This window comes from Lathyrus oleraceus, chromosome 1 (assembly GCF_024323335.1).
Source record: "Lathyrus oleraceus cultivar Zhongwan6 chromosome 1, CAAS_Psat_ZW6_1.0, whole genome shotgun sequence".
In the NCBI taxonomy this organism is placed as follows: domain Eukaryota; kingdom Viridiplantae; phylum Streptophyta; class Magnoliopsida; order Fabales; family Fabaceae; genus Lathyrus; species Lathyrus oleraceus.
In genome coordinates, this window is record NC_066579.1 from 243040270 (window position 1) to 243112358 (window position 72089).

A 72089-nucleotide genomic window follows, 5' to 3' on the forward strand; every position below is an offset into this window, starting at 1 on the left:
TTTGAAGTGTGACTTCACAATTGCCGTTAATCTTAATTAAAGGTTGTAATCACTGAGGTGATTGAGGGGGAATGAGTAGGAACTCTGATCTTAGTGTAAGATTGAAATTACATTGGGTAGGTATTAAGTGATAGGGTTAAACAATTGGTTTAAGGTCTGAATTAATACTACTAATAGTGGATTTCCTCCCTGGCTTGGTAGCCCCCAGACGTAGGTCATGTTGGACCGAACTGGGTAAACAATTCCTTGTGTTATTTACTGCACTTACTTTTTAAGTTCTGCATAATTCTTGTCTGCACAGAATTGGATGTCATAACAACCCGTGTGACATCGAAAGTCTGATAACTAGAATTTCAATTGGCATCAGAGCAGGCACCCTGCCTGTTAATTTCTGGGTGAGATCTAGGGAAGTTACTTTCTAGTACCATGGACAAGGATGTAGGACACTCAAATAGACCAACCATGATGGATGGTTCTAACTATGATAACTGGAAGCCTCATATGATAGCCTTCTTAAGGTCTCTAGATAGCAAAGTCTGGAGAGCTGTCAACAAAGGATGGGAACATCCAACGAAGACAGGTAACGATGGAGTCAGTATGCAAATTCCTGAAGAAGAGTGGGACAAGGAGCAAGAGGCATTAGCCCTTGGAAATTCTAAGGCCTTGAATGCATTGTTCAATGGAATAAGCAAGAACATCTTCAGACTGGTGCACCACTGTGAGCTGGCCAAGGAAGTGTGGGATACCCTCAAGATAACTCATGAAGGTACCTCCAAGGTGAAGATGTCTAAACTTCAGATGCTGACCACCAAGTTTGAAAATCTGAGGATGAAAGAGGATGAGACTATTCATGACTTTCACATGAATATTCTTGAAATTTCCAACACCTCTGTTGGCTTAGGTGAGAAAATGGCTGAAGAGAAACTTGTAAGAAAGATTCTCAGGTCTTTACCTAAGAGATTTTCCATGAAGGTCACCGCAATAGAAGAGGCTCAGGAGATCTGCAATATGAAGGTGGATGAGCTCATTGGTTCTCTCCAAACCTTTGAAATGGGCTTGTGTGAGAATGTTGAAAAGAAGAACAAAAGCGTAGCTTTTGTATCAAATACTGAAGAGGAGTCAGAAGCAGGATATACTGGAGGTGATGAAAGCATATCAGAAGCCATAGCCATGCTTGGGAGACAGTTCACCAAGTTCGTGAAGAAGATTGATCAAAAAGGTAGACCAAATGTCAAGAACATCTCGTCTGACATCAGGAAAAGATCAACTTCTGAAGAAAAGTTCAACCAAGGCAAGGGAATCCAGTGTCATGGATGTGAAGGTTATGGCCACATTAGAGCTTAATGTCCTACTTACCTCAAGATGCAAAAGAAGGGGCTATCTGTCACATGGTCTGAGGGAGATTCTGAGGGTGAATCTGAAGGAGAATCTGCTAAACATGTCACTGCACTAACTAGTGTTTGTGCCACTGATGATGACTCAAGTGCAGATGAACTGACCTTTGATGAACTTGCTGCATCATATAAGGAGCTATGTGTCACCAGTGTAGAAGTGCGTGTACAAGGAGAAAAGCAGAAGAAGCTCATCAAGGAGCTGGAGGATGAGAAACAGAAGCATCTGACAGTCATAGATGGTCTAAATGGTGAGATAATCTTGCTGACCTCCAAGCTGGATCAATTGACGAAATCCATCAAAATGCTAAATAAAGGAACAAATTCCTTGGAAGAGATCCTAAAAAGGTGGGACAGAAGTCTTGAACCATGTCCGGGTTAGGCTTTGTGAAAAAATCCTCAGCTGAACTCAAACGCTCAAAGGCTAAAGTTCAGAGATTCAAGCAGAGATCACACCCGATGTCCTAACATCAGGGAACCAGGATGAGTAATCATCAGAAGAAGAAATTTCAGCGATGGAGATGTCATCACTGTGGTAGGTTTGGCCATATAAAAGTCTTCTGCTATAGGCTGCATGGTTATCCTAACCAAGCCCCCCCAAGTCAGACATAAGCATAAGGCATATAGGCATAATGCCCCCATCAAGAAACGGCAAGGGTATGCTTGGTTAGCTCACACAACTCTAAGGGCATCTACCAGAGAAGACTGGTACTTTGACAGTGGTTGCTCAAGACATATGACTGGTATGGAGAATATATTGGTGGATAAACAACCTCACACTACCAGTTATGTGACCTTTGGTGATGGTGCTAAAGGAAAAATAAAAGGTGTGGGTAAGCTGGACTGCTCTGGAGTTCCAGAACTGAATAATGTGCTGTTAGTAAAAGGACTAACTGCTAACCTCATCATCATAAGCCAACTGTGTGATCAAGGGTTCTATGTTCAGTTTACTAAGGAGCTATGTGTTGTGACAAATGGAGATAATCAAGAAGTTATAAGAGGATCCAGATCTAAAGATAACTGTTATCTGTGGGAACCTAAGCACTCTCAGCCAAGGAAGAACAGGAGGTGAAGTTGTGGCATAGACGCCTTGGTCATCTCCACTTAAGGGGAATGAAAAAGATCATATCCAAGGAAGCAGTTAGAGGAATCCCAAAGCTTCTTATTGATGAAGGAAGAGTCTGTGGAGAATGCCAGGTTGGCAAGCAAACCAAGATGTCACACCCTAAGCTGGGACATCCTACAACTTCCAGAATTCTGGAACTGTTGCACATGGACTTAATGGGACCTATGCAGGTTGAAAGTCTGGGTGGAAAGAGGTATGCATATGTGGTGGTTCATGACCATTCCAGATACACTTGGATAAGCTTCATCAGAGAAAAGTCAGATGCATTTGATGTCTTCAAAGAACTATGCATTAGACTTCAAAGGGAAAAGGACAGTTGTGTTGTCCGAATTAGGAGTGATCATGGTACGGAGTTCAAAAATTCCAAGTTTGATGAGTTTTGCTCGTCTGAAGGAAAAAGTCATGAGTTCTCCTCTCCTATAACTCCTCAGCAGAATGGGATAGTTGAAAGGAAAAATAGAACTATTCAAGAATCTGCCAGAGCTATGATTCATGCAATGAAGCTCCCTATGCACTTTTGGGCTGAAGCTATGAATACAGCTTGCTATGTTCACAATAGAGTCACCTTGAGAAAAGGAACCTCCTCCACTCTGTATGAAATATGGAAAGGCAGAAAGCCCACTGTGAAGTACTTTCATATCTTTGGAAGTAAATGTTACATTCTCACAGATCGTGAACAGAGAAGGAAAATGGATCCCAAAAGTGATGAGGTTATATTCCTAGGATACTCAACTAACAACAGAGCTTACAGAGTGTTCAACTACAGGACCAATGTTCTGATGGAATCCATAAATGTTATTGTGGATGATAAAGAGGAAGGAACCAATGTCATAGAGGATGTTGGAACATTCCTTGATACTTCAACAGACATACCAGTCAAGTCTGAAGAAGTACAGGAGACTCCTCCTGAATGTGAGGTAGATGCACACACCAAAATGCCATCTATCAGAATTCAGAAAGACCACCCTAAGGATCTTATCATAGGGGATCCCAATAGTGGTATGACTACCAGATCACGGGAAATTAGCTCAAATTCCTGTTTTGTATCCAAGGTTGAACCAAAAAATGTGAAAGAAGCCCTGACTGATGAATATTGGATCAATGCCATGCAAGATGAACTGGAGCAGTTTAAAAAGAATGAAGTATGGGAGCTAGTGCCACGACCTGAAGGGACTAACATCATTGGTACCAAGTGGATTTACAAGAACAAGTCTGATGAGAAAGGAGTAATCACTAGGAATAAAGTAAGACTAGTGGCTCAAGGATATACTCAAGTTGAAGGGGTTGATTTTGATGAGTCGTTTGCACCCGTTGCTAGACTTGAGTCAATCAGATTGCTGTTAGGTGTAGCCTGCATTCTGAAATTCAAATTGTTCCAAATGGATGTGAAAAGTGCATTTTTAAATGGCTACTTAAATGAAGAAGTATATGTGGAACAACCTAAAGGGTTCTGTGATCCTAACCAACCTAAACATGTGTACAATTTGAGGAAGGCCTTGTATGGGTTGAAGCAAGCACCTAGAGCTTGGTATGAAAGGTTGACTGAATTTCTGACCTCTCATGGGTACAGAAAGGGTGGAATAGATAAGACCTTGTTTGTGAAGGATACAGATGGCAAAATCATGATTGCCCAAATCTATGTGGATGATATTGTTTTTGGTGGAATGTCAGAGCAAATGGTGAAACATTTTGTTCACCAGATGCAATCTGAGTTTGAAATGAGTCTGGTTGGGGAACTGACTTATTTTCTTGGAATGCAAGTCAACCAAATGGAGGATTCTATGTTTCTCTCCCAAAGCAAGTATGCCAAAAACATAGTTAAGAAGTTTGGTATGGATAATGCTAGGCACAAGAGAACTCCTACACCTACTCATTTAAAGTTAACCAAAGATGATGGAGGTCCCAGTGTTGATCAATGCTTGTATAGAAGCATGATAGGTAGTCTACTATATCTAACTGCAAGTAGACCTGATATTTCCTATGCAGTTGGAGTGTGTGCTAGATACCAAGCAAAGCCCAAAGTGAGCCACTTGAATCAAGTCAAGAGGATTCTCAAGTATATCAATGGGACTTGTGACTATGGTATGTTGTACTCTCATGGCTCTGAGCGTGTCCTATTTGGGTATTGTGATGCTGATTGGGTTGAGAGTGCTGATGACAAAAAAAGCACATCAGGAGGATGTTTCTCCTTGGGAAACAATCTCATATCATGGTTCAGCAAGAAGCAGAACTGTGTATCTCTGTCCACTGTAGAGGCTGAATACATAGTGGCTGGAAGCAGTTGTTCCCAACTGGTGTGGATGAAACAGATGCTTACTGAGTACAATGTCTCTCAAAATGTCATGACATTGTTCTGTGATAATCTCAGTGCCATCAATATTTCCAAGAATCCCATCCAACACAGCAGGACCAAACATATTGACATTAGACATCACTTCATCAGAGATCTGGTGGAAGACAAAGTGATTACCTTGGAACATGTAGCCACTGAACTACAACTGGCTGACATATTTACAAAGGCTCTGGATGTTACTCAGTTTGAAAATTTAAGGGGCAAACTGGGAATATGCCTCTATGAGGACTTATAGCAACCAATGATGTTTGGAATGTATTGTTTAATATCTCAACCTATTAAACAATTGAAAGTGTGCTATGACTGGACAACAGTTCACAGCTATGTTACTTGCTGCAAGTGTAGTAACAAGATGTTAAGGGGATATTCGGACATGAGACATCCTGTGTGCCTGTTGGACTTTAAGAAAGTGTTCATGTAGGAGTGGTTCAAGATGTCAGACTCAAAGTCATGGCATCTGATATGGGTGTACCTGCTGTAAAGCAAGAGTGTGTGACTACTTGATCAAAGCTATGAAGCAAGGTCAAGTGGGTGATGTCTTGATCAAAGCTGTAAAGCAAGATCAAGAGGGGATATTCTTGATTAAAACTGTGAAGTAAAATCAAGTCTATAATTCTGTCATTTGTGTGTAATTCTGTTTATGTTATGTTGGTCTGTATTTTAAAGTGTTGCTTTGGCAATATTTTTGGACAAAAAGGGGGAGTAACACCTGTGATGCCCCAGGACAACAGATTGTTTTGCTAAACAGATATTCAGGACAGATATTCAAGATCCTCTAATCCAGAGGTTGTGCTGCAGCTGATGTTCCACTTCCATGAGTGTGAGTGTGTTTATGTGTGCTGCAATTAGAAGTTTTTATTTAACTTTTGTATGTGTGCTGATATGTGAAGTTTTTGTTTAACTTCCATGTGTGTGAGTGTGTTGCTACTCTGAGTGTATGAGCTAGGTTAATTTCCTGCTAGATGTGTGTTTTCCGCTGCTGTGGACTCTGTTGTAAGGCCAAAGTGTTTTAGCCTAAAATTTGCCAAAGGGGGAGTTTGTAGATGTTTGATTGGCTGCATTGTATGGTAAAACACTAGCTGGATTCTAATGTCTCGACTGATGTCATGACATGCTGACTGCATTGTATGTTAGAACATCTAACTGTACTCTGATGTCTTGACTGATGTCATGACATACTTGAGTTGTATGTTGCAGGGTTAGCTAATACAGGATCTACTGAATGTCAAACTATATGTTATGACATTCATCCCTGTCAGCAGTTACTGAGGAATAGAACAGCTGGTGTTCTTTAATAACTCAGTATTTGTTTCCAGTCTGTTTATCAAGGGGATAACAGACCTGACACAAAGCCTATTGTCTGAATGTCAAACTGGAAGTTATGACATTCATCATTGATAGCATATACTGAATAATAGGCAGGTTAGTTGTCTGCTACAGTTCAGTATATTTCTCAGTCTGCTTATCAAGAGGATAACAGACCTGTCGTAAGGCTCATTGTGTAAATGTCAAATTGGATGCTTTGATATTTATGAATGTTCGTTGTTACTGAAGTATGGACAGATTGGTCCTGTACAGTACATTAAATTTGTACAGTCTGTTTTTAGGAAGATAACAGACTTAGCATATGGTCTATGCTGTGGATGTCAAACTAAATGTTGTGACATTCACTCCAGGCAACATATGCTAAATTGTAGGTTGTTTAGTTTTTCTGTTTCAGCATTTTCTCAGGCTATTCTTCAGGAAGTCAACAGCTGAGCTAAAATCCAGGAAACCAACAACTAAGCTACAATGAATGAACCTAACAAATAGTCTATTTGTTAGTAACCTAGTTGTGGAATTTAGGTTAACTCGCTTGACCTTAAATTCAGGAAATACAAGTACAAGGCCCAAGTGCTGCAATATAAAAGGATGGCAATCCTTCTTTCAGAACTCAGGGTTTTTAGGCATGAAGATTTTGTGTGTCCATCATACTTCAATGTTGTATTTTTGTGTGTCTTGTATTAGGTGTGTCTTGTGAGCCAAGCGATTATCACTAAGATGATTGCATTGGTATAGGGTGTTCGTTGAGTTGTAAGTGTTGTGTCACTCTAAGCTTTTAAGCGTGAGTGTTGTGTATCTTGATTAAAGCTGTTAAGCACAATCAAGAGTTGTTTGAAGTGTGACTTCACAATTGTCTTTAATCTTAATTAAAGGTTGTAATCATTGAGGTGATTGAGGGGGAATGAGTAGGAACTCTGATCTTAGTGTAAGATTGAAATTGCATTGGGTAGGTATTAAGTATTAGGGTTAAACAATTGGTTTAAGGTCTGAATTAATACTACTAATAGTGGATTTCCTCCCTAGCTTGGTAGCCCCCAGACGTAGGTCATGTTGGACCGAACTAGGTAAACAATTCCTTGTGTTATTTACTGCACTTACTTTTTAAGTTCTGCATAATTCTTGTCTGCGCAGAATTGGATGTCATAACAACCCGTGTGACATCGAAAGTCTGATAACTAGAATTTCAAGTAGGAATACTCTCCAAGCCACTGAACAGCACTTGATCCAGAATGGGTATACCCACCAGATAGGCATACTCCTCAAGGGTAGGCAACAGCTGAATGTCCGGAAAAGAGAAGTAGTGATACAGAGGATCATAAAACTGCACCAAAGTACCCATCAACCCTTCATCAACCTGAGTAGTCAGAAGAGGAAGAAGTTTCCCAAAACGAGCTTTGAAACCCAAGGGATCTAGTACATAGGATGTCAGATTCCTTAACTCTTTCAGATCGGGCTGTCTGAAGCTGTACTTCTTTGTATGCCTTTTTTGTCTTTCCATTTGTCTGAAAATTTTGCAAATAAACCCCTTAAGTTCCTTGAAAATTTTCTTTGTTTTGATGACATGGATGCAGATGAATGCATGAATGCAAGAATCACACTCAAGCATCAAGCAAAGCACACCAGACAAAGGTCATGGGATGGCTCATATTATCCTTAATATCAATCATCCATTTTAGTGGATTATGGTTTACACCTTATCGACACCCAAGTTCCATTGATATTAACGATATATGAACGGTTCATCCCTCCTTAATATCAATCATCCATTTTGGTGGATTATTATTTACACCTTATCAACACCCAAGTTCCATTGATATTAAGGATGTATGAACGGATCAACCATGAATCACGGGTTTGTTGCGAGTCACGAGCATGGAGTCTCGGTTAAGAACCACCCAAAGGCAGTGTACTAGGGTTTAAACCTGCCAGACATGTTCTATCAGAGGTTCCCATAGTCATCATCCCATCTTTCGAATATTATCGGAGGAACGTATACTCGTATTCCAAAAATATTCTCAAGAGAGACTCTTATGAGTGTAGTATCGCGTAACAATCGCATCAAATCTTACATTTGAACGACCTCCGCACTACGTCCTAAAAATAGGACAAGATGGGTTTGGTAAACTAAGGTCCTTGGCTTCTAAGGCACATATTGGAAAGATAATGTCTAACCACAAATGACTTATGTGACATTATTATCCCAACATGACCTCCACCAAGTGAATGGACTCGCAAGTCAACTTGCTAAGGAATAACTCCACACAAGTCGACGAGACTATGCCATTCTCCTATCCTAAGGTGCACTCAAGTTCGGGTATAGAACTCATCTCACATAGATCACCAAGCAAGCAAGCAATTGATATACAAGCAATTCAAACATTACAATCAATACAGTAATCCCAAATTGCACCAAAGATGCACATTTGAGTGAGTTGCATTAACCAATTAGAAGTATTCACAAAGATGGTCAAAGTTGACTTAAAGTTCAATTCAAAATGAGTATTATGAAAAGAAAGTTTGAAAATCAGAGGCATAAGGCCTAGGTTTCTAATGTTGAAAACAAGTGAAATGTTTGCACAATATTTTTGGGTTTGAGTTAAGGATGAAAATATGGATCAAGGTTAAGCATGAAAGGGTGAGGGTTAAGGGACAAAGCCACAAATAGGGTTGCTTTCTCAAGATCATAGAGATGATCCAAGTAAGTTCCTTGGGAATAAGGCAACACAAGGAAAAAGCAATAAGCAAGTCTCATAAGAGAACCACAGAAAGAGGAAACAGAATGCCAATCAATGGACTTACATCCAACTCCAAAAAACAAACGGGAAACAGAATGCCAATATATGGACTTACATCTAACTCCACAAAACAAAACAGGAAATAGAAAGCCAATAAATGGACTTACATCTAACTCCTCAAAACAAATAGGAAACAGAATGCCAATAGTTGGACTTATATCTAACTCCTCAAAACAAACAAATGAGCAAAAGGCAAACACATGGAAAGCAATCCAACAAACAATGCATCACACACTATATACAATCAAGAGGCTCAATCAAATAGGTGGGCTTTAATCAAGAGGGGTCATATCAACCTCGACAAACAAGCCAAACTGTGGTGGTAATCTGTGAGCTCTTAACCACTAACATTGAGAGTTAGGGTGAAGCTGATGAAAATGGAAATGAGGATAAGACCTCATGCTCTTAACCCTGGCCTGGGTGAGCTTATGATAAATAAAGTATGGGGATCCAGAATATGGGATCCTATTCCACTTGACAGACTCGATACAAAGATCTTGGGTTATGTTCAAGAGCATCAGCACGTAGTGCGAGCATAATGAACGACTCACTGAATAATAGGGGATTGATTACTAATCCCTTCTATCTGTCAATTGCCTCTTCACTTAGGAGGACTTAACAAGTAACATGCCTCATCTAGAGGTCTTTAGCACAAATGTAAACAATCACAATCATTGCCTCTTAGGGAGGACTTCAGCCAAATGCCTGCCAAAAAGGCGACAGGACTTCCAGACTACATGGAGTAAGAAGGCTAAGCTACCTCAGTGGTGTATCAACCCCACTCCAAATAAAAGGCTAAGCAAAAGCTAGCTAGCAACTAATGTACCTGTACAAAAGCCAAACAGTTAATATTGCATTCAGAAAACCAAACAGACAACACAGTGGAACTTTTCAATATCTACACAATGTAAGTCACAAGTGCAAGCACTCAAGTGAGTTCATCACATCAATGGACCTACAACACAACAAGAGTTAGTAATCAAAGGTATTTTCATCTCAAGTAATGAGACCACACCCACCATCAAGGCTAAATGCTCAAACCTGAAACACAAAGCACTATTAGATATGTACAAAACAACTAGTGCAAAGAATAGGTTCAAGACCACATCAAATGATCAAAACAGAAGTCAATATTTCACGTATTGCAAGTTCAAGCAATAAATAAAATGTCCTTAAAAGGACCAAGTTCAATTCACAATGTAAATGCATCAAATGGATCATGCTATGGAAAGGCAAACAATGTGCACAAAGTTGGATATCCAAATTAGAAAATCCAAATCAAAACAGAAACACATCCAATAATCATGAATTATTTTATGTGAAATCAAAATGCTATGAACAAGCAGCATACCAAAAATTAAAACCAGAAGAGCTCAAATGGCATATGAATGAAAATGCACAAAGGCAAGGTCAAGATGTGACACAAAATGTCACACTACATATCATCATGTGTCTAAAACAGTGATACCAAATGATAAAAATACCAAACCAATTCTCAAAAATCACATTACATGTTAAGATCAAGCATGCAAAATTTCAAAGCAATTGGATCAAGAATGAGCATTTCACAAAGCAATGAATCATGAGATATCAATTTGGCATATGGTTCAATCAAAACTCACAAAGTAAAAATCCAGAAACACACAATTCATGAAATAAATGCTATAAAAATCTAGAGATTAAAACAAGAATGTGAAAAAAAGTTTGGATCAATTTGGATATTCCTTCTATTTTTTATGATTTTTTGAAGTTGAATGAGTAAAAGGAAATAATATGGAGATAATGTGTAAAAAGGAATGTGACTGAAAATCAGAAAGTGCATAATGCCAGATTCGAACTCAGGTAAGGACGGTCCAATAAGCGTTCAAAAATTAAATTCAAAAACACATACGCAAGGAATCGAACTCAGGTAAGGCCAGGCTCAAGAGCGCATGAAGCGCTGCGTTTCATTAAACGCGTGGCGCACAGTCAGCCAGGTCAAAGCAGCGTGGCACGGGTCAAACAAGCGCCAACCAATGAAAGTGCCAAGGACGCACACACGTGGATGCCAACACAGCGAAACCCTAGGGGATTTGCAGACGGCGGAGGACGGCGATTTCAACCGTCTTCTCCGATGGTATCCACAGCGGCGGTTCAGAAAAAAATTCCAGAAATGGACAAAACGCATATGGATTGGAAGCTCTTTCAATGAGAAACTCGAATATCATAATCAAACAGCCTAAAACTTCATGAATCAACCGGATCGAGCGAAAATTTTTTTGATGTCAAAACTTAAAGTTCATGTATCTAACTCATTTCTTAACCAAATCAAGATCTACAGCTATCAGAATCATCAGCATCAAAAGATCTATAGGTTTATGTACATGAAACAGCAAAATATGATGATCGAATTTTCACTTACTTGAACTTGCAGTGATTGGATTTGTGTGCTACAACTCTAAAACATTCTAGATCTTCTCCCTCAACCTTGCTATGAAGCTTTATGCACAAAGCAGCAATTGAAAATCCTCAAATCAAGCTCAATTTCAAAACTCCATCTTCATGTTCAAGCTTTGGGATCTTCACGATTCTGGACTGAATTGGCCAAAGTAATTGTTGATTCTTGCTCCAAACTACACCAGGATCATGAATCTACCAAGAAACTTGGTGTTTGTGTGAAGAATTTTGAGATTCGATGAGAGAGAAAATTGAGAGGGAAATGAAATTTTGATCCAAATTCTGTTATTCCCTTCAATTGTGATTAACATTTGGCTTATATATGGTCCCTTAATCATGCTGAAATTGAGATTAGGCTTTGGCTAATTGAAAATTAAGGAGATGTAAGATGTAATGGCAAAAATGCAAGTGTGAGGTAGCATGGCAAATGTGCACGTGAACAGTGCCATGCAAGGTGAAAATCCACTTAAAATCATTCAATAAACAACATTGGATTGGTATTTGGCTTGTATGATTCACCAATTTCAAATTATCAAATCTCCCTCCAAAATGCACTTGTATGGACACTTGATCATGTGAGCTTCTTTCATGCAATGCAATGGTTGATTTGGAATCTCTTGGTCACAAGGAGCATTTTACAAAAAGAGTGGACCAAATTGGAGTTTTGAATCAAAAGTTATGCCATGTTGAACTTCCGTGTACACTTTGTGATCATTTGGCCATAACTTCTCAACCATTCATCAGATGATCATGATATAGGACTTTTTGAAAAGAGGAGAGAAAGATCTTCAACTTTCATGTTCACCAAAAATCCATTTGAAGCTTCTTTGATGTTGGAAAGTCAAGTTTAATGTGGACCAAAAACTTGCCATTTTTGGAAATTTGAAATTACAGGTCACTTTCTATTTTTGGAAACTTTTGCTTTGACTTCAAAATATTCAAGATAGATGTTTGACATGATGAATAGGCCTTGTTTGAACATGATTAGGATGAAGAAATTCCATTCCTCAACTCATAGCCCTCAATTGACTGCACATTTGACCTGTATGGTCCTCAGATGACCTGAATATGCCTTGATGAACTTGGGTCTTTGCCACTTGGGGAATTTACTCAAAATGGAACCATAGCTCATGTAAGTTCCATATAATATCATGTGGTCCTTATCTCAAGAAAAAAACATCAACTCAATGCACAAAGGGATGCTCTTGGATGGCTTGACCTGTGCTTGCTTAGACTGCAAAACAAATGTTAATGACATATTTTTGGTGCTTTTGGTTAGTGATTAAAACAAGAAAAGCAAAGATATACAATGCAAGCATGCCTAGTGATCTGAAACACTCACAGGAGATCCCACCCAAAGGGGAAAGGAAGGCAAGATGCTCAAAGATCCTTGAGGCTATGAAATGCAATGATATGATGCCATGAGGGATCTTAGGGACAAAATTGGGGTCTTACTGTTACAAGCGGTGATGTTTGCAAAAATACTGTCAAATTGCTCTATTGTGACGTCATGATCTACATACGCCACATCCAACACCTGTTGCAGAGCTTCTCGGTGTGGTTCTGAATTCATCAATAAAGAAAATACAGAGATCTTTGATGGCGTCTGTAGAAGCTGATCTACCATGTTGTACTCACTCCTTTTGATGAGCCTTAACATTTCATCACAGTCTTCTTTCGTATTGCCACTCTGGCCAACAGAGACAGGAGTTTTCACGACGGAGGTAGGTTTGGCAACAAGGGCCAGATTCGAAGCATTCACAGCAGTCCCAACCGGAGGTTCAACATAATCAGCAACATCGGCCCTTCAAACATCAGCTGGAGGTTTCTGCAGAGCCGAGAAGACACGACCGTTATGGGTCAGGCCGCTGATGTCGATAATATTAACAACAGAGGTAGAGGGCAGGGGAACCTCTTTCCCATCCTCCAATGCTACAGCATTGTAGCGATAGGGGACCATTTCTCAGAAGAGTATGGCACAGGGCCAGCCGGTTTGATGATCAAAGAAGGAGAAGCCTTTTACTTGCTACCATCATACTTGAAAATAACAGGCTCAGGGATCCGAAATACCGAAGATATTACATTGACTTCATCAGCATCTTCATCAACATTTTTGTTCTGAAGTATCTCAATGACTCATTCATCCAGCGTTTCTTGAACGTCTTTGCGGACTTGGCGACATCCTCTTTGATTGACAGTGCAAACTCGGCATCTGTCGTGGTCGTTCTCGTAATGACTATAATCACACTACAGTCTATGCATCTCGACCAGAGATTGTCGAATATGGCTGACATATTTGACTTTGTATTTACCAGGGCAACCCTGGACCATATTGACAGAGGATTTCCCATGCTCGGGCAATGGGTTCTTCTTCACATTAGGACCTACGTCCTCGAAACACAGAATACCCCATCTCACAAGGTCTTGAACCTTGGTCTTCAGTGGATAGCAGTTTTCCACGTCATGTCCCGGAGCACCGGAATGATAAACATAGTGTAATTCAGGCTTGTACCACCACTGAGGGTTGGTAGGTATAGCTGGTGGGTTTCGTGGAGTAATCAATTTCCTCTCTATCAAAGAGGGATACAATTCGGCATAGGTCATGGGAATAGGATCGAAGGTGACCCTCTTCCTCTCATAGCTTGTACTGGATTGATTATTACTTCGAGGCTGGTAGGCCTATTGTTGAGGACGGTGCTGTTGTTGTTCATATTGCGGATGTTGTTGCTGATTATTGTTGTGATGCTGATATTGCTGGTTACCGGCAGGCCGCACGGTCTTCCTCCTTACTGAGGGTCTTCTTGGTTTAGCATGGGAGGTCACAGCATGTGCCTCACCATCTTTCTTCTTTCCAAACGTCCCATACCGTTTGGCAGAAGAGCCTTTTTCTCTGGTCAGGCGACCTTCCCTGACTCCTTCTTCCAGACGCATCCCCATGTTCACCATCTCGGTGAAGTCAGAAGGAGCGCTGGCAATCATCCGCTCGTAATAAAAAGAACTCAAGGTCTTCAAAAAGATCTTGGTCATTTCCTTCTCCTCTAGCGGGGGCACAATCTGTGCTGCTAACTCTCGCGACCTCTGGGTGTACTCTTTAAAAGTTTCTTTGTCCTTCTGGAACATGGCTCTCAATTGATCCCTATCGGGAGCCATATCCACAATATACTTGTATTGCTTGGCAAAGGCCTCGCCAAGGTCATTGAAGGATCGGATGTTCGCGCTTTCCAAGCCCATATACCATCTCAAGGCAGCATTGGACAAACTGTCCTGGAAGTAGTTAATGAGAAGTTGATCGTTGTCGGTCTGAGTCGACATCTTCCTGGCATACATGACCAGGTGGATGAGGGGGCAAGTATTTCCCTTTGTCGCATCCGCGAAAAACAACTGGCGGGCTAAAACAAAACAAGCAGAGCCGCCACCGTGCGTTATTTATCCCAAAGAGGGAAAGGAAACGCTCGAAGTAAACCTGGAAAAGACATGGCCTCGCGACCAAAGAGAGATGGGATCGGGAGTCGGTTACGAAAGGGGAAGGTATTAGAACCCCTCACGTCCGTCGTACTCGACGGGATCCACGCTCAAAAGAATAGAAGAAAGGTTGCTAAAGTTGCTCACAAACATCACACACACACACTGGAAACAACACAGGTGGAGAAAGATGGAAAAGGGCTCGCTAGGATATCGCATCCTATGCCTACGTATCTCATCTGGAATGAGAATCAGAGCTACCGTAGTTCGGCTCACGCACGCCGAAACAAAACACACGCACACAGGCAAACATGGAAACCGAATGCCAAATTGCTGGACTTACATCAGACTCCGAACCAAACAAACCCACACTGGAAACCAAATGCCAATTGCTGGACTTATATCAGACTCCAAGCACACAACAACAGGATACAGAATGCCAATCGCTGGGCTTACATCCATCTCCTACACACACAAGAAGGATAACAACCAAACAAGTTAATAGGGAGTCTGGAACTCGAGCCTAATAACTGTCAAGCAAACACACACAAAAAGAAAAAAAGGGTGCCCAGAGAGATCTCGTACGACCTCCTGCCTACGTACCTCATCTGGTATGAGGATCAGGGCAACGTAGTTCCCCTTAACAGGGGAGAAACTTTCTCCTAAACCAGAGACTGGGAAATGACAAACTAGAAGGGAGACTGACTCGAGCCTAATAGTTATCATGCAATCCGCAATGGTCCTAGGTTGAGTTTTCTATCTAACTTGCACAGGCAGCAAGCTATCCTAATCAGGACAAACAAAGCAAACATACACACAATTAGCACACACTATATACAAACAAAGTGGGCTCACACAAGGTTAGACTGTGAAACACAAGCCAACTGGAATCGGGTGTAGTTAGCTCTTAACCCTAACATTGAGAGTTAGGGTGAAGCAGATGAAATGGGAAGTGAGGGTAGGACCTCACAACTCTTATCCCTGGCCTGGGAGAGCTTCAGACAAAAGAAAGTGGGAGTTCAGAAAGTTGATACTCTTCTCCACATATGACTGACACAACAAAGATCTTGGGTTAATATCCACAATGCATCAACACAAGGTGTGTGAGCAAAGTGGATGACACACCGAATAGCAGGAGATGGATTGCACATCTCTTTTATCTGCCAATTGCCTTGTCAAAGGACTTTTCCTGCTTGGCACAAAAATAAACATTCACAAGCATTGCCTCTTAAGGAGGGCTTCAGACAGGTGCCTGCCCAAGTAAAAGGACAGGTCTTCCAGACTACATAAGGTCAGAGAGTTATACCTATATGGTTAAGCAACCAAGCAAAAGCAAGTTCAAATTGAACTTAAGCAACTTATGTACCTGTTGAAACATCACACAAGTCAGTTAAACTGTACAGACAAACAGATAACATGAATAACAACAGTCAAACCCAATGAACAAAGGCATAAGCCACAAGTCAAACTCAAATGAGTTAACAACCCTACAAAACACACAATGTTAGTAATCAAAAGCAAGCACCAAATGCTCAAGTGAGGTTGCATCATGAACCATATAACCTGGATGTTCAACCTGAAATCAAAGCTCAAAGATGAGAGGCAAACCACTAGGTCAAGGCCTAGGGTTAAAGAGGGAGAAAAAATTCAAAACAGAACATGAAAATTGACATGAATCAACTTCAATCCATCAAGAACATCATCCAAAAAGTCCCACATCAATATCATTCACCAATTTCATTTCATGAACAAAATATGGCAAGGTATGCACATTGGAACCACATTGTGACAACAGAATGAACAAATGCACAATAATTCAAAAATGATTCAATTAATTTTGGAAAAAATCATGGCTAAACAGAGCACACAACATGATCAACACACCAAAAATCAAGGCATTTGGACAAGTTTAAGCATGGTAATCAAATTCCATAAGGCAAGGCAATTAAAACAAGCTCAAATGTGACACATTTTGGTACATCAACTTAGCACAAGCCTAAAACAGAATTGACAAATGATAAAAACCTCCAATCAAAGCCAAAACAAACTTCAACATGTCTGGAACCACTGTGCAAAATTTCACATCCATATGATAAAGCATAAGCATTTCACAAAAGATTGAAAATCAATGACTATTCAAAATCTCACAAATGGCAATCCAGAATGAAAAATCTCAATCAAATCAGAAATTATTCCAAAAATTCCACAAAAAATCATGAGCATTTGCAACATGCATATCAAACACCATATAAGAAATCAGAACAATTGGAATTCATTTGGCAAGGCAATTTGATCAATCAAGATGAACATCACAATGTGTGACACACATTGTCACACCTAACTTAGAAAAATCATAACTCAGCAATGGCAATTGATAAAAATTCAAACTCAACACCAAAATGTCCAGAAAGATGTCTAGTTTCACCATGTAAAATTTCATGAGCATTGGATAAGAATTGAGCATTTCACAATTGATATATCAAAGCAATGTCTAAACATGACATATATACACAAACCCTAGGGAAAAATTAAATCCAGCCAGGCTCAAATTATGAAAAAATAATGATAAAAAACTAGACACAATCAGGAACAAGATGCAAAAATTCCCACATTTTTTGGATCATTATTCTATTTGTTTTGAATTTTGAAAGTTAGAAAAAAAATAAAAAATGTATGAAGGAGCATGGATGAACATGTGATGGAGTAAAGGAGAAAATGAAAATGAACTTTGGAAAATTGCTTTGGCTAGGATTCGAACCCTGCGCCTTTTCAAACATACAAGGGCGCGCCTGCATGGCTATTCCATGCAACCAATAGGAAGCCAGCGTTGCGCCAACCTAAGGCCACGCTTTAACAGCATACAAAAACGTTTCCTAAAGTCCAGCTTCAGCACATGCTGATAACACGAAATTATATCACATTTTAAGACTTAATTCAATTAGATTATATTATCATTTACTTTAGTTTATCTCATTTTATCAGATATTATGCAGTATTTCCTTGCTATTTATGTCAGGTATCCATTTTGAAGCAAAAGTGAAAAAGGGAAGAAAAGGAGGTGTAGAAAGGAGTAAAAAGGAAACAAATATCAAAGACCAAGCCCAGCCCAAAAGAAAGCGCACGTTGTGCCTGTGACGGGCGTCACAAGGGTTGTGACGAGCGTCACACTAGAAGCATCCCTGTGACGAGCGTCACACATGGTGTGACGAGCGTCACACCATTCCACTAGCTTTTTGGCGCAAGTCACGCTCTCAGAAGAATTGAAGAAGAACGTTGAGAGAGTTCGTGTCCTATGCCCACGCCGTGTATTTAGCCATGCTGAAGACTCGTGGGAAACGGAATGCAGTTACCAAGGCTATTATAAATAGCCATCTCACAAACCTAAAAAAGTCTCAGTTTTTGCACGCTCAGTTTGCCGAAGCTCTGCCAAATTTTCTTTTCACGCCTTTGCTTATTTTTCTTCCTTTCCAGCAACTTAGCATTGTTTATTTTATTTATTTCTTTTGCAAGCTTTACATTCTTTTTCCCTTGCAAATTTACCTTTCCAGTTTTAGCTTTTAGATATTTTTCGCATAATAGTTTCTACACCGGAAACTATTGTGCAACTTTATACCGGATTTAACCTTACGTTATATTCCAGTTTTATTTCCTTGATTTAATTTACTGTCTAATTGAAGAATCCTAGAACAAATCCTACCGGCTTGTGGTGGAGTGTTCAAGACCATTGTATTACGCATTCAGGTTCTTTAATTGTTATTTAATTTTTAATGTTTTATTCTATTGCTTATTCATATTGCCTGCCTGGAATGAGTCTGTTTATGCATGATATAAATTCTTATTTATTTAGCATGTCTGGCTAATTTGCCTAGGTATCGGTATGTAAAGTAAGCAGAATAAGGGATCAAGACTGAGTCGGTCTATTTAAACTTAAAATCAAAATCAATCTTTTTACGGTTTCAACTTACAGGTTTAATAACAAGATTTTTTACAAAAGTAAAAGACATAAAGAAGTTAAAATCAATAGAGCGAGAGTTTGAGATTTTAACTGGACAGTGTAAGTTAGGCATTAATTCTAGATCAGGGCGAGAGCAAGTTTTAGAGTTAATTAAATTCTGACCTTTTCCAAAAAGTATTTTTAAAGATTGGATGTGAGGACGAGAGTTAAGCATTTGGATTTAATTATATAACCTAAGTCAAAAGAGCGAGAGTTTGAGATAAGGGTGTTTAAAACGGTCAGTATTTTCTTAAAAGGAGTTTCTGCAACTTTATTGTTTTCAAAATATGGTTTTTGACTTAATTATAAGTGACAGCAACATTAATATAAAATCATGGTTTATTCAACAGAGCGAGAGTTTGAGATAGAACCTTTAACCAATGAAGTTAACCGAAACGATTCATTTTAAAACCAAGAAACCGACAAAGACTTGATTCCCTAGTTTTGACGAACTACATACCGATATCCGTTTTATTAATATTTAATCTAGATATTAGTTTAGCTCTTAGTTTTTCCCCAAACAATCAAACATTTTCACCTTAGATTTACGTAGTAACCTTAGATAACGGTATATCGATTCATAAGTCCCTGTGGGATCGATATCTTTTAAAACTACGCGATAGAACTGTGCACTTGCAGTTTGTATCCCATTCTCGACTCACCCAGTCGAGCGGCCAAGTTTTTGGCGCCGTTGCCGGGGACTTTTATTCAATCGATATCGTAACTCTTCCATTACGCTGTAGAGACTAAGGTTTCTTTTTCTTCTATTTTCTTTCTTTCGTTGATTTGTATGCCACGCACTCGCTCTCAAGGCGAACCCCTCTATTTACGAATCAACGATATCGAACTATATCTCCGAGTCTTACGACGAATTCGGGAATATCGTGATGAAAACAATCTCCCTCCTATAAACCTTCCAGATTTCAAAAACATTTTTCCTTCTTTAACCGAGATGGCAGAACCAGCTCGTGCTCTAAGAGATTACGCCGCTCCATCGCAAGATGAACCGCATTCAAGTATTGCTCCGCCCGCAATCGAAGCAAACAACTTTGAACTTAAACCTTCGTTGTTGCAGGCTGTGCAACAGAACCAATTCTCTGGAAATCTTACCGAAGATCCAAACCTTCATTTATCCGTATTTGTTCAATACGCTGATACTGTTAAAGCTAATGGTGTCACTTCAGAGGCAATTCGACTTCGTCTTTTTCCTTTCTCATTAAGAGATAGCGCTAGAAGATGGCTTCAATCTCTCCCTTCCAACTCAGTCACCACATGGAACGAGTTGAAGAAAGTTTTTCTTGCCCGATATTTTCCGCCAAGCAAAACAGCTATGTTAAGAGCCCAGATAAACGGATTTAAACAGAAAGACAACGAGTCTCTTTTCGAAGCATGGGAAAGATACAAAGACATGATGAGACTTTGCCCACACCATGGTTTGGAAGACTGGTTAGTAATTCACACATTTTATAATGGTCTCTTATACAATACAAGGTTAACAATAGACGCCGCTGCAGGTGGTGCACTAATGAACAAACCTTACGCTGATGCTTACCAGCTTATCGAGAGCATGGCCCAAAACCACTATCAGTGGGGAACCGAACGAACGAATGTGGAAAAACCTCAACCGAAAACTGGCATGTACGAGATAAGTAACCTTGATCACGTCAATGCAAAAGTGGATGCTTTGGTCCAGAAAATTGAAAGTTTAAACGTATCACCTCCAGCCGCCGTGGTTGCTATAACTCAGAATTGCGAGGTCTGTGGAATCCAAGGCCACACTCCTGCGGAATGTCAACTCTTGACTGGAATCCAAGCAGAGCAAGTAAACTATGCTCAAGGAAGCCCCTATTCGAATACCTATAACCCAAATTGGAAGAACCATCCAAACTTCTCATATAAGAGTAATAATGCTTTATACGCACCTGGACAGTCTCCAAATCAAGCCCCATCTATATCTCCAGGATATCAGAAACCGAATCCTAACAATAATACCCCTAGAAAATCCAACTTGGAAATCATGATGGAAAACTTTATAGCTTCCCAACAACAAACCAATAAAGATTTCTTAAACCAGAACATACACACTGGCGAACAACTAAAACAACTAGCAAGCAAAGTAGATGCCCTGGCTACCCATAACAAAATGCTAGAAACGCAAATATCTCAAGTAGCTCAACAACAAGCACCTACTGCTGCACCAACTGGTACATTCCCTGGACAGCCCCAACCCAATCCGAGAAGCCAAGCTCATGCAATTATATTGAGAAGTGGAACGGAAGTGGAAGGACCGTCTAACCCAAGGATAGAAAACCAAAACCCTAAGAAATCTACTGAGGAAAGTGAACCTAAGGAAAAGGAAGAGAGTAATAAGGAAACCCTAGAAAAGAAGGAACCTTATGTACCTCCACCACCTTACAAACCACCTATACCTTACCCTCAAAGGCTTGTTAAAACCAAAGATGTAGGCCAATTTAGAAAATTTGTTGATCTCCTTAAACAATTAAACGTTACAATTCCGTTTACCGAAGCTATCACGCAGATGCCCTCATATGCTAAATTCTTAAAAGAAATTCTTTCCAATAAGAGGAAACTTGACGATAGCGAAACCGTTACACTCCCTGCCGAATGTAGCGCTATAATCCAAAACATGCCCCCTAAACTCAAGGATCCGGGTAGTTTCTCTATACCCTGTCACATAGGAAAATTTGTCATCGACAAAGCCTTATGCGATTTAGGAGCCGGAATTAGCGTTATGCCTTTATCCATATGTAAGAAACTGGAAATGGGAGAATTAAGACCGACCAAAATGTCTGTGCAATTAGCAGATCGTTCCATCAAATATCCTGTAGGAATCCTTGAAAACGTTCCCGTACGCATAGGTCAGTTTTACATTCCCACTGACTTCACAATTATGGACATTAGAGAAGATGATACGACACCTATTATACTAGGAAAACCATTCTTAGCAACTGCCGGTGCAATCATAGACGTAAAACGAGGACGACTCACCTTCGAAGTAGGTGAAGAGAAAATTGAATTCATTCTTTCCCAATTCTTGAAATCACCTGCAATAGAAGATACATGTTACTTCATGGATATCATCGATGAATGCATAAAAGAAGCAGAGTCAGGAGAAGACAAATCATCAGACTATCTTTTAGAGGACAAATCTAAACAATGCCTAGCAATAACACCGGATCCTACGCAGTGTCTTAACAAACCAACCCCTTATTTGAAAACACTTCCCAAAAATCTGAGATATGAATTCCTAGACTTAGAACTTGAACGACCTGTGATAGTTAATGCAGATCTAGGAAGACTCGAAACAGAAAAACTCCTACATATCTTAAGAAAATATCCAACCGCACTAGGATACCACATCACCGATCTCAAAGGAATAAGCCCTTCTATTTGTATGCACCGCATCATGTTAGAAGAAGACTGTAAAACCTCTAGGGAACACCAGAGAAGACTAAATCCGATCCTAAGTGAGGTAGTAAAGAAAGAAATAACCAAGTTATTAGAAGCAGGTATTATATATCCTATATCTGATAGCAAATGGGTTAGTCCTGTACACGTTGTACCAAAGAAAGGAGGCATAACCGTTATTGAAAACGAAAAAGGAGAAACTATAACTAAACGAATCGAATCGGGATGGAGAATGTGCATTGATTATAGGAAACTAAACAAAGCAACCCGAAAAGATCATTTCCCTTTACCATTCATTGACCAGATGTTAGAACGATTAGCTAAACATTCACATTTCTGTTATTTAGACGGTTATTCAGGCTTCTTTCAAATACCAATTCACCCTGATGACCAAGAAAAGACAACATTCACATGCCCTTTTGGTACCTTCGCGTATAGACGAATGCCGTTTGGTCTGTGTAATGCCCCTGCAACTTTTCAAAGATGCATGATGGCAATATTCGCCGACTTTCTCGAAAACATCATGGAAGTATTTATGGATGACTTTTCTGTATACGGACAGAGTTTCGAAGAATGCCTTGAAAACCTGGAAAGAGTTCTGGAACGATGTGTAAAAGTAAACTTAGTACTTAATTGGGAAAAGTGCCACTTTATGGTACAAGAAGGCATTGTTTTAGGATACATCATCTCGAACAGAGGAATTGAAGTAGACAAAGCCAAAATAGAGGTAATCGAAAATCTTCAACCCCCAAGAACTGTGAGAGAAGTACGAAGCTTTTTAGGACACGCCGGTTTTTACCGACGATTCATCAAAGACTTCTCTAAGATAACTAAACCCTTAACCGGACTGTTGATGAAAGATGCTGAATTCATATTCGACGATAACTGTTTAAAAGCATTTCAAACTCTTAAACAAGCATTGATCTCCGCACCCATTATGCAGACACCAGACTGGAATGAACCATTCGAAATAATGTGCGATGCCAGTGATTATGCTGTAGGTGCTGTTTTAGGACAAAGAAAGGATAAAAAGCTTCACGTTATATATTACGCTAGCAGAACCCTGGATGAAGCACAGATGAATTATGCCACAACCGAGAAAGAATTCCTAGCAGTGGTATTTGCGCTAGATAAATTTCGTTCTTACCTGGTAGGAGCCAAAATAATAGTTTACACTGATCACGCTGCTATCAGGTACCTTTTAACAAAAAAAGATGCTAAACCTAGACTCCTAAGATGGATCTTGTTACTGCAAGAATTCGACTTAGAAATCAAGGACAAGAAAGGAACTGAAAACGTAGTAGCAGACCATCTCTCTAGACTTGAGAACCTTGAACCAGAAAGAACATCCATTAATGGTGATTTCTCGTATGATAAACTCATAGCTACTTTGGAAGAGAACAACTCCGACATGCAAGTAGAAACCACCTTAGCTATATCTGTCATACCATGGTACGCTGATCTAGTCAATTATTTAGCTGCCGGAATAGTTCCACCTACTTTATCTTACCAGCAGAAGAAACGATTCTTCCACGACATAAAACACTATTACTGGGATGATCCCTTACTTTTCAAAAGAGGCCCCGATGGTATTTTCCGTCGATGTATACCCGAAGAAGAGGTAGAAAATATAATCCAACACTGTCACTCTGCGCCTTATGGCGGACACACAAGTACATCCAAGACCTGCTCTAAAATCCTACAAGCTGGCTTTTATTGGCCAACTATATGGAAGGACGTACATGCGGCTATTAAGGAGTGTGACAGATGTCAACGCACGGGAAACATATCTAGACGTGACGAGATGCCACAAAAAGGTATTTTGGAAGTAGAGATTTTTGACGTGTGGGGGATAGACTTCATGGGACCCTTTCCATCCTCTTTCGGTAACAAATACATACTCGTGGCAGTTGACTACGTATCAAAATGGATCGAAGCTATAGCTTCTCCAACAAATGACACCCGAGTAGTAACTAGACTCTTTAAAAATATAATATTTCCGAGATTTGGCATCCCAAGAATAGTAGTCAGTGATGGTGGATCACACTTTATATCCAAGGTACTCGAAAAACTACTACTTAAATATGGAGTGAGACATAGGATAGCAACACCTTACCACCCTCAAACCAGTGGACAAGTGGAAGTATCTAACAGAGAAATCAAGCAAATACTAGAAAAAACGGTCGCCACTTCAAGGAAAGATTGGTCATTGAAATTACCAGAAGCTTTGTGGGCATACCGAACTGCTTATAAAACTCCCATAGGGACGACCCCATTTAAGCTCATTTATGGAAAATCCTGTCACCTCCCGGTAGAATTAGAACATAAAGCCTATTGGGCTATTAGAAATTTAAATTTGAATTATAAAGCCGCCGGTGAAAAGAGAATCCTTGACATAAACGAATTAGAGGAACTCAGAAGAGACGCCTATGAAAATGCCAAAATCTATAAAGAAAGAACAAAACAATGGCATGACAAGCGTATATCAAGGAAAATCTTCAAGCAAGGCGACGCAGTACTTTTATTTAACTCTAGACTAAAGTTATTCCCGGGAAAACTACGATCCAGATGGTCAGGACCTTTTCATATCACTAAAATCTTTCCCAGTGGAGCGGTAGAAATAAAAGGACAATCTACAGAACCGTTCACCGTAAACGGGCAACGTCTGAAACATTATCACTATGCGGAAACCAACGAGGATTCGCAAATTCTACACTTAGACGAAACGCCCCCAGGACTCATAGACTATATTTAACAGTTTTTTTGTCGAGCTTGCGACATTTAAACAAAGCGCTTAGTGGGAGACAACCCACAAATTAATTTGTTATTTTATTATTCTATTATTATTATCAATTCCCTATTTTTCTCTTAATTATTTCTTTTAATTTCTATTTAGTATTCATTATTGATTTATTCAAAAAAAAAAATATATATATATATATATATATATATATATATAATAATTCTTTTCTTCTTTCGGCATTTGGCCAAATCCTGACTTAAACTCATGTTTCTTTTCTCTAGCTAACACTAACCAGATGGGACATTCTGATCGTATGGGTATCAAGTTCAGAGGAATGGCTCAGAAACGAAAGTTTGAAGAACTAGCCGCTAGAGAGATGCTACCTAGTTTATATGCTGATGATTGGGCTATGACTGCCCTTGGACTGAGACAGAGTGTCCTGTTTTTTGCTGAATCAGATAGGATGGGAGACCTCCCCTATCCTGAGACATTTCACCACCTACCGGAGACTCACACTAGAATTCCTTAGTTCATTAATCTATCTACCTAGCCATGGAAAAGGAATTAGCAGAGGTTTTATCCAGTTCAGAATGTTCAATATGGAGTACCAATTTAATATTAGAGACTTCACCAACCTTTTGGGTTTTCCTACCTCCTTTGATACATTCACTGTAAGCCAGGAAGAACTTTTTGAATATAGAGAGCTTGAACACTTTTGGGGTAAGCTGATTGGAAATGATGAGCCCGAGGAACATGAGTTTCTCTCTGGAAACATACATAACCCGACTTTTCGCTATTTCCATAAGATCCTGACCCACACTTTATTTGGGAAGAAGCCAAATAGTACTTCAGTTTCACGTGATGAACTCTTCATCATATTTTGTGCTTCCCAGAACCGTCCAGTAAACGGTGCTACTTTTATGTTAGCTAATTTGGACCACCTTATCCAGGATGAGCGAGCACCCATTAGAATAGGCGGTTTGATCACTATGATAGGTAATGCTATTGGATTACGTCAGCCTATGCTTGACCTTAGCCCTTTTTGTGGCATTACTACTATGAGTATACCTTTCCTCTTCAACACTATGTTTATAGCAAACATAGGGTCTGATGAGTTCGAGCTTATTATTGATAACCAGGTTCTCTGCCTATTCACCATGCCCGATCCTAGAACTAGTGTTCACAATCAAAGGAACTGGCTCTATAACCTGAATGAAACCCCAACTCCTGCTGGATCCACTGAATCCATCCAGGACTATGAGATCTGTGATGACTATGAGCACTATGTTGACCATACCTCTCTTGCTGAATCTGACCCTCAGACACCTTCCGGCTACTATGATATTGATCCTCCCCCTCAGCCTGCCCTGACCGAAGAATCAGCCATGCCTGATCTCCGACATCATATGCCAGGAACAGATATTAAAACCGTCATTGAAGCTTTGATGTCAGAACAAGACGCCCTCAGGGAAGATTTCCACAGCTTGAGACTTGAAATCCTAGAATACATGAGCAGCACGGCAAGTCAGTTACGTATGTTACGGCATCATGTTAACTCTTTTGCTCCTCCGGCCAGAGATCCGAAGATAGATGGAATTTAGTTATTTTTCTTTCTAAGTTATTTAGTTTTAGGCTAGATTTTTCATTAATGTTGTTTGAATTCATGTTTATTTCTATTTCATTTCATTATTTTCCTTCCCTGTAATACATTATGATCATTTTTATTGAAGCTGTTTAGTTAATTTTATTATGCAATGGCTATTATGCTCTACTGTTGTTACCTATTATTATTATACAAAGCAAGTAAGCGTGCACAATACATTAAAACTGCAGACTAAAAATGATCATAAGCAAAATGAAACATTAAAATACGCTACCAAAGTAATTCTGTGAAGCGCTACTGAAGCCTTGCCAAAAAGGACTGTGTGACGAGCGTCACACACTCCATGACGAACGGCACGCAAAACGCCTGTTACGAACGTCACAGCCTTGTGACGAGCGTAACGCCCCTCAGACATGTGAACGTTAGGGAGCCGTTGGAGACGAACGTTACACTTTAATTTTTACCTTCCCCATTCATTTTTTCGTTTACCACACTTAATTACTCTTCAACCACTTTTTCTTTCTACCTTCAAATCCTTCTCCTATAAATACCTACCAAAACTTCCTTCATTCACCACAAACAATTCTCTCATATCAAATACATTTCTTTTTCTTTCCAAATCATCCCTTCAAAAATTCATCACAATGGCGGGAAATCAAAATTTCGGAAATATCATCTTCCAATCCGGAGATGACAACTATCAGCAAGAGCAATTCGAGCGCTTCCAGCAGCGAGGCGTCGCTTCCACCAGGTACCCCGATTTAACTTGTTTACAACAATTAGGCTTACTCCAAGGTATCGAGTGGATGCTCCGTAAAGCCGATTTAACCTTCCTTTGCACTCATAACCAACCCACCTACCCTTCCCTAACCTTAGAATTCCTAAGTTCTTACGACTACACCACTCCCGCCGGTGAGGGTGAATTTCTGACCGGTACCGCAACCTTCCGCATGTTTAACACCGAGTACTCTCTAACCCAAAACCAATTGAGTACCATGCTACAATTTACCACAGAAGGCCAAGTCTACCCCAGAATCCCTCCCGACCTAAACTGGAACACAGTTGGCGTTTTTGACCTTTTTAAGAAAATTTCCGGTATAGAGACTTACAACCGGGAAGAACTCCTTCTCTCCCACATCCATAACCCCACCATCCGTTATTTTCTCCGTATCTTGCAAAACACAGTTTTTGGTAGACCAAACAACAGCAAGGTCAACTCAAAGGAGTTATTTTTCCTCCAGTGCGTCTTCGAACCGCAAGCCCAGGTAAACGCCGCCTCCTTTCTCTTTCATCATATCCGCACCTTATGTGCTAGAGGCCGGCAACCCTTTATAATTGGTGGATTAATAACCTCCATAGCACTTGGCCTGAACCTAGGGGATAGACTCCAAACTTTAGAATCCCTACCTCCCCTGTCTATGGATATCAGCTATTGCCGTTCTAGCCGCCTGATTAAAAACAGAGTAGGCGGAGGCTATTATCTTATGGTGAACAACCAAGCAGTCCCAAGTGTTGTGCTACCCAATACCACCCTAACTGATGTCACAAACCCCGACCGCCACCTCTACGATCTTAGCGCTCCTGAAACCACCGAGCCTTCACAAACAAACCAGCAAACTGATGAGTTTGAAGAAATGGAACAAGGTGACCATCCGCCAACACAACAATCAGTCCCGCTCAACCCTTCCCGTAATGCAGCCGGCCCATCCTCCCAACGTCGTCGACGAAGAAGGCCTGCGACCAACGACGACATTATGGATGCTATCGATGGTATGCAGACATAGAATGCAGAGATGATGCAGATGATGCGTCAAATGCAACAGCAACAGGATGCTCGGAATGCCATAACCGACCAGCGGTTTACTGAATTGTTTAGCAGGTTCGACAACTTAGACATACGTCAAAGATCACCAGGGCCAAGAACCAGAGGCGGAAGGCAGCCTTAGTTGTTATTTTCTTTGCATTTCCATTTTGTATTTCATTTCCCTTAAAACATTGAGGACAATGTTTAGTTTAAGTATGGGGGGGGGAAACAATATTCTTTCCATTCTCATTTTTCAAGTATGTACTCTCCCTTTCATCGTTATTTCCCTTTTTTTCCCTATAAAAAAAAAAAAAAAAAAAAAAAAAAAAATTATTTTTGGTTAAGTTCCTAAGTGTGAAAAATTTTCTATTATCTATTCCCCTCAATTTTCTTGAGCCATAACAAAAAAATTTTTAACACACCCAATAAGTATAAAGGTTGCTTACTTTATAAAACTTGAGTGAAATCAAAACAAAATCATTACCATAACAACGCTCTGAGAACCTCAATATGTTAGATCAAGATAAGTACCTATTATACCGATTCCTTGAACTTTTAGTTCTATGGCAACCCCAAGTAGTTTATACAGAAGTCAGCACCATCTTAATAGCAAACTACGTGGAGAGCCGATGAATATAAGTGAATGATCCCCAAAGTAACCTAAGATATATAAATATATCAAGAAATGCACTAATTAAATTAGGTGATCCTTACCAGATCATTTAATCTAAAGGTTGCAGATCATGCAAAAGCACAATACGAAAGACCCATTATGAGTTGGTTCAGTAGGAATCTGGTACTGAACTCGGTAGGGCGGACTACGGTTCGATCCCCCGCAATTTGCAATGGACTGAATAATGAAGTTATCCGACTTATGTACCAGAACTTCTAGCTAAAAGCGGATCATAATCACTAACCGGTTACTCCACTATGTGCGCGAAAGGATAAAGGGCTTAATGTGATTTCGCTAGAATGAAAACGGGTAAAATAAGACTAAAGGAACCAGGATAGCTATCATAGGGTACTTGAACTGATTGGCATAAAGTAGGGTTATCTAAGTTGTAACGGTAGTTGTTGATGTCAAGATTAAACTCGAGTCCTCCTAAACAAAAATCCATTTGCAACCTAGTACGAATTGATGTGTGCTTTGAAATTTCATCTGGCTAAAACTTTTAACAAGTTCTATACTGAATTTTGCTTGAGGACAAGCAAAGATTTAAGTGTGGGGGAGTTTGATAACACGAAATTATATCACATTTTAAGACTTAATTCAATTAGATTATATTATCATTTACTTTAGTTTATCTCATTTTATCAGATATTATGCAGTATTTCCTTGCTATTTATGTCAGGTATCCATTTTGAAGCAAAAGTGAAAAAGGGAAGAAAAGGAGGTGTAGAAAGGAGTAAAAAGGAAACAAATATCAAAGACCAAGCCCAGCCCAAAAGAAAGCGCACGTTGTGCCTGTGACGGGCGTCACAAGGGTTGTGACGAGCGTCACACTAGAAGCATCCCTGTGACGAGCGTCACACATGGTGTGACGAGCGTCACACCATTCCACTAGCTTTTTGGTGCAAGTCACGCTCTCAGAAGAATTGAAGAAGAACGTTGAGAGAGTTCGTGTCCTATGCCCACGCCGTGTATTTAGCCATGCTGAAGACTCGTGGGAAACGGAATGCAGTTACCAAGGCTATTATAAATAGCCATCTCACAAACCTAAAAAAGTCTCAGTTTTTGCACGCTCAGTTTGCCGAAGCTCTGCCAAATTTTCTTTTCACGCCTTTGCTTATTTTTCTTCCTTTCCAGCAACTTAGCATTGTTTATTTTATTTATTTCTTTTGCAAGCTTTACATTCTTTTTCCCTTGCAAATTTACCTTTCCAGTTTTAGCTTTTAGATATTTTTCGCATAATAGTTTCTACACCGGAAACTATTGTGCAACTTTATACCGGATTTAACCTTACGTTATATTCCAGTTTTATTTCCTTGATTTAATTTACTGTCTAATTGAAGAATCCAAGAACAAATCCTACCGGCTTGTGGTGGAGTGTTCAAGACCATTGTATTACGCATTCAGGTTCTTTAATTGTTATTTAATTTTTAATGTTTTATTCTATTGCTTATTCATATTGCCTGCCTGGAATGAGTCTGTTTATGCATGATATAAATTCTTATTTATTTAGCATGTCTGGCTAATTTGCCTAGGTATCGGTATGTAAAGTAAGCAGAATAAGGGATCAAGACTGAGTCGGTCTATTTAAACTTAAAATCAAAATCAATCTTTTTACGGTTTCAACTTACAGGTTTAATAACAAGATTTTTTACAAAAGTAAAAGACATAAAGAAGTTAAAATCAATAGAGCGAGAGTTTGAGATTTTAACTGGACAGTGTAAGTTAGGCATTAATTCTAGATCAGGGCGAGAGCAAGTTTTAGAGTTAATTAAATTCTGACCTTTTCCAAAAAGTATTTTTAAAGATTGGATGTGAGAACGAGAGTTAAGCATTTGGATTTAATTATATAACCTAAGTCAACAGAGCGAGAGTTTGAGATAAGGGTGTTTAAAACGGTCAGTATTTTCTTAAAAGGAGTTTCTGCAACTTTATTGTTTTCAAAATATGGTTTTTGACTTAATTATAAGTGACAGCAACATTAATATAAAATCATGGTTTATTCAACAGAGCGAGAGTTTGAGATAGAACCTTTAACCAATGAAGTTAACCGAAACGATTCATTTTAAAACCAAGAAACCGACAAAGACTTGATTCCCTAGTTTTGACGAACTACATACCGATATCCGTTTTATTAATATTTAATCTAGATATTAGTTTAGCTCTTAGTTTTTCCCCAAACAATCAAACATTTTCACCTTAGATTTACGTAGTAACCTTAGATAACGGTATATCGATTCATAAGTCCCTGTGGGATCGATATCTTTTAAAACTACGCGATAGAACTGTGCACTTGCAGTTTGTATCCCATTCTCGACTCACCCAGTCGAGCGGCCAAGTTTTTGGCGCCGTTGCCGGGGACTTTTATTCAATCGATATCGTAACTCTTCCGTTACGCTGTAGAGACTAAGGTTTCTTTTTCTTCTATTTTCTTTCTTTCGTTGATTTGTATGCCACGCACTCGCTCTCAAGGCGAACCCCTCTATTTACGAATCAACGATATCGAACTATATCTCCGAGTCTTACGACGAATTCGGGAATATCGTGGTGAAAACAATCTCCCTCCTATAAACCTTCCAGATTTCAAAAACATTTTTCCTTCTTTAACCGAGATGGCAGAACCAGCTCGTGCTCTAAGAGATTACGCCGCTCCATCGCAAGATGAACCGCATTCAAGTATTGCTCCGCCCGCAATCGAAGCAAACAACTTTGAACTTAAACCTTCGTTGTTGCAGGCTGTGCAACAGAACCAATTCTCTGGAAATCTTACCGAAGATCCAAACCTTCATTTATCCGTATTTGTTCAATACGCTGATACTGTTAAAGCTAATGGTGTCACTTCAGAGGCAATTCGACTTCGTCTTTTTCCTTTCTCATTAAGAGATAGCGCTAGAAGATGGCTTCAATCTCTCCCTTCCAACTCAGTCACCACATGGAACGAGTTGAAGAAAGTTTTTCTTGCCCGATATTTTCCGCCAAGCAAAACAGCTATGTTAAGAGCCCAGATAAACGGATTTAAACAGAAAGACAACGAGTCTCTTTTCGAAGCATGGGAAAGATACAAAGACATGATGAGACTTTGCCCACACCATGGTTTGGAAGACTGGTTAGTAATTCACACATTTTATAATGGTCTCTTATACAATACAAGGTTAACAATAGACGCCGCTGCAGGTGGTGCACTAATGAACAAACCTTACGCTGATGCTTACCAGCTTATCGAGAGCATGGCCCAAAACCACTATCAGTGGGGAACCGAACGAACGAATGTGGAAAAACCTCAACCGAAAACTGGCATGTACGAGATAAGTAACCTTGATCACGTCAATGCAAAAGTGGATGCTTTGGTCCAGAAAATTGAAAGTTTAAACGTATCACCTCCAGCCGCCGTGGTTGCTATAACTCAGAATTGCGAGGTCTGTGGAATCCAAGGCCACACTCCTGCGGAATGTCAACTCTTGACTGGAATCCAAGCAGAGCAAGTAAACTATGCTCAAGGAAGCCCCTATTCGAATACCTATAACCCAAATTGGAAGAACCATCCAAACTTCTCATATAAGAGTAATAATGCTTTATACGCACCTGGACAGTCTCCAAATCAAGCCCCATCTATATCTCCAGGATATCAGAAACCGAATCCTAACAATAATACCCCTAGAAAATCCAACTTGGAAATCATGATGGAAAACTTTATAGCTTCCCAACAACAAACCAATAAAGATTTCTTAAACCAGAACATACACACTGGCGAACAACTAAAACAACTAGCAAGCAAAGTAGATGCCCTGGCTACCCATAACAAAATGCTAGAAACGCAAATATCTCAAGTAGCTCAACAACAAGCACCTACTGCTGCACCAACTGGTACATTCCCTGGACAGCCCCAACCCAATCCGAGAAGCCAAGCTCATGCAATTATATTGAGAAGTGGAACGGAAGTGGAAGGACCGTCTAACCCAAGGATAGAAAACCAAAACCCTAAGAAATCTACTGAGGAAAGTGAACCTAAGGAAAAGGAAGAGAGTAATAAGGAAACCCTAGAAAAGAAGGAACCTTATGTACCTCCACCACCTTACAAACCACCTATACCTTACCCTCAAAGGCTTGTTAAAACCAAAGATGTAGGCCAATTTAGAAAATTTGTTGATCTCCTTAAACAATTAAACGTTACAATTCCGTTTACCGAAGCTATCACGCAGATGCCCTCATATGCTAAATTCTTAAAAGAAATTCTTTCCAATAAGAGGAAACTTGAGGATAGCGAAACCGTTACACTCCCTGCCGAATGTAGCGCTATAATCCAAAACATGCCCCCTAAACTCAAGGATCCGGGTAGTTTCTCTATACCCTGTCACATAGGAAAATTTGTCATCGACAAAGCCTTATGCGATTTAGGAGCCGGAATTAGCGTTATGCCTTTATCCATATGTAAGAAACTGGAAATGGGAGAATTAAGACCGACCAAAATGTCTGTGCAATTAGCAGATCGTTCCATCAAATATCCTGTAGGAATCCTTGAAAACGTTCCCGTACGCATAGGTCAGTTTTACATTCCCACTGACTTCACAATTATGGACATTAGAGAAGATGATACGACACCTATTATACTAGGAAGACCATTCTTAGCAACTGCCGGTGCAATCATAGACGTAAAACGAGGACGACTCACCTTCGAAGTAGGTGAAGAGAAAATTGAATTCATTCTTTCCCAATTCTTGAAAGCACCTGCAATAGAAGATACATGTTACTTCATGGATATCATCGATGAATGCATAAAAGAAGCAGAGTCAGGAGAAGACAAATCATCAGACTATCTTTTAGAGGACAAATCTACCAAAACTTCAAACACATGTAACTTCATGAATATTCCACCAAATCACTCGATTCAAATTGCAGAATTACCACCATTAAAAGATCTACAAGAATCATACAACAATTTCAAGAAATAAAGAGATCGAAAAAGTGACCTCTTGAAGTGCAGTTCTTGAATCCACGTGTTTCAGCGCCTTGCAATGCTTCCAATGTGTTCTAGCAAGCTTGTATGAGTGTATGGATGAATGCTTGAGGCTTGATTGCACTTGATTCAACAAAATTTTGATTCCACCATTGATGACCTCAAGCTATGGACATGCTTCAAACTACACGAATTGCTGTGATTCTAGCTTCAATCTTGCTCCACAATGATGCTAGATGATGAATCAACCAAGAAAAATGCAAAGTGTTTGAAGAAATTTTGAGAAAAAGTGAGAGAGAATTTTGAGAGACTTTGGAAATTCTAGATCTAGAATTGGGAAATGTTAAAATTCTGTTATGATTTGTGTTATATATGCTTCACTAATCACGATTAATTAAGTTCTAATCAAATGCTAATGAAAAATGGTTAATTTGGAGGTGTTTTGCAAAAAATATTTTTTCACCTTATGCATGGCATGGCATGTGAATAGTGCACGTTTTTGCCTTGTATTTCACTCAAAATAATGTTTTAAGACCAATGGAAATGTTAAAATGTGAAAACAATGCATTATTTTTGAACTTGATTTTTTCCCTCCAAAATGAATTGAATTTCCAAATTTTTATGTGAATGGAATGCATGCCATGTAATGCCAAATTTTGGAAACTAGAAGTTAAAAGGAGAATGTTTCAAAAAGAACCATCTCATTTGGACTTATGGTTTGAAAGTTATGCTCCTTTGAAGTTCCATGTTCATTTGACCAAGATTTGACCATATCTCTTCAACCACACATGAGAAATTCATGATCTTTGACTTTTTGGAAATGGGAGAACAAGATCTACAACTTTAATGTTCAACAAAATTTTATTTGAATCATTCTTGATGATGTAATCTTGAGGAGAAAACCTTTCCATTTTTGGCAATTTTGAATTACAAGTCACTTTCTATTTTTGGAAAGTTTTGTCCTGACCTTATTTTCTTCAATGTCGATGTTTGAAATGTCAAATGAGACTTGTTTGAACATGAATGAGGTATTTCTAACCACTTCCCACCTCCAAATCCAACAGTTGACTTGTGGTTGACTTTTTCAGTTGATAGATGACTTGGTCATGCACATATGAATTTGAGCCTCAATCTCCTGATGAAATGGCTCCAAAATGAAACCCTAGCTTTCACAAGCTCATTAAAACCATGTGATGATCCCCATCTCAATGAAACCCTGACTGGTATAATACAACTGATTAGGGTTGACCAGAGGTCAAAACCCTAATCCCAAGGAACATGATCAGGCACAATGAACCTCTTGGTGATGATAAGACCATGATGATGGTGATGTACCATTTCAACCAAGATAAAGATCAACCTCCTTTAGGAACCAAGAAACCCTAATTGAAGCATAATCCTCAGATGATTAATGATCAATCCATGAGACCCTCAAACATTCTCCTTTTAACCTCTTTATCTTCTGAGCAAGACTTAGGAGGATGACTTGCTTATTGCTTCCACATGATATGCAAAGATGCAATGACTAATGACCTAAAAGATGAAATGCAATATGTTAAGCTAGTCCCAAGATAGGAGGGCAAATTTTGAGGTGTTACACCCTTGTACTTTTCAAAGTCAGGTACCTTGAACTTTACAGGGATTTTGACATTATGGACCAAGCAGAGTTCAGCAGCAGACTTGTCGAAAAGGTCTTTGCCTCGGAGAGTTTCCAATTCCCTGTGGAGCTCAAGAAATTGATCATTCATAGCATCCATCTTTTCATAGACATCTGGCCCTCTGACGACTCAGAATGATAGATGGTGTCGTCTACTCTAGGCATAGTATGCACTGTAAGAACAAAAACTGTTCTACAACAGATTCCAAGATTTTGATGATAACAAAGGATGAAACCAAAAATGGCACTCTAACGAAAAGTTTCTAAGTGTGCAGGACTCTAAACAAAAAGAAAGGAATCTGATTGCGTCATCAGATACAGAATCATATCAGATACAAATTACCAGAAGATCAGAAGCATCTGAAGTAGAAACACGCTCAAGAAGTTCTAACTCTGAGCAAAACAGCAGAATATCAGAAGCATCTGAAGAAGGAGTGCACTCTAGAAGTTCTGACTCTGAACAACGGTATATCATTCCAGAAGCTCTCAGCGTCATCTGAAGACATCATCAGAACTCTTAAAGATTCCCAGAGCCACGCAGACTCTGATATTGGACTTCCTTATAGAAAGAGTAACGACAACTTCAATCTCAAATAGAAAGAAACTATTATTGGAAAGAAGTTATTCAGGGAGACAAAGTTGTTTTGGCAAGAAACAACAGAAGTTATGGCATTAATTCCTATTCAAGACAAATCATCTGCCATCAATTTCAACGGTCCTTTCACCCCTATATAAAGGACAGCAAACAGCATTGAGAGACACACCAACGCACATAAACGTTTTACTCTCTCTCTCTCTCAATCTTTCACGAAGCTTTTGCTTAGAACGTGAAACATTCTTTTGATCTTACTATTGTAATATTTTGCTTATCCTAGAAGCACTCTAGATTACATTGTCTTTTTATCTATTGTTTTATTTCCTCAAGTGACTCTGCGCAGTCTGTATACTTGAGAGGACTAAGAGATCTTTCTCTTAGACATTGGTTGTAAACTATCTTTCAAGAATAGTGGATTAAGTCCTTGTTGAAGGCGAAATCACCTTGGCCGGGTGGACTGGAGTAGCTTTGAGTTATAAGCGAACCAGTAAAAATTCCTTGTGTGGTCTTTGTCTGAAAAAGCGCTTATTTTCCAAAACAATTCAAACCCCCCTTTCTTGTTTTTCTCACCTTCAATTGGTATCAGAGCTTCGGCTCTGTTATTGATTTTCTAATCAAACACTTAACAGTGTAGAGAGATCTAGAACGAGAAAAACTATGGCCCACACAAATGAAAGAGACAGTTACAATGCTAAGCCTCCTGTTTTTGATGGAGAGAAATTCGATTACTGGAAAGATAGAATTGGAAGTTTCTTTCTAGGCTATGATGCTGATCTCTGGGACATTGTCACAGATGGATACAAACCTCCCGTCTCAGAAAATGGAGTTGAAGTTCCTAGAAGTAAGATGTCAGAAGATCATAAGCGTGTCTTCAAAAATCATCACAAGGCCAGAACCATTCTTCTCAACGCTATATCTTACAACGAGTATGAAAAGATCACCAACAGAGAAACAGCAAAAGACATCCTTGACTCTCTGAGGATGACTCATGAAGGAAACTCTCAGGTCAAAGAGACAAAGGCTCTGGCGCTTATCCAGAAATATGAAGCTTTCAAAATGGAAGATGACGAAGCCATAGAGGTAATGTTCTCTAGATTCCAAACTCTAATTGCAGGTCTCAAGGTTCTAGACAAAGGATACACAACTGCAGACCACGTCAAAAAGATAGTCAGAAGTTTGCCAAAGAAGTGGAGACCCATGGTTACTCCCCTGAAGCTATCAAAGGATCTGAACAATATCAGTCTTGAAGAGCTTGTCAGTTCCCTCAGAAGCCATGAGATAGAACTAGAGGAAGATGAGCCTCAGAAAAAGAACAAGTCTGTAGCATTAAAGTCCAGATTTGAAAGACGCAAATCTGACAGAACTAAAGCATTCCAGGCAGAAACTGAAGATGCTGATGATTCTGAACCAGAAGATTCTGATGATGAAGAACAATTGTCCCTCTTAACCAGAAGAGTTAAACAACTCTGGAAAAAGAGGAACAACAACTTCAGAAGACCAAGACCCAGAGGGGATCGATCAGAATCAACCTCAAAAGGTAAAACTAACAAAGATATTACTTGTTATGAATGTAAAGAAATAGGTCACTACAGGAATGAATGCCCCAAGCTAAAGAAAGACAATTCCAGAAAAGAAAGTTTCAAGAAAAATACCTTCAGGACAAAGAAAGGACTAATGGCTACCTGGGATGATAGCGAATTTGGCTCATCAGAATCTGACTCTGATGAACAGGCCAATGTGGCATTTATGGCTACCACATCCAGGAACAGTTCAGATGAAGAATCTGAAGAGGTATTTTCTGAACTCTCTCGATCTGATCTAGAATCATGCTTGTCAGAAACTCTTAGCTCATATCAGAAATTAAAACAAAAGTTTAAAGCAATAAAAGGCTGTCTTGAAGCAAAATTTGAAGAATGTGGCAAACTTGAGATGACAATTCTAAAACGAGAAGATGAAATCAGATCTTTAACATTACAAAGAGATGGAGCAATTAAACATCGTTTAGAACTGGAAGAAGCGTTATCTCAAGCTCCACAGACTTCAAATACAAAGAAGCCTTTCAAGAATTTCTGAAAAATGGGATAGGAAGGAGTGTTATGGCGTCCATGATTTATGGAGTCAGTCAAAACAATAAAAAGGGAATTGGGTACGATCCTAAGGAAGATAAAACTTCTACTAGTGATCAACTCAAATCTCCATTTTCATATCACTATACGCACACACAAGAACAAAAATTTGAAAATGCTAGAAAGCCCAAAGTTACAAGACACTCTGGGAAAACTAATCAGAAAGGACCCAAGAGACTCTGGGTACCAAAAGATAAGATTGTTTATGTTGCAGATATCCTATGCAGCAAAGTTCAGACACCAGTCATGGTACCTGGACTCTGGATGCTCGCGACACATGACGGGAAGAAAGACTATGTTCCAAAGCCTGGAACTTAAAGACGCTGGATTCGTAGGCTTCGGAGGAGATCAGAAAGGAAGGATCAGAGGCTCCGGAACAATTGGTAATGGTACTCTTCCCTCTATATCTGATGTTCTTTACGTAGAAGGATTAATGCATAATTTGTTATCCATAAGTCAATTAAGTGATAACGGTTATGACGTGATCTTTAATCAAAAAACATGTAAAGCCATAAATCAAAACAATGGTTCAGTCCTATTCACAGGAAAGAGGAAAAACAATATTTATAAAATTAATCTTTCTGATTTAAAAGAACAAAATGTGAAATGTCTGATGTCTGTTCACGAAGAGCAATGGGTATGGCATAGACGCTTGGGCCACATTAGCATGAGAAAACTATCTCAGCTAAATAAACTCGAGTTAGTCAGAGGCCTACCTAAACTGAAGTTTTCTTCAGATGCTCTATGTGAAGCATGTCAGAAAGGAAAATTTTCAAAAACATCTTTCAAAAAGAAAACTATTGTTACTACTTCTATGCCTCTGGTACTTCTCCACATTGACTTATTTGGTCCTTTGAAAACAGCATCAGTCAATGGAAAGAAGTATGGACTAGTCATTGTTGATGATTTCAGTCACTGGACATGGGTGAAATTCCTAAAACACAAGAGTGAGTCTCACTCTGTATTCACTAGTTTCTGCTCCAAAGTGCAAAAAGAATTTGACTCTAAAATCATCAGAGTCAGAAGTGATCATGGTGGGGAATTCGAAAATAAATCCTTTGAGGAATTATTTGACTCTAATGGAATATCCCATGATTTCTCCTTCCCTAGAACTCCACAACAAAATGGAGTTGTAGAGAGGAAGAATAGGACACTCCAAGAGATGGCCAGAACTATGATCAACGAAACTAATGTGGCTAAGCACTTTTGGGCAGAAGCTGTAAATACAATGTGTTACATTCAGAATAGAATCTCAATAAGACCTATTCTGGAAAAGACTCCCTATGAACTGTGTAAAGGAAGAAAACTTCATCCATTTGGATGTTCTTGCTTTATTTTAAACACTAAAGAACATCTGAACAAGTTTGATTCCAAAGCACAGAAAGGTATTATGTTAGGATACTCAGGACGCTCCAAAGGCTACAGAGTATACAATACAGAAACCAAAATTGTGGAAGAATCAATTCATGTCAGATTTGACGATAAGCTTGACCCTTAAAAGTCAAAGCTAGTTGAAAATTTTGCAGATTTAGAAATCACTCTTGCAGGATCTGATAAAACTCCAGAAGCAACTGCCACTCAGAACTCTGAGGAAATTAATTCCCCAGTAATCCCAAAGAAAGCTAAAAGTCGTATCAACGTATCTGAAGAATCGATTCTGGGCAACAAGGACGAACCTGTCAGAACCAAATCTACCTTCAGGACCTCTGAAGAGACTCCTCTGGGACTAGTGTCTCTGATCGAGCCTACGTCCTGTGATGAAGCACTTCAAGATAACGACTGGGTTTCAGCTATGCAAGAAGAGTTAGATCAATTCACAAAAAATGATGTCTGGGATCTTGTTCCCAAACCCAGAAGCACTCACGTTATTGGAACCAGATGGGTATTCAGAAACAAGCTGAATGAGAAAGGAGAAGTCGTCAGAAACAAAGCTCGACTGGTAGCTCAAGGTTACAGTCAACAAGAAGAATTCTCTGAGTTAATGCAGGCAGAATTTGAAATGAGCTTAATGCAAGAACTAAAGTTCTTTCTAGGAATTCAAATTAACCAAACTTCAGAAGTCACGTACGTTCATCAAAGCAAATATATAAAAGACGTTCTGAAGAAATTTGACATGGCTGAATGCAACTCTGCAAAGACTCCCATGCATCTAACATGCATTCTTGAAAAGGAAGAAGTCAGTAAAAAGGTTTGTCAGAAGCTCTATCGTGGTATGATAGGCTCCCTACTCTATCTGACTGCTACTCGGCCTGATATTCTCTTTAGTGTCTGTCTATGTGCCAGATTCCAATCAGATCCTAGAGAAACTCACTTAATAGCAGTTAAGAGAATTTTCAAGTATCTGAAAGGAACTCCTAACTTGGGCCTGATGTATGAGAAAACATCAGAGTATAGACTTTCGGGTTACTGTGATGCAGATTACGCAGGAGATAGATTGGAATGAAAAAGCACATCTGGAAATTGTCAGCTCCTAGGAAACAATCTTATATCCTGGGCCAGCAAAAGACAGTCAATTATCGCTCTATCAACTGCAGAAGCAGAACATATCTCAGCATCACTATGCACAACTCAGATGCTCTGGATGAAGAATCAGCTAGAAGATCTGCAAATCTTCGAGAGTAACATTCCTATCTTTTATGATAATACTGCTGCCATTTGTTTAAGTAAGAATCCCATTTTATACTCCAGAGCTAAGCACATTGAAATAAAACATCATTTTATCAGAGACTATGTTCAGAAAGGAATAGTAACATTGAAGTTCATTGATACAGATCATCAATGGGCAGATATATTTACTAAGCCTTTAGCTGAAGATAGATTTCTTTTTATCTTAGAAAATCTGAACATTCAAAATTGCCCTGAATAAATTGTGCCTCTGAAGATGTAAAATGAGACTCTGACATAAACAAATGAGCTTCTGCCTCTGACTCTGATACTTCTACCAAGTTAAGAAGATATCTGAGTTAGAAATCTCCAGGAACCAATCCTTTGGTATTCCTGAAGATCAGATAAAGCAAACACGTGGAGTGAATTGCGTCTAACCTTGGAACTTCTAGACAGCTGTCCAGAAGAAATTCAAAGGGCAGACGTTTGAGATCTCATCGAGCAGTGTGCATACTGTTGGGATTAGACATTCATTAATGAGCCATAATCATTTCTCCCTCTAGCGTGCTAACTTGATTTCTGTAATAACGCTGATTTGTGTGTCGTTTTGCATGCATTTTGTGTAGGGTATTTAAACACTTCTCTCACACTTCACACACACTTCACTCTCACTCACTTTCTCAAACCAGTTCTCTGAAGCATTTCTGCAAGCAGTTCATCTTCATCTCGTTCTTCATCAACAATGGATGCTCAACAATAATCAGTTTTCAACTATTCTCAACAAATGGAATCCAGCAACACAGCCCAAAGCACAACCATTCCCACTCCAGCAGTTACAGGCGTAACTATTACACCAATTTACAAGGAGCCTCATATACTTGATCGTGAAGCTCATATCAACCTTGCAACTCCTTTTGAGAAACTGGATGTTTTGTGTGAATCACTGGTAGATTTCAACAACATGAAGAGGAATGGAGTAGACCTAACTGAAGAACTCCGTCAACAAGGTTGGGAAAACTACTTTCAACGGCTCTATGGCCCTGTTTACCCAAACCTCATCAAGGAATTCTGGAGGTTTGCTGACGCTGATGACCATTTCATCGTCTCCTTCGTTTTGGGGGTAAAAATCGTGATTACTGAGAAATCAATTGCCTCCCTGCTGAACATGGAGAAAACTGGAGGAAGAAGAATTTACAACATCAATCCTAGGGCAAGGTACATTGCTCAGGAAATCAACCCCACCATCTTCAAACTCAACACAGAAGGCAATCCATCAAAGAACAAAGAACTTCATCAGAACCTCCGAGTATGGCTCAAGATCATTCTGGGTACCATTCATCATCGCCCAGCATCAAATTCATCAGACTACATCAATACAGATCAGAAATGTATTTTGTATTGCATTCACAAGGGTTTGAAGCTCTGCCTCCCAACACTACTCTTCAAATATCTCAGAGACTCCGTACGAGAGACCAGAAACAACATGAAACCCAGAACCTACATCCCTCTGGGAAGACTTCTCTCTGACGTATTAATAGAAAATGGGCTCGTAGACCATCTGGAGAAGAACAAACTCAGGGAAGATTTGGCAATAGATACTGGAAGGCCTTTGAACTCCAGAAATCTGAAGAGCATGGGAATTCTGAAGAAGATTCAAGTCAAACCTACGCTGGACACCTCTTGGGACGCTTTAAAAGATCAGAGGAAGCTGCCACATGGTCTCGCAATGTTCTACAAGAATGAACCCAGAGAGGCAATCCTCCACTATCTCCAACGTCTGAAGGATGAAGTAGTAGGCATCTCAGACTTCAGACTAGGCGATATGCTAGATTCAGAATCAGACTTCGTTAAGTTCAAAAGAGGTCCATCTGAAAAGAAAGCTTCAAGAGCAAAGAAAGCAAGGCTAGGAGAATCTTCTGAATCAAGACCTCCAGCGCCTCTGCAAGAATCCTCTGGTAAGTCTGCCCCTACTATTCCCTCTGAACCATTTTTGGCTTCCTCTACTCCTCTACCATCACCAATCTTCACCACATCTGAAACCCCTCCTTCTACAACCAGAACCTCACAACCTTTACCAAAATTCAATCTTGCCCATACCTCCTTACCACCTTCAGAAGCTGAAGAATTAAATCAAACCACTTCCTCATCCACAGCCCCAGAATCACCTCCCTACTTTACCATATCCTCAGATACAGAACACTCTGACCCATCTTCTCCAACCCTAGCCCAACTTCAGGCTCAAAACTTTGCCTCTCAACAACCAACACAACCTCCACCTGAAGTAACTTCGCCACAACCAACCATCACTCTTTCTGTAGTTCAACCATCTGACCCTCATACCTCTGACACTATCCCTCCAAACCCTTCCGCTGAATCTGAATCTGAATCTGAATCTGAACCTGAACCTGAACCTGAACCTCAAACACTAAACCTAAGCCCTCCAACCTCTCCACCTCAAACATCTGAACCTGAACATATCTTGCCTACCCTAGAGGAAGCCATTATGCTGTTCGCAGAGGCTTCAGTACAAAAGGTCAAGTCTCTGACCATAAACTCTGGCATCAGTGATGATCCTGACTCTGTAAGGACACACTGGAACAGAGTCATTGGCTGGATGACTTCTGAGGCTTTCAAACTGAAGCACATCTCTGAGTAAGTCAGAAACGACTTCATTAGAGATGCTGAGGCAAGACTACAAGAGAGACTTGCCAGAGAAGTTGAAGAAGAAGCCAGAAGGCAAGAAGAAGAAAGAGCCAGACAAGCAGAAATCCAAAGGGCCAAGGAAGCTGAGGCCAAAGCTCTAGCTGACGCTGCTGCTGCTGCTGAAGCTGAAGCCAGAGCTGCTGAAGAACAAAGTGCTCTGACTCAGGGGGAGTCCTCTTCTGTCATTCCTATGGTTCTCAAGATGCTTGAAGAACTTCAGAAAGACCAGAAGGAACTCAGAGCCAGAATGGACAAACAGGACACCGTCAACGATAATATTCAGAACATGCTGGCTCAACTGCTTCAGAGAATGCCTCCTCCTCCCAACCCTTAGGCACTTAGGATCTTGTGTTCGTTGCCTCGTTTTCCTTGTTTCTGATGTTTGTTTTTTCTTGTCCTTATCTCTGTTGTCTACTATCTAGATATATAAAATGCTGTTTCTTGATTATTTTTGTTTAAAGTCTTTTTGATTCTGACAAAAAGGGGGAGAAATCAAATATAGCTCTGATGAAAAATTGCCTAATTCCTTAAGCACTCTGCAACATACTTTTCTTAAAACTAAATTTCTAACATTGGACTTAAGAAATTGCAGAAGGTATCGAAACTTCATTGCTTGAAAGCTCTGGTAAGAACTTCTGAACTCCCTAGCCCATCTCAGGGGGAGCTCACTTTTATCAGATCTGATTCTTTTAATGTTTCATCTGCTAATTGAGTTTGTTTTGTCATCATCAAAAAGGGGGAGATTGTAAGAACAAAAACTGTTCTACAACAGATTCCAAGATTTTGATGATAACAAAGGATGAAACCAAAAATGGCACTCTAACGAAAAGTTTCTAAGTGTGCAGGACTCTAAACAAAAAGAAAGGAATCTGATTGCGTCATCAGATACAGAATCATATCAGATACAAATTACCAGAAGATCAGAAGCATCTGAAGTAGAAACACGCTCAAGAAGTTCTAACTCTGAGCAAAACAGCAAAATATCAGAAGCATCTGAAGAAGGAGTGCACTCTAGAAGTTCTGACTCTGAACAACGGTATATCATTCAAGAAGCTCTCAGCGTCATCTGAAGACATCATCAGAACTCTTAAAGATTCCCAGAGCCACGCAGACACTGATATTGGACTTCCTTATAGAAAGAGTAACGACAACTTCAATCTCAAATAGAAAGAAACTATTATTGGAAAGAAGTTATTCAGGGAGACAAAGTTGTTTTGGCAAGAAACAACAGAAGTTATGGCATTAATTCCTATTCAAGACAAATCATCTGCCATCAATTTCAACGGTCCTTTCACCCCTATATAAAGGACAGCAAACAGCATTGAGAGACACACCAACGCACATAAACGTTTTACTCTCTCTCTCTCTCTCAATCTTTCACGAAGCTTTTGATTAGAACGTGAAACATTCTTTTGATCTTAGTGTTGTAATATTTTGCTTATCCTAGAAGCACTCTAGATTACATTGTCTTTTTATCTATTGTTTTATTTCCTCAAGTGACTCTGCGCAGTCTGTATACTTGAGAGGACTAAGAGATCTTTCTCTTAGACGTTGGTTGTAATCTTTCAAGAATAGTGGATTAAGTCCTTGTTGAAGGCGAAATCACCTTGGCCGGGTGGACTGGAGTAGCTTTGAGTTATAAGCGAACCAGTATAAATTCCTTGTGTGGTCTTTGTCTGAAAAAGCGCTTATTTTCCAAAACAATTCAAACCCCCCTTTCTTGTTTTTCTCACCTTCATGCACGACAGGACCCTCAGGCATGAAGTCAGGAGGCATCCCCCAGGGAAACCCGACTGGCATGGCTGTTCGTGCAAAGTGGGCGCTGGCCGCAGGCACGGTTGAAGAGACAATCTTAGAGATGACTGTCCTCTGGGGAGGAGTTGAAGGCATCAGAGAGGACTGGCTCTGGGCAGCCATGAATGACTCCATCACGGCAGTCAATCTGGCTACTTCCTCCTTAAGTTCACGGTTCTCTTGCTCCAAATGATCCATTAGTCTTGATGCGTTGGCTCGGGTGTAGTACCGGTGAGTCAGCTTGTCTTCAAAATAAATGAAGAACACAGAGTTAGACCATAGAACAAGAAGCCTAGATCAAAACCTGCTTATGCACATGATGCATGCAATGCATATGATTTAATTTTTATATCAGAGGAACTTTAGTCCTATTTGCAAATATCATTTATCACATATGGAAATATCATATCAATAATATTCAGAAATATCTTTACACCAAAGAAGTACAGTTTTGGTAACCAAATACAATACAAGAGAGGAGGAAAATGAACATCCTATGGAACCCTAAAATCAATTAAAAATGCATAAAAATAACCTAATTGAAATAAAATCTCAAATAAATCTCAAATAAATCTCAAATAAATTAATAAATTGATGAGAATATTTTTCCCAGATCTATCATCATTCAAAGAGGTTAGAAAAATATTTTTGTATTTTTTGAATATCAAAACTATTTTAAATGAATTAAAAATAACCAGAAAAGAGAAAATTACTAAAAAATATCAATTGGTAAAATAAAAACAATTAAAAATCATTTTTATAAAGTAGGAATTAAAAGGAGAAGAATGAAATTGGTCCCATAATTTTTGGACCAATAATGAGAGAGATATGAATTTTTAAAATAAAATGGAATTAAAATAATAAAAGGAAAATGAAATCAGAAAATAGAAAAAAGAGAAAAAAGTGTGAGCCATTAGATGAAGATTCATTAATTGACGTGGATCATCACACGGCCTAGAAGCGCTCGTTCACCATACACCTTGGTCAACTGAAACACACCCAACCATTAAAAGAGTCATAACATTGGACGCATGAGATTCAATCTGGAAATAGAGATGGACGCTCCTGATTGAATCTGGAGACCAGACGGTGGCCAGCGCCACTGTCTTCTCCGTCCAACCTCCGGCCACATCAAAAATTGCAGAACTTAAAATGGCAACCAAAATGCACGATCCAGGCATCATTCGAGAGTTGGGGTGATGTACATCACCCCTGTAGCACTCAATTCCATTCTAGATCTCTATATTGAGAGAAATCAGAAGTGGAAATTCTGTGCTGTTCATATGAACTTCATGATTTTCAAAAATTAAAAGCTTAGCAATGTTGCCTCTATGCAGAGGACTTCAGATCACACAACAACAATGAAAATAGAGCACTATACAAGCTGATTCGAAGGAATTAACAGTTGAAGTAGAACCTTTGAATTGCAAGGCTTTGAGTCACAATCTTTGGATGCTTTTGCTTACAGTAGACACTATGGATCAATGAGAGAAGGTTTAGGAATTTTGAGATCTGAAGATTGATCAATGAAATCAAAATTCAGATCTGAAAAATTTGAAGAAAAATGGATTAGTTCCTTTAGTGATGGCTAGGATTTCAGTTCAGCAGCAATTGGGGCGCCTTAAGGTTGAAGAATTGAAGAGCATGAGCAATGTATTTATAGCTGAGCAAGGTTGAGTTGCATGAACAAATCATGTGCATGGATGGAAAGGGCCTCCATGCATGGGCCTGTACAGGCGGATGGAGGGCCCAATTCCACTTGGATTTGCAAGCTTATGCCAAAGGGAATGAGAATGGACGTGCAGAATGAGTGTACTGAGCTCATGTAATGTAAATTTAATAGATTTTCAAAAATGCACCAACATGTTCATGCTTTCGAAAATGCCATGTTCATACTTGAAATGCAACCTTATGAGTAATGGTTGGAAAGCTTATTGCATAAGGAACAAATGTTATGTTGATCAAAACTCCATTTGGACCTTGGAAATTAGTGAAAATTGGACATGAAGTGTAGGGTGCAAAACATTCACAAGTGAAATTTTCAAAATTGGCCAAAGTTCAAGCCCTTCTGTCTCAATGATGAAAGCTCTAAATGACACAATCTTCAAGATCAAAGTTGTATATCGTTTCAAGACAACCAATTTGGACTCAAACGTTTCATCATTTAGATTTTTGATGAAGAAGTTATGGGCACTTGAAGTTGGACTTTTTCACATTTCAATGCATTTGGTCCAAAGTGACCTGTAATGTTTTGCATTATCACATGTATTTATTTTGAGATTTTGAAATTTTGCTCAACATAACATTTGAATTATACATCTTACGCTTTCAAATGAATTTGGTCTCACTTCAAAATCATGAAAAATGAAGGAGTTATGTCATTGGGAAGTTGATCCAAAATTAGGGTTTCAGTCAAAATGACATATAATGTCTTGGAATGGATGATAACCTTCCAAGCTTCAAATAAATTTTTTATGAACATTAAAGTTGTTCATATGGTCCTTAAGAACATTTTTTTATCTTGGAGTCATCTCCATTTGACAAGAACATCAAAAGTTAGGTCTTAGTGTATTTCAAAATGGTTAGATGAATTGACTGATCAACTTCTCAAATCCAAACTTCATATCTTGATGAATTCATGATTGAGGACACTCAAAGAAGTTCAAATATGCATGAAATGATGAATTAAAGAACTTCCCTTGATTGTATTTGACCATGGGTTGAGGTTGCTTCATGAGCAAGGCACATTTGATGAACAAATGGATTAGGGTTTCCTTGGGAAACAAGCCTCAAACCCTTTGATTTGCTTTGATCAAAATGATGATTTGAGATACTTGGGAGGCACATTTGATGGGTGAGAGATTTGGGAACCATTTCCATGCTTGCTTTCATCTTTTCTTGGCCATATCAATGCACATAGGGTCTCCTAGAAGCTTTTAGACCTTGTGACTGCTCAAGCTACAAACAAAAGATGTTAGTGACATATTTTTGTACTTTGGGTTAGTAGATCAAATGAGAAAAGCAATAATATACAATTCAAGCATGCTTGGTGATCTCAAACCAACTCACACAAGAGATCCCACCTAAAGGTAAGGAGCCAAGATGCTTATGATCCTTGAGGCAATGCAAATGCAAATGTTATGATGCCATGAGGGATCTTAGGGTCAAAATTGGGGTCTTACACCTGCACCAATCGTACGAGAAGATATTGATAAGCTTACCGATAAGATCAACGAGCTCGAATTGGAGAACACTCAACTGCGAGTTCATCTCAACCGTGCCAAGCAAAGAAATAAAGACTTGGAAGACAATGGTAAGAAAATCGAGGAGAAGTTAAAGAATAACAAGAAGAGGCTAAGGGATGAGAAAGGAAAGAAGAGTGGGTTCATGGTGCTCTGTTAGGAGCTAACTCTGAGCTTAACATCCAAAATAATGAGTTGGATCGAGCTTGGTGTACTGTGAAAGACCTAGAGAAGACTGTTGAGTTATTTAACTCAATGAAGAAAGCAACCAGAGAAGACTACTCAAACCCTAGAACTAAGGAACACCATCAAGGAATGCAAGGATCATTTATCCTGGGAAAAGATAGAAAAATAGAAGGTATACCGAGGGTGTCTGCACGAGCAATTCCAACTAGGAAAGGCTTGTGAACAAATCAAGAATCTGAAGAATGGGATTTATGATCAAGCTTACCAAGAATTGAAGGACAACTGCAAGTATTTGGAAGACATGTGCATAAGGGGAGAAGCTGATATGGTACAGATGGATGGTATCATCAAGAATCTGCAAACTCTCTACACCGTTTGGAAAAACAAATATGCAAATATGGTTGTGCTAAAAAAATTTGCCCTCTAAGACTTCCCCGAGAAGCTAAAAGATGCAGATCTGATGATGTGACATAAAAATACCCCCTAAGAGGTCTTTAACTTCGTGAAGTTTTGCAAGAAGACTATGGAAAAACTCATCACCGACATTGAGGCACTTTGTATAACTCAAAGGGTCACTTTTAGGGTTGGTTTTTAATTTGTAATTATTTCCCATTCAAGAAGTTTGCCTTTTCATTTCCCCTGAGCTTGTTTGTTTCCCAAAGGAATGAATGAATGATGCTTTTATGTTCCATCTTGTGTGTGCTTTTATTTTCTGATTGCAACGCCAAATTTTTTAAATGTTCCTCACAATAAATAACATAGCAACTAAGAGATTTGCATAATAAAAAATAAAAAAAAACGTATCCATGCATCATTCTGCATTTCCCGAAGCAAAACCAAAAATCCATCATTGGCCTTTTTGAACATAATCTACAACAACAAAGTTGACTTCTCGACACTCGTACAACACTCACAATAAATCAACGAGCACTAATGGATCAACTGGAACAAAATCAGTTTTCTCTAAGAGAGGAGATGACTATGGTCTAAGCCCGGATGGGGAAACTCATGGAGACGATTCAAGTTGTAGCGAGAGGCTGAGAAGCCATGGCTAGGATTCAGGAAGAAATGCAATAAAGGGTCGTTGTTGTTGCTGCGGATTGTCTCGTGCTACCACTAGGGAATCTTGCAATTCAAATCCATGTGATGACACCCGACAATGTTCCCCCACCATTATTCAATCCTCCTGTCATTGAAGTGTATGAACAACATGACGCTTTCTTCTGTCCTAGAGCCGGTTCAGTGTATGATGCTTTTGTCCCACTAGTTGTGGACGTGGAGAAGAAGGTCTGCACCATTGAAGAAAAACTAAAGACAATATAAGGTTCTAACGCTCTCGGGTTGGATGCTCTAGAGATGTGCTTGGTACTTGGAGTGAGGATAACCATAAAGGTCAACGTTCCAGACTCTGAGAAGTACAAAGGGTAAGTGACCCAAGAACTCACATTTGGTCCTAGTGTCTGTCATACGGTGAACTGACTTTGTGTGTTTTTTCTTTGTAAAGCAAATGTCGCGGATAGCAAGAGTCGCCACCGACTTTTCTTTTATCCAATAAGGAAAGGTGGAAAAGAACAGGAAAGACCTTAATTAGATTTTGGGTTCGGGAGGTACATTATACAAAGGGAAGGTGTTAGCACCCTTTGTATCCATGGTTATCCATGGGCTCTTAATTGCTTGATCACTTATGTTTGTCTAAAAAAAGTGTTTGTGAATTGCTTAAAAAATGTTTTGAAAAGAGAGTTTAACTTTGTAATGATTCTTGTACGAATGTATACAAAATATTTATCTCGTTTAATTTTGAAAGCGGTTTAGAAAATATAACTTGGCAATGATTCTAGTACGAATGTATACCAAGTGGTGATTTTCTAGTATTCGCAATGTGTGAGGTATGAAAAATGTTTTAGGTTGTGAGCCAGCAATTAAGAGTTATCCCCCCCCCCCAAGGTCTTTATGGGCATTTCCTATCCTTATTAGGGTAAAACTGTCCTTACTATTGAGGAGTAAGTAGTCTTATCCCTTTGGATGTAAAAGGGTCATCGTAGGGACAAAATCATATATTCGCAGGCAACATCCGAGGGACAATGATTTATTTTATAGGGACATGATGATTTAATCGAAGGGTCTTTGCTAAGTGTATCCCCACATTCGCGGGACATGACCGTAATACCGTAATATCGTAAGGCAACAAAGAGAGGTCCAAGATCACATATTCAAAGGCAATATTTTACAATCAATTAGGTAGTTGTAATCAATTAGGTAATTAGGTCCATATTATAATCAATTAAGTAATTAGGACGAATCTCCACATTAAAATCAATTAAGTAAATAGGATGAATCTCCACATTACAATCAATTAGGTAGTTAGGATGAATCTCCACATGGGTATCCCACAAATAAAGTGGAATACCTAACAAGCTACCTTCTCCGGGAGTATGTGAACCCTTACAAAACTCAGCAAACAGGTCAGAATACCAAATCAGGGTGCAATCGAGAATTGCACCAAACAAAAGGAACACAGCGGTAGGACAGAATAGAAAAATCATAGAATAAAACAGATCCGATAAGCATAGAACAATACATAAAAATCAGCGACTATCACGTTCGCTGCTGCCTCTAAAGGTCTTCCTTCAGCTGGTGGTATCAGGATCGGAGGTTCCTGGAGATACTTCTTGATTTTGTCAAAAGCTTCTTGACATTCGTCATTCCATATCATCTCTTGATTCTTCCTCAGTAGTTTGAAGATGGGTTTGCAGGTAGCAGTTAAATGGGAGATAAACCGGGCGATGTAATTCAAACGTCCCAAGAAACCTCTGACTTCCTTATCTGTACGGGGCACTGGCATTTCTTGAATAGCTCTCACCTTAGCCGGGTCAACTTCAATTCCTTTACACTGACAATAAATCCCAAGAGTTTACCGGATCTTACTCCAAAGGTGCATTTGTTCGGGTTCAATCTCAGCTTGTATTTCTTCAACCTCTCAAACAATTTGTACAAATGATCGAGATGTTCTTCTTCAGTATGAGATTTGGCTATCATGTCATCCACATATACTTCTATTTCATGATGAATCATATCATGGAACAAAACCACCATAGCACGCTGGTACGTTGCCCCGGCGTTCTTTAAACCGAATGGCATTACTTTGTAACAGAAAGTGCCCCATTGCGTCACAAACGTAGTTTTCTCCATGTCTTCAGGTGCCATCTTAATCTGGTTATAACCCGAGAATCCATCCATGAAGGAGAATACTTTGTGTTGAGCGGTATTGTCTACCAGAACATCAATGTGCGGGAGTGGAAAGTCATCTTTGGGACTCCCTTTATTCAGATCTCTGTAATCGACGCACATTCGCACCTTACCATCCTTCTTCGGTACCGGTACCACATTAGCAACCCATTGAGGATAAGAAGTAACGGCTAGGAAACCGGCGTTAAATTGTTTTATAACTTCGGCTTTGATTTTCTCGGACATCTCAGGACGCATGCAACGAACCTTTTGCTTAACAGGATGACAATCTTCCTTCATTGGCAAACGATGCACTACTATATCAGTATCCAGTCCTGGCATGTCTTCATACGACCAAGCAAAAATCTCCATATAGTCATGTAACATCTGAATCAATCTTTCCTTGACACTGTCTCCCAAGCCTGCTCCTATTTTGACTTCTTTCTTGTCCACTTCAGTACCCAGGTTTACAATTTCGATTGACTCTTCATGCGGCTGTATAGTTCTTTCTTTTTGCAGTAACAGTCTGGCAAGTTCTCCAGGTACTTCACAATCTTCCTCACTTCCATCCTCGGCTTGGTAGATCGGATTTTCAAAGTCATAATGAACAGTAGTAGAACTATTATCAACAGGATCCAGAGTGGGTATGGATCTGCAATTCGTTACGTGAGTGTGTGTAAGAAAACATAGCTTTTTTGGAAGATGACAAGAAAGATAAAGAGCGCAATATTTGAATGCAAAAAGTCCATTGATTTATTGAATGTGAATATGCTTATGAAAATGACAAAACCCTTAACAAATTAGCTATTGTGCCCCGGGCATAGACACAATGCTTTAAGAAGTTCAACTGTAAAAACTAAAAAATTTGCAATACTAAAATAGACAATAACAATTACTCCTGACTAAAGGAAATCGGGATAGTGTCTTCAGCCTTCCAATTATTGAGTCCGTCACCAATTGTTGGGAAAATCTAGCTATCCAGGTCGCAAACGCTATCAGCATCTTCTACAGCATTAATTTGATCTTTGACCATCTTTTCAGAGTTAAATCCCAGACCAGACTTGTCAGACTTGTATGGTACGTTGATTAGTTGACCCCAACCAGTACGACCACCATTCTCAACCACGGCTTGAGCATCTTTCAGAGAAATCATGGCAGGAGGGGCACGAATAACCTTGGGCACAAGGGGAGTTGGCTTAAGGACAGGACTGGGCGGGGGAACCACTTCAAATGACTGAGAAGGAGTCTCGAAGAATTCACCATCCATCTCGACGTATCTGAAGGTATGCACACTACTGACAATATACTCTTCTTCCCCACACACAGTGACGATCTTACCCTCTATTGGATATCTCAACTTTTGATGGAGAGACGAAGCTACAGCACTTGCCCCATGAATCCAAGGGCGTCCCAGCAAGCAGGAATAGGCAGGATGAATGTTCATTACGTGAAAGATAGTGTTGAAGACTTGAGGTCCTATTTTGATAGGGAGGGCCACTTCACCGTGGACAACGCTCTTCGCACCATCGTAAGCACGCACCACAATGTCACTAGGCTTTAGTTCAATGCTTTTACAATCAAGTTTATCGAGCACAGCTGTCGGCAGCACGTTCAAAGAAGAGCCGTTGTCGATCAATACGTGAGATAAGGTGATCCCTTCACACTCAATGGAGATATGCAGAGCTCTATTGTGATTCTTTCCTACTGGTGTCAGGTCAGCATCGGAAAAGCCTAGGCCATTGTCAACAGTCAAATTGGCCACATAGTTTTCGAATTGATCGACGGATGTCTCCTGAGGTACATGAGCAGTCTTCAAGAATTTTATCAATGCCTTGGCATGAGATTCAGAAGATAATAACAAGGATAACATCGAGATCTTAGACGGAGTATGCCCCAACTGTTCTGCCACATCAAAATCACTCTTACGGATGATTTTCAGCATTTCCTCCACTTCCTGCTTGGCAACATCTTCAGTAGTAACTTCGACCGGTGTCTTTGACAGAGAAGGGTTGACTGGTTCCTTTCCTCGAGTTTCAGGGACGGGAGGTGAGATTTCTGGAGAGAAGATCCTTCCACTTCGAGTAACTTTACTAGTCCCAACAATGTCATTAGGATTAGCAGAATTACCAACTTGCTTTACGCCATGGATGTAAACATCCCCTCCATAATTCCATGGAATGGCTTTGCTTGAAGAATACGGTACTGGGCCAGGTGCAGTAATGATTAGGGGAGCTACCTTGGGCTCAGCAGTAATCTTCACAGGTACTCTAGTAGCGGTAATCTTCACTGGAACTTTGGACCTAGCAATCACGGATATTTCTTCCACAGGGTTTTCCGCCTTAGGGATCTTTTCAAAGAGAATTGTGCGATTATCCATCAGCCGTTGAATACCATTCCTCAATCTCAGGCAACCATTGGGTCGGAGTACACAAAGATCACAATTTTCAGCACATCCTGGAAATAAACCAGCTTGCAATAAATTCTTCTTGATGATCAGGAGAGGAGATGTTAAGTCCGCTACATTAGAAATATGAGAATTGTCCTCCACAGCATTAACAGTCTTGTCATGGTTAGGCATAGGTGCAGTGATGACATTTGGAGTCTCTGGAGGATCAAATTCAATTTCTCCAGCGTCGATCATATCCTGAATCTTATTCTTCAACGACCAACAATCGTTTGTATCATGCCTGGGGCTATCGGAGTGATACGCACACCTGGCATTGGGATTATAACGAGGAGAAGTAGTGTTGGGATTCGTAGGAGGATCTCTGAGGGTAATCAAATTTGCTTTTAGCATACCCTGTAGTGCCTGTGCTAAAGTCATATTGATCTTGGTAAACTGCCTTCTTGGCCTGTCTTGTCTGTGCTGGAAGTTTTGAGATGGCGGTGCTGCAATCGTAACTGCTCCAATGGTATGGTCACGATTTTTCTTGTTACGACCCCTTTGACCGTACACAGCGTTTGATTCGTTCCTCCCCTGGTAGGACCTTTTGGTGCTTGCAGAGGCAGTCGCCTGTATCTTTCCACTTCGAAGGCCGCTTTCAACACGTTCACCTGTCAAGATAAGTTCAGTGAAACCCGATGAAGAACTTCCTAGTAGATGGATGTAGAATGGTCCAGTCAGTGTACTCATGAACATGTCCACTAATTCTCGATCAGTCATAGGGGGTTTGACTCTGCCAGCCAAATCTCTCCATTTTTGAGCATATTCTTTGAAGCTTTCTTTAGATCCCATAGTCATATTCTGCAACTGTAGCCGAGTAGGCGCCAATTCAGAATTATACTGGTAGTGCTTGTAGAAAGCTGTCGCTAAATCAGTCCAGGTGCGGATGTTGGAGCTCTCAAGCTGATAATACCATTCCAACTGTGTGCCAGACAGACTCTCTTGGAAGAAATGGATCCATAGCTTCCTATCAGTGGTATATGGCTGAATCTTTCTCACATAAGCCCTCAGATGCATCTGAGGACAAGACGCACCATCGTACTTAGTGAAAGTGGGAATCTTGAATTTGCGAGGAATGACCACATCGGAGACCAGACCCAAGCTTTCGAAATCCAGACCGGGCGCCTTCTGGCCCTCCATAGCTAGCATACGTTCTTCCAGCAACTTGTACTTGCCATCTTTTGGAGAGTACTGCTCATTCTCATAATCTTCATCGTCGTCCTCAGAGTTGAAGAGATCAACATCCTCCTCTCCTGAATCATTTTCTGTCTCCTCTTCTTGATCCTTCGGAAGTCTAATCTTGACTCCTGCAGCCTGTCCTTTAAGCCTTCTTCCTGGGTTAATGTAACTCACAGGTTTCTTGTCTTTCTTCTTCTCAAGCAAGAGAGCCTTCAGTTCTTCCTGCCCCTTGGATAAGCTCAGCATCATCTCCCCGAATTGAGCATTCTGAGCCTGGAGATCTTTGACAGTTTGTTCGAGAGCCATTTTTCTGTTTTAGAAGGAAGACCGTGAGAATATTGATCTTTTAGGATACCTGTTATGCAATGTTATGTTATGCCATGCAATGTATGAAATGTTTTCAAGGACTCCTGGAATTTAACTTTGCGTAAACCACCAAAAAGAGGGAAACTTTTATTAATAATTTCTTTAATCAATGTTCATTACAAAAGGGAAATAATAAAAATACAATGAAAGCTCAAGTCTCCCAGGGACGGCTTCTTTTTGGGCGAAGATATGTATTGAGTCTTCGTTCCTCATTAAGCTGGCTGGTGAGTTCTAACACTTTCTTTCTTTCAGCACAGAACTGAGCTTCAAAAGTATCCCTCTCCTCTCTCAACTGGATCCAGGATCTTTTCAATTCTTCAACATTGGTAGGCATATCTGGATAAGGAATGATCTGAGGAGTACCTCCTTCAACTTCTGGTTCAACAATCAGCGGCCCGACTGCAAGGTATGGCATGCCGAGTTCACGAGCTCTTGCGCGTACCCATCTGAGATAAGGTTCCATAGGAATGGAGTTTTTCTATCCTAAAACGCTTCTTTTCACCATGCCCCAAGCTCGTACAAACCTTTGACGGAGACCTTGGGAGTCGTTGTCATAGTCAAACATAGTGCCTTGAATAATCATTTCATGTGGACCATCTCTTCGAGCATAACCAAACTGGCGTAGGGCTAAAGCTGGGTTATAAGTAATACCTCCTCTTATCCCCAGGAGTGGTACGTTAGAGAATTCTCCACAACGGTCAATGATGATAACATATTCTTTGGGTTGAGGACACCAACGGATGTTTGAATGGGAGAGCGACATTATCCTTTGAGACCATTTCAGATTTTGCTCATTCTTCAAGACTGATTGAGGAAGGTGCGAAATAAACCACCTAGATAATAAAGGTATGCAGCACATGAGAGTCCCTTGTCTCTTCATAGTACTGGTGTGAAGGGAATGTAAAATGTCTCCAAGCAAGGTAGGCACAGGGTTATGAGTGAGAAATATCTTAATAGCATTCATGTCTATGAATTGATCTGGATTAGGAAAAAGCACCAAACCATAGATTAGTAATGCTAGGACATCTTCGAAAGCATGGACATCCATAACTTTTAAGAATTCTCGGGCCTTATTTATCAGAAATTTGGCAAGTAAACCCTTAACTCCACTTCTTGTTACCCAATTAGTTTCAATATCGGACTTTGTCATGTGTAAAGCCGCGGCAACTTCTTCAGACTTCGGAATCTTTTTTAAACCACTGAAAGGTGTTTGATCAAGGATAGGTATCCCAAGCAGCTTAGAGAATTCTTCTAACGTAGGCACCAACTGATAATCCGGGAAGGTGAAGCAATGATGTTTAGGGTCGAAGAACTGGAATAGAACTCTCATCATATCTTCTTTGAAATCAGCGGTAACCAAATTGAGGAGATGACCATGTTTCTTGATGAACTGACTCTGATCAGGAAGTTCTGACACTAAATCCTTTAGTTGAGGAGAGATTGCTACAAAATTGATCTGAATGGTCTTTCTGGAAGCCATAGCCCTGTTTCAGAGCAAAGTTAAATCCCTAAGTCCTTGAAATGGTTAGTACAATGCCATGATGTTATGATGTTATGATGTTATGGTGTTATGATGTTAAGTAAACAATAAGCACAAACAAGTCACACAACAATCATTCCTAGGTTTTAAGGCTTGCATGAGTTCCATAGGTAAGTACCCTCCGCACTGAAGTTTGGTTGGTTCAACCTGTCCTAGAATAGTAACCGGGTTCTAAAAGGATCTCCAATCATTGACCTTCCTTTAAGTCCACTTCAGTGCAACACCAAGTGGTTGACCAAAGCTTCCCTAAAGTCTAGTCTCGAGGAGTGTAGTATCGAGTCTCAACCAACCCCAGTCGGAACCGAAGTCAGTTATCTCACTACTTTCTAATGGCTAGGATGAGTCAATTAGGGTTCTAAAGGTCTGGTTAATGATTTGATGACACCACGCGGACGCCAAATTTTTCCTCAAGTAAACATGAGGAACATCAGGACATCCAAAGTGTCACATTAACCGTAGCCATCATTTTGACCATTCCAGTATACGCGGGATAGTCGCGATGATCTTTTGCTACTTACCTAAGGTACACTAGATCCGGGTGTAGGATCTTTCACTCAAGCGTAACATACCCAAGCAATCCCTTTAAAGTAAATCAGACAATTTAAATAAGTGATCTTGTTTTTAAGGTAACCTCTCTTTAAGACTCCCCAGCAGAGTTGCCAGTTCTGTCATACGGTGAACTGACTTTGTGTGTTTTTGCTTTGTAAAGCAAATGTCGCGGATAGCAAGAGTCGCCACCGACTTTTCTTTTATCCAATAAGGAAAGGTGGAAAAGAACAGGAAAGACCTTAATTAGATTTTGGGTTCGGGAGGTACATTATACAAAGGGAAGGTGTTAGCACCCTTTGTATCCATGGTTATCCATGGGCTCTTAATTGCTTGATCACTTATGTTTGTCTAAAAAAAGTGTTTGTGAATTGCTTAAAAAATGTTTTGAAAAGAGAGTTTAACTTTGTAATGATTCTTGTACGAATGTATACAAAGTATTTATCTCGTTTAATTTTGAAAGCGGTTTAGAAAAATATAACTTGGCAATGATTCTAGTACGAATGTATACCAAGTGGTGATTTTCTAGTATTCGCAAAGTGTGAGGTATGAAAAATGTTTTAGGTTGTGAGCCAGCAATTAAGAGTTATACCCACCCAAGGTCTTTATGGGCATTTCCTATCCTTATGAGGGTAAAACTGCCCTTACTATTGAGGAGTAAGTAGTCTTATCCCTTTGGATGTAAAAGGGTCATCGTAGGATCATCGATTGGTCATTGAAGGCAACAATTGTAAGGATACCTTAGCATTCAAAGGGACGATCATCATTTAACCATAGGCTACAACGACGGGTCATCGAGGGACAAAATCATATATTCGCAGGCAACATCCGAGGGACAATGATTTATTTTATAGGGACATGATGATTTAATCGAAGGGTCTTTGCTAAGTGTATCCCCACATTCGCGGGACATGACTGTAATACCGTAATATCGTAAGGCAACAAAGAGAGGTCGAAGATCACATATTCAAAGGCAATATTTTACAATCAATTAGGTAGTTGTAATCAATTAGGTAATTAGGTCCATATTATAATCAATTAAGTAATTAGGACGAATCTCCACATTAAAATCAATTAAGTAAATAGGATGAATCTCCACATTACAATCAATTAGGTAGTTAGGATGAATCTCCACATGGGTATCCCACAAATAAAGTGGAATACCTACGAAGCTACCTTCTCCGGGAGTATGTGAACCCTTACAAAACTCAGCAAACAGGTCAGAATACCAAATCAGGGTGCAATCGAGAATTGCACCAAAATAAAGGAACACAGCGGTAGGACAGAACAAAACAGAACAGAAAAATCATAGAATAAAACAGATCCGATAAGCATAGAACATAATAGAAAAATCAGCGACTGTCACGTTCGCTGCTGCCTCGCCTAGCGAAGGCTTAGCGAGTACTCGCTACATGCTCGCTTAGCGATGTGCTAGCGAGCGGCTACGGGTTTTGAGTTTGATAGCAGTACGATTTCCGGAACTCCGAACCCTACGGCATTCAATTACAGAAATAACATGGTCAAACATTCAGGATATTCAGGCATACTTAAACTCACATGCAAAATCTAATTACATATCCAAAAATTCGATCATGATGCATTATGTATTTAGAGATTACAGATTGGAAGCATAAAACAGTAGTGATGCGCAAACCTGTCTGCAATTGAATTACAACGTTGAATTGGCAGATCACTTTTGGTATCGGATTGAGTTGGGCGGAGGCAACCTTTATGCAGATGAGTTGCTTTCAGGGTTTCCTTTAGGGTTGCTCTGAATTCTCTTGGTTAGCCTCCAAGGTTTGATGGCTAGGGTTCCGGTTCGTCTCCCCCTCTGTCCCCCTTTTCTGACTGAAATGTTGGTATTTATAATGGTTTGTTGTGACCTAATGGGTTCAGAATGAAGCCCATAATTTTTTGGTAATCGCAAGCTTCACTAGGCGAGTATTGTAACGAAGGGTTCGCTAGGCGAAGGATTTGCTCGCCTAGCGAGCATGCTGGTTTAAGTCTTTTTCTGGATTGGGCCATTTGTGAGCTAGGTTTTGGTTCTTGTAAGACCAATGCCTTGAAAATGTCTTGTAATATTAACGGGCAAATTTTGGGGTATGACAGTGTCGAATGATGATGTGTATTCTAATGATGAAAGACTTCTCATGCATTTCTTTCAGAACAGTCTGAGTGGAGCTTCATTCGAGTGGTACATGCAATTATAAGGTACACACATCCTTACTTGGAGGGACATGGCTAAAGCTTTCCTTAAGCATTATCAGTACAATGCGGAAATGGCTCCGAACCGTACTAAGCATCAAAATCTCACTCAGAAATCTGAAAAAACTTGTAAGGAGTACGCTCAGCGTTTGATGGAGTTAGTTGCAAGAGTGCAACCTCCTCTATTGAACCAAGAACTCGTGAATATGTTTTCGAAAATATTCAAGGACCATACTTAGATAGAATGGTATGGAGTACATCCTCTGTTTTTTTAGACCTAGTTCTTGCCGGTGAAAGAATTGAGAATATGATTAAGATGGGAAATATTCAAAATGCTCCCAGTACCTTTAGTGTAGTAAAGAAACCTTACGTTGGTTTTGGGAAGAAAATGGAAGTATAAACTAATGAAGTTATAGTTGTAAGGGGAAGGGCTCCAACATACCGTGCACCTTATCAATAAGTGGTCGTCGTGTCACTTATTCAAAATCAACAACCTAATGCAATTCCTACCAAACAATGGATCGGTCAAAAACCAAGCCCGTATCAGCATCAATATGTTCCCCAACCCTAGGAGAACAGTAATTGGAGAAGTATACCTCCATGTTAATATTGGAATGCATATGTTCTTCATCACCTTCTATGTGATGGAGATTTATCCAGCTTACAATTGTCTTTTGAGACAACCCTGGATTCATTCGGCTGCAGCAGTCACTTCAGCTCTTCATCAGAGGATTAAGTTTATAATCAATAACAAGTTGGTGGTCATGGAAGGTGAGGAAGACACTATGGTGAGTCATCTAGCATCATTATGCTATGTTGAGGTTAAAGGGGAAATTCATGAGACTCCCTTTCAAGCCTTTGAAGTGGTAAGCATGGTGATGGTTTCTCTTGCAGAAGAATCCAAAAAAGTTGAATTTCCCATGGTCTCATGGAAGGAAACAAAGACAATGATCGAGGTTGGACACTCTTAAGGATAGGGTAGAGTGCTTGAACTTCCAGTGAATAATGATCTTCTGGTTTGGAATACCATTCCCAATAATCAACTCAGGAAAAGACAATGACAAATGAAACCAAGGGACATGTGCTCCCATTCCAGACATTTTCACTAATGTCGGGAACCTTGTTGATGGTCAAATTAGTATGGTGGAAGAGAAGGACAATGTCGTTGACATAGTAGGACTTGTAATCAAAAGACTGAAGTCCAACAGCTCACCAATTAGACATCCGTGGAACTGGCAGAGTTACAATGACTGAAGAGTAATTTCCTTTTGTTTTTGCTTTGAAAAAAAGAACCATGCCTTGCCCCAAGCATGGGTAACAACTTGTAGGCCCCATTATTTTCAAAACAGTTTATTAATGAAATCATCATTTTTCATTCAAATTGTGTTCCTTGTTTTTCATTATATTTTATTTATTACTAAAAATGGCAATGTTTTCTTTTTTCCTTTTTTAAGTTTTCATCATTTTTTATCCACTTATGAAAAATAAAAGCATGAATCATGAATCATGTAGATTCGCCTCGGTTTCCATTGATAATAATAATATTATGGTTCCCTATGACTTTGACAATCCCATCTATCATGCCAACAAAGACTATGAAGAAGATTGTGAACTCCCCGAGGAGTTAGGTAGATTGTTCTGGTAGGAATTGAAAGTCATCCAACCATACTAGGAATCGGTAGAAGTTATCAACCTTGGGATAGAGGAGGACGCAAAAGAAGTCAGAATAGGCACTGCCCTAGAAGTCAGAATATCCTCTAGTGCAACAAAAGTTGAGAAGGACTCGACCAGACATGGCGATGAAAATCAAGGAGGAGGTTAAAAAGCAGCTTGACGTGGGCTTTTTTACAGTAGCAAACTACCCCCAATGGATTGTAAACATTGTGTCGGTACCCAAGAAGTATAGAAAGGTGTGAATGTGCCTCAATTATAGATATTTGAATAGAGCGAACCCAAAGGACAATTTCCCACTATCTCACATTGACGTGTTAGTGGACAATACGACTCAGTTCTCTGTATTCTCTTTCATGGACGGATTCTTCGGCTACAACTAGATCAAAATGGCTCCAGAAGGCATGGAAAAGACTACCTTTATCACGTTGTGGAAAACCTTTTGCTACAAGGTGATGCCTTTTGAGTTAAAGAATACTGGTGCAACGTATCAACGTGCAATGATAATGCTCTGTCATGATTTGATCTATAAAGAGATTGAAGTATCTGTTGATGATATGATTGCAAAATCCCAAATCAAAGAGGAACATCTAATTAATCTACAAAAACATTTTGTACGGATAACGAATTTCAGATTGGGTTTAAACCCCAGCAAATTCACTTTTGGGGTAAGATCCAGCATTGCTAGGACTTATTGTCAAACAGCGAGGAATTGAAGTCGATCTTGAGAAGGTCAAAGCCATACAAGCTATACCAGCACTAAAAATTGAAAAGGAGGTATGTGGATTCCTAGGGAGGTTAAACTACATTTCTAGATTCATATCACACCTTACAGCCACATGCGGTCCAATATTCAAGCTTATCTGCAAATATCAGGCGATCATGTGAAATGAAAATTTCCAAAAGGCATTTGAAAAGATCAAAGAATATTTTCAAGAAGCACTGATCCTGATGCTTCATGTTCCAGGCAGACCTCTTATTATGTACCTAACAGTTCTCGAAGGATCAATGGGATGTGTTCTCGGATAACATGATGAAATAGTTAAAAAAGAGCATGAGATCTATTACCTAATCAAGAAGTTCGCCGACTGTGAACAAAGGTATTCAATGCTCGAGAAGACATGTTGCGCACTTGCTTGGGCTGCTAAATTCTTAAGGCTGTATATGTTGACACATATAACTCTTTTGATCTCCAGGATGGATCCTGTCAAATATATCTTTGAGAAGCCTACTCTCACAGGAACAGTTTCCCATTGGTAGAGGCCCCTGACTAAATATGACATCCAACATGTCATACAAAAGGTTATCAAAGGAAGTGTATTGTCCGATTATCTTGCCAATCAACCTTTAGAAGATTATCAGTCGATGCGCTTTGACTTCATCGACGAGGATATTATGTTTATCAGGGATTGAAACATTATTGACCCTGAGGAAGGATCTGAACCAGGATCGCGGTAGACGCTTGTGTTTGATGGTGCTTCCAATGCTCAAGGTAATGTAATTGGGACATATATCACCTCCGCAACTGGTTTTCATCTACCATTCACTATAAGGCTATGTTTCACCTCCACTAACAACATGACGGAGTATAAAGCATGCATATTAAACATTGAAGTAGCCATCGATCTGAGGATCAAGATCCTTGAAGTCTATGGAGACTCAACTCTGGTAATCAGTCAGGTTAAAGGAGATTAGGAGGCTCGTGATCACAAGTTGATCCCATATAAAGAACATGTCTTGAAGTTAGTCCCATATTTTGATGAGATCATATTCCACCATATTCCTCAAAAGGAAAATTAATTGGAAGATGCTTTGTCTACCTTATCCTCCATGTTCAAAGTCAAGTGGGCCAATGAAGCGCCATTTATCCGCATTAACTACTTGGGTGAACCAACATACTATTTGGCAACTGAAGAAGAATCTGATGGCCATCCATGGTTTTATGATATGAAGAGGTACCTGGAGAAACAAGAATGTCCAGAGAATGCATCCGTCACGGACAAGAAGTACATTCAAAATCTCTCAGTCAAGTTCTTCTTGAGTGGAGGTGTATTATATAAGAGAAGTTATGACTCAGTCTTGCTCAGGTGCATAGATAGACACGAAGTGAACCAGATTATAACAGAACTCCATGAAGACTCCTTTGGGACGCATGCTAGTGGGAACACAATGGTCAAAAAGATATTGAGGGATGGTTACTACTGAATGACAATGGAAATTAATTGTTATCGCCATGTGCAAACATGCCACAAATGCCAGATATATGCAGATAAAATACATGTGCCACTAGTTCCTTTGATTGTCTTGACATCACCTTGGCCATTCGCCATGTAGGGCATAAATGTGATTGGACGTATTAAGCCTACTGCTTCCAACAGAAACCATTTTATCTTGGTAGCCATTGACTATTTCACCAAATGGATAGAGCTCATCTCCTATGCAAATGTCTCCAAGCAATGGTTGCTCGTTTTCTGAAGAAAGAAATCATTTATCATTAAGAGATCCCTAACAATATCATTACTGATAATTGTTTGAATGTCAATAACAAAATGATGAAAGAACTATGCAAAAACTTCAAGGTTGAGCACCACAATTGATCTTCGTATCGTCAGAAGATGAATGACGTTGTTGAGGCAGTAAATAAGAATATCAAGAAGATCGTCCCAAAGACGGTGGAAACATACAAAGATTGGCATGAGATGTTACCATTTTCTTTGCATGGCTATCATACTTCAGTACGTACTTCCATTTGGGCAACCCCGTTCTCTCTTGTATATGGCATGGATGCAATTCTGCTTGTTGAAGTAGAGATTTCCTCCTTAAGGATATTGACCGATGTTAAGCTTGACAAAGCTGAATGGGTACAAGCAAGTCTTGATCAGCTTAATCTCATTAATTAGAAGCGCTTGGCAGCCATATGACAAGAAGGTTCATGCTCAGAATCTCAACGCAGGAGACCTGGTGTTAAAAAAGATTATGCCAATTCATACCGATCCAAGGGGAAAATGGACGCCTAACTACAAAGGCCCATACATTGTGAGAAAGGTTTTATCTGGACGAGCCTTGGTACTCTCAACTATGGATGGTGAAGATCTTCCATCCCCCGTGAACGCAGACGCAGTCAAAAAATACTACTCTTAAGAATAAAAAAGAAAACCCGATAAGTTGAAAACCCCAAGGGATATCTTAGGCAAAAAAGGTATCCTAGTAGGCTGAAAACCCGAAAGGGCGGTCTAGGAAAAAAATTTGGATTTATAAAGCGAGAGGATGCAGTCTGCTAAGAATCTTTGAATCCGTCGTAAAAATTCCGAATGGAGAATCAATCCAATCACTTCTTCAGAAGTAGGATTCAAAGACCTTCAAAAACATAGGGATTATAATAGAAATTGGAACTCAGTTGAAATCTGAGTTTTTCTTATTGCCATTATTGTTTTTCCATTTTCTTTTTGCAATCACCTCTTTTAGGAATTACTTCCTCGTGTAATTTTCCCATTTACGAGTTTATCTTTTATCAATGATATATTTTTCAACAAATGTGCTCAATAGTTATATTTTTTTTGCTTTGTTTGTGAAATTTGAATTTACTTTAATAAATATTGCATGGGAAATTTTGGGGATAATAATAAAAAGTTTCGGAGAAAAAACAAAAGGTTACTCTCCTTTTAAAGTGTCTAAAGGATAACCATGTCCCAACAACCTTGGTATACAAAGACACCGCAACGCCACAAGTCCCTTAAACTTGACCAGATCAAGGAATCCTCCTCAGGATGGTCAGTAACCAGCTATAGATAGACCAAACGTGGTTTGAGCGTCCTAGAAGATCTAGATTATAATGCCGAGAAGTCAGTATGCTCTCCCAAAACAAACCTAAAGCCCAACCTTATTTTGCATTCCTCCAAAGCCCAATCATTATTGGCACCTCAAACAATAAATCTTTATCTCACTAACCATAAGGCCCAACCATACTTTGGACAATCATCAAACCTCGCATTTTCATATCCTGAGCATATATCGGCATCTTGCATACATAACATTGCATCATAGTATACTCATCAGGATGATCAACAACAAGTTGTAGATAGACCAAACGTAGTTTGAGCGTCCTAGAAGATCCAGATTATAATATCGGGAAGTCAGTATGCTCTTCCAAAACAAACCTAAAGCCCAACCTTATTTTTCATTCCTCCAAAGCCCAATCGTTATTGGCACCTCAAACAACAAACCATTTTCATATCTCGAGCATACATCGACATTTTGCATATATAACATTGCATCATAGTGTACTCTTTAAAATTGGGCATGCACGCTTAGCATAAACCGCACTCATGTCTTTCTCAAAAGCACAAAGTGTCTTATGAAAGTCCTCAGCAATACATTTGGTAGGATTCCCTTAGAGTAAATCTTCCCAGCCATTGCTAGGGATTCTCATTACCTTTTGTATTAAGAAATGTCCATCTTTCTTCTTAACCTTTTGTTAAGAAGTTTGTCATTTCCTTTTTCTTGAGAAATTCAAATCTTCCTAACGGTTGCTAGATTCTCGTTACCTTTTGTATTGAAAAAATCATTTGTTTGCTTTCTTAACCTTTTAAGAAGTTTCTCATCACCTTTTGCATGAGAAATTCAAATCTTCCTATCTGTTGCTAGGAATTCTCATTACTTTTTATTGATAGATTGCTCTCTTGTCTTCTTAACCTTTTGTTAACGAGTTCTCATGGCCTTTTGCATGAGAAATTGAAACATTTTCAAACATTGCTAGGGAATCCCATCACCTTTTATATTGAGAGATCGTCCACTTTTCTCCTTGACATTTTGTTAAGGAGTTATCACAGTCTTTTACATGAGAAATTTGAGTCTTCCCAACCGTTGCTAGGGAATCTCATTACCTTTTATATTGAGAAAATCATTTGTCTGCTTTTTTGACCTTTTGTTAAGATATTTCTCACTCCCTTTTGCATGACAAATTCAAACCTTCCCAGCCGTTGCTAGGGATTCTCGTTACCCTTTTTGTGGGAAGTTTTCATCTATTGACCTTTTATTAAGGAGTTCTCATTACCTTTTGTATAAGAAGCTTACCCCTAGAGAAGTCGTTATTCCCCAACACATTTTCTCCTTAACCTTTTGTTATTGAGTTTTCTTGTTGCCTTTTACATGAGAAAATGTTATATCGTCCCTTGCCTTTTGCAAGACTCCTCTACCATTTATAATAGGAAATCCCTTCAATCACCATGGAGTTCTCTTTGCTTTGTGCATGAAGGACCTTGATCCCCGACCAAGTCATTTCGCCTTTTGCAAGATATATTTCTGCCTTTTGTAGAAGAATTCAAGTTACCACTACACCCTTGTTGATCGCCTTTTGGAAATTCATAAAACCTTGGGATTCTGCAAGGATGTGTAGAGTACCAGTACTGGCAAGGCCTGTCATTTGAAGAGATACTCATTGCATATCCTTTCATACTCATTTCATATCATTGTATATCCTTTCATACTCATTGCATATTATTGCCTATCTTTAATAACTGCCTTATTTCATACGACAAAATACCATATTCAATCCTCATCGAATGACTTCATATCAAAGCCCGTTTTCCATCCCAGTAGGGATTTTTTTTTATATTTTATATTTAATCCTCTCCTACCTCGAATGTGTGAAAGTCGTTGTTATCCATACATTCAGGTTTGAGAAGATTAAATATGGGCAGCTGTCATACCCCAAATTTACCCTACCTTCTATGCAACTTTCATGGCATCAATTCATAGGCATTCATTCCTAATCTGATCACCTTATTTGCATTTGCATTCATAACAAGAAGGCATGCTACATGGACTCAAGGTATGTTGTTCATATCTGAGGATCACTAAGGTCTCTTGATCATGTTGGGATGTGGCTAACCAACCCTAAACCCTAGATCTTAGCTTGAAGCACTCATTGATCTTGTAAGACTGCACAAGGCTCCCCATTCACCTTTAAAACCCTAATTGGATGATGGATCTTAATTGGAAGAGTTGTTTGTTCATCTGGTCATCCATGGGCCATAAACCTGATTTTGTGATCCTTTGTGGTTTGCTCAAGTCATTAGTTGACTTTGTCCTTTGATCTTGGCTTTGAAGGAAACCCTAATCCCTAACATTGGGTATGCATTAATCTTATGGATCTACATCATGATACCTCATGCACACATAAACCCTAGTTTGTCTGACTTTAGTCCTTGATTGACCTTTTGACCCAAGAAACTCTAGTTGTGGGTGTTCATCATTAGTGGCTCATCTGATCTTTGCTTAAGGCTTCAAACCCCGACTTAGAAGGTCCTGCCTTGGGGGATTTCTTGTTTCTTATTGATTGTGCACCAAACCCTAGTTATTCCCTTGCATTTCGATGCTTTGACCTGTTGATAGAAACCATACTTCATGGGGATTGCACTTGGTCTTTTCATCATGCAACTGCCATCAATCCTCTGCCTAAGGTCCATTGCTTATTAGTTTGATCTTGGTCAATACAAGTTTGCTTGTGATCCATAGCTTATGATTCATTTCATTGGTCATTTCATTTTGCTTTGCTTCATAATCCATTGGTCCATGTGCATTCATCTAAGTTGACTATGGTCAACCATTGACTTTTTGGTCAACTTTGTCCAAAGTCAACACCCCTTTGTAAAAAGAGCTAAACTTCATTTCATGCACACTTCATACAAATATGCAAAAACAAAGTAAAAAATGACTTGAATCTTTAATCATTTGAATTAAAATCTTTTCTTGCATTACAAGCATAAGGATAAGTTCATGAGCATACATGTTTTACATCATAAGTTTTACACCATAAGCCCTAGCCTAAAACCACCTGGAATTACATTGTGCATTTGGATCAAAGTGAGACAAAAACCAAAGTTTCTCATGGCATCCCCATTTTTGCATCCACATTCATATTTTCATGTCCACACTCAACCATCTAGACAAGCATAAACAACGTCATGCATACAACCTGCATTCAACAAGCATCAATCCATGGTTGTACAACAAACTCACATCCATATCCTTACACCAATCCATAGCTACATCAAATTCAAAACCACTCCAAACCTACACATAACCTGCCACAATTCATCAAACATCAACATCATGAGCAACATCAGTCAACAGCAAACACTTCAAACTGCAACCTGCAACTCAGTGCAACCTTGCAATGCATCCATGCCATAACCAATTGCAATTCACCCATTGCATCACATTGCATCAATCCAACAACAATTATGCAATCATGACCGTAAAACCAGATTCTTCCCTACATCACTTGTAATACACTAAATTTTGCATCATTACATTCCAATCCCTACATCCTACCTTCTCACCCTGCAGCAGCTAAAATCACTCACCTTAACATCATACACACAACCATGTCAAAATAGTCCTTACAACCACCTTGGAATGCCTTGCAACACTCCAAACTTCCTGCAGCAGCTGCAACATAACAATCTTGCAACAACCCTGCAGCAGTCAATAAAACCAGCCCTGCAATGCCTTGCAGTCAACAAACACATCAAATGAATTGATTCACCATACACAATACCTACCAATTTAGCCTACCAAATTATCATCATGCACCAAGCCTCGCACATGGCCTCACCACTGCACATAAACAATAAACTTTCAGCAGCAACCTTCGTAACAAGCAAGCCTTAACTGTATCATATCAAACATCAGTCAACAAAAAATAAATGCTAAAACAATTAATAAAAATGACCATAGCAGTTCACCAAATGCCAAAAAAACATATTTCACCTAGTTTTTCTTTTACTCTGGTTAAAAATAAAATAAAATGCATCCATCCAAAATAAAAAAGTAAAAGGTATAATGCTTTTTTAGAGCCAACACACATTTGAGCAAACATTGTTCTGCAATTCCAATTCCACTACCCTCTCTTACTCCTATTGATCAAAAAACAAATAAACCTTAAGGTTTCCACTATATAAAGAATTCATTCAGAATAAAAAAGAGGTTGAACAATATCAAAGGTTGAAAACTCTACCATATTAGAGGAATTAGAAAGCACAAGCACAAACCCTAAATCTAAACAGTTGAACCACCAAAAATTCAAATCCTTAGTCTCGAGCTGGCCTAAATCTCTCAACTCTCACTTACATAAAACTCAAAGGAATAAGAATAGAAAAACCAGAAAAGGAAAGAAGAGAACTAACCTGAACTTGCGTTATCGTTGACCCTCCTCTGGTTGTCTTCTCCGGCAAGGTAGAAACCCAAACTCCTCTTGATTTGTGTTTTGCTTGATGAGATAAATAGGTTGAGTTGTTTGTTTCCTGGTTTGAGCTCCCCCACTTTTGGCGAAAAGCTCTGGTGCAGCGGAGCGGTTTGAATTTGTATTTGTTTTGAACTTTTGAACGAGAAGGAAGAAGGTTCTAAGCAATTTTTTGACTCGGTTTGGGCTTCTTTTTCATGGGGCCAACTTTGTTTTCCTTTACACTACTCACTTTTCTCTTGCACATCCCCTGTTACATTGTTGAAAGACATTGGGCTCCATCCTTGGGCCCTGGCGCTTTTTGCTTGGGTGCAGACCCTGTTTGCTGTCTGCAACCCCTCCTTTTGTTTATTTTATTTTTTCTTTTTCTTTGCTTATTTCTTTCACTATTTTTATTTTAACCAATTTTTAATCAACTTTTGATTTTATATTCTTTAACTATTTTTTTACTTAATGTAATTATTTTATCATTATTATTTATTTGTTAATATTTGTGACCTTTTCCCCTTTATTTTATTTTATTTTATTGGTTTATGACAATCTTTTGAATAATTGATTATAGATCCTAAGGTTGATTAAACCTTTAATACTTCAAACATGTTGGTGAATGATCAATTGGTTATTCTTGACACTTTGAGGTGTTGATAGGTTGCCCTTGGGTTATCATATTGTTGAATCTCTTGATGATAGATGAGACCTTTTGTTGCTTCAGCTTGCCTTTCCATTTTTGTTGTGTTGCATTATTTCAAGAGGTTAACTTTGTGTCAGTACTCTAACATGCCTAGCGCATACATTGTTACTGACCGACCTCAGATAAGTGTGGCTTCTACATAAGCCCACTTGTGATTGCTTAACTTAGCACTAAAGTGTCTGACTCGATTAAATATTTCCTTTATTCATTAACCACTAATATTATGAATTTGATGTTAAACTTTTATCTCATTTGATTTAATTTGTGATTTCTTGGGAAATGAAATCTTCCACGCTTCAAACCATTGATAGATGGACGTTTCAGTCTATTCAATCTTCTTTGATTCAAACATGTTGATAAATGATCATTGGATCATTTTTTACATTTTGAATCAATGATATGTTATCCCTTAATGTGCCATATTTTGAGTCCTTTAACTTGTGGATAGAGGATCCCTAGGTGATTACCTTTTTTAACTTAACCTCTAACCACTAACTTATATCATTAATCATTGACTTGTTGACCTAATCTTATATTGTCATTTATTTCTTAACAATTTATCTTATTGTTATTTACTTTCAAGCACTTTATTCCCATTCCTATCATCATTATATCTATTCCATGCATCCTTATCCTATTGTCATTTATTTCTTGTCATTTTTCTTCTTGCATTGCATAATTAAAAAGAATAAAAACATGATAAAATCAAAAGACCAAAAAGATACATTTATTTGTGACTCACTGTTGGACTTAGAGGACTCATTAGGACCCTTGCACTTGGACCTTGGATCATGATTCTTGACTTGTGGCTCTGACTTGGAATTTCATCAGTGACTTGCAATCTTTTATTGTAAGAATGGAATTCATGGCTCTACCGTTGGGAGACATGTTTTTAAGTCCATTATTCCTTTGTTACCTTAGGTCACTTTCCACACACAAGACTTTCTCTTGGGCTACCTTACAATGAGATCCATTTATTTCTCGCATT

At 39.3% G+C, this 72089-nt stretch overlaps 2 pseudogenes; both read right to left on the bottom strand.

Moving 5' to 3' along the window:
- Positions 1–20217: 20217 nt before the first annotated feature.
- LOC127116441 (uncharacterized) lies at positions 20218–20317 on the bottom strand (annotated as a pseudogene).
- Positions 20318–32126: 11809 nt separating this feature from the next.
- On the bottom strand, positions 32127–32226 carry LOC127116442 (uncharacterized; annotated as a pseudogene).
- Between the last annotated feature and the right edge of the window lie 39863 nt (positions 32227–72089).